The 70,343-nt window shown below is 39.5% G+C and overlaps 6 protein-coding genes across 10 annotated transcripts in view; 4 read left to right on the top strand and 2 right to left on the bottom strand.

Annotated features, from left to right (window-relative positions):
- Positions 1-20,400: 20,400 nt before the first annotated feature.
- Positions 20,401-26,592, top strand: LOC130950170 (uncharacterized). The gene is made up of 9 exons (XM_057878706.1): positions 20,401-21,374; positions 21,763-22,500; positions 22,748-22,900; positions 23,051-23,166; positions 23,289-23,499; positions 23,616-23,853; positions 24,062-24,212; positions 24,319-24,672; positions 25,204-26,592. Exons 1-9 carry the CDS (start codon positions 20,411-20,413, stop codon positions 26,242-26,244), a joined length of 3,966 nt encoding a protein of 1,321 aa, XP_057734689.1. The 5' UTR covers positions 20,401-20,410; the 3' UTR covers positions 26,245-26,592.
- On the top strand, positions 21,608-25,149 carry LOC130951153 (cysteine-rich receptor-like protein kinase 25). 2 transcript variants are annotated; one of them, XM_057879780.1, is made up of 7 exons: positions 21,635-22,500; positions 22,748-22,900; positions 23,051-23,166; positions 23,289-23,499; positions 23,616-23,853; positions 24,062-24,212; positions 24,319-25,149. In XM_057879780.1, the coding sequence occupies exons 1-7, from the start codon at positions 21,681-21,683 to the stop codon at positions 24,706-24,708; spliced, it is 2,079 nt and encodes a 692-aa protein (XP_057735763.1). In that variant the 5' UTR covers positions 21,635-21,680; the 3' UTR covers positions 24,709-25,149. The 2 variants fall into 2 exon arrangements, with proteins under 2 accessions (XP_057735764.1, XP_057735763.1); XM_057879781.1 differs by lacking the exon at positions 24,062-24,212 and having other exon boundaries at positions 21,608-22,500; positions 24,319-24,596.
- A 144-nt stretch (positions 26,593-26,736) lies between the features above and the next one.
- Positions 26,737-28,018, top strand: LOC130951154 (2-hydroxyisoflavanone dehydratase-like). The gene is made up of 2 exons (XM_057879782.1): positions 26,737-27,214; positions 27,311-28,018. Exons 1-2 carry the CDS (start codon positions 26,824-26,826, stop codon positions 27,865-27,867), a joined length of 948 nt encoding a protein of 315 aa, XP_057735765.1. The 5' UTR covers positions 26,737-26,823; the 3' UTR covers positions 27,868-28,018.
- A 4,461-nt stretch (positions 28,019-32,479) lies between these two features.
- On the top strand, positions 32,480-35,031 carry LOC130948290 (RAN GTPase-activating protein 2). 4 transcript variants are annotated; one of them, XM_057877005.1, is made up of 2 exons: positions 32,480-32,680; positions 33,236-35,031. In XM_057877005.1, the coding sequence occupies exon 2, from the start codon at positions 33,246-33,248 to the stop codon at positions 34,842-34,844; it is 1,599 nt and encodes a 532-aa protein (XP_057732988.1). In that variant the 5' UTR covers positions 32,480-32,680; positions 33,236-33,245; the 3' UTR covers positions 34,845-35,031. The 4 variants fall into 4 exon arrangements, with proteins under 4 accessions (XP_057732988.1, XP_057732989.1, XP_057732991.1 ...); XM_057877006.1 differs by having other exon boundaries at positions 32,488-32,680; positions 32,947-35,031; XM_057877008.1 differs by having other exon boundaries at positions 32,488-32,680; positions 32,952-35,031.
- A 764-nt stretch (positions 35,032-35,795) lies between these two features.
- Positions 35,796-43,477, bottom strand: LOC130948289 (probable ATP-dependent DNA helicase CHR12). Its single transcript, XM_057877004.1, has 12 exons — positions 43,104-43,477; positions 41,947-42,091; positions 41,057-41,121; positions 40,165-40,353; positions 39,922-40,071; positions 39,360-39,749; positions 38,786-39,045; positions 38,426-38,644; positions 38,078-38,285; positions 37,851-38,004; positions 36,834-37,439; positions 35,796-36,733 (listed from the first exon to the last, which is right to left on the bottom strand). Exons 1-12 carry the CDS (start codon positions 43,275-43,277, stop codon positions 36,024-36,026), a joined length of 3,270 nt encoding a protein of 1,089 aa, XP_057732987.1. The 5' UTR covers positions 43,278-43,477; the 3' UTR covers positions 35,796-36,023.
- A 24,387-nt stretch (positions 43,478-67,864) lies between these two features.
- The window catches only part of LOC130950794 (uncharacterized), a 3,440-nt gene continuing 961 nt past the window's right edge, over positions 67,865-70,343 (bottom strand). The window contains exons 5-11 of the mRNA XM_057879384.1: positions 69,774-69,835; positions 69,418-69,496; positions 69,029-69,144; positions 68,860-68,939; positions 68,613-68,682; positions 68,414-68,491; positions 67,865-68,316 (exon numbers count right to left, since the gene is read on the bottom strand). Coding sequence (XP_057735367.1) covers positions 68,254-68,316; positions 68,414-68,491; positions 68,613-68,682; positions 68,860-68,939; positions 69,029-69,144; positions 69,418-69,496; positions 69,774-69,835 — 548 coding nt within the window. The 3' untranslated portion in view covers positions 67,865-68,253. The remainder of the gene's footprint in view (positions 68,317-68,413; positions 68,492-68,612; positions 68,683-68,859; positions 68,940-69,028; positions 69,145-69,417; positions 69,497-69,773; positions 69,836-70,343) is intronic.

Consider the following 70,343-nt stretch of genomic DNA (forward strand, 5'->3'; position numbering starts at 1 on the left):
CCTTTGTAAGCCTTTTAGCTTCTCTTCTTTCGGCGGGGAGAGTTCCCGACTTCAGGTAGCTGAGTATGGGGGTCATCCATCCTTGTTGTTGGTCGGATATGTTTAGTATTTCTTCTTCCCTTAACACGGACGGAGATTGTAGAGTTTCTTGGAGGAGACTTCTGTTGTTCCCTCCGGGCTTGGTGCTAGCAAGTTTTGAGAGGGCGTCTGCCCGAGCATTTTGCTCCCGAGGTATGTGCTGGATTTGTATTTCCGGGAAGTGTCGTAATTGCGCCTGTGTTTGGTCCAGGTATTTTTTCATAGTAGGGTCTTTGGCCTGGTAGCTTCCATTTACTTGTGAGGTAACGACCTGGGAGTCACTGAAGATCGTGATTCTCTTGGCTCCGACCTCTTCGGCTAGCTTTAGTCCTGCTAGTAGGGCCTCGTATTCAGCTTGGTTGTTTGAGGCCTGGAACTCGAATTTTAGGGATAGCTCTATCCGTGTTCCTTGATCGCTTTCGAGTATAACACCGGCTCCGCTTCCTGTTTTGTTTGAGGACCCGTCGACATACAGATTCCATGAGAGTGGGGTTCCTGGGGTCTCAGTGTATTCCGCGACGAAGTCGGCTAGATATTGAGATCTTACAGCAGTCCGGGCTTCATAGTGGAGGTCGAACTCGGACAGTTCCACCGCCCATCGTAGGATTCGTCCTGCCATGTCTGTCTTCTGTAGGATGTGTCTCATGGGTTGGTTTGTCCGGACTTTGATGGTGTGAGCTTGAAAGTAGGGGCGGAGTCTTCGAGCTGCGAATACTAGTGCATAGGCGAATTTCTCTATTTTCTGATAGTTTAATTCGGCCCCTTGTAGCGCTTTGCTTACGAAGTATATGGGGTGTTGCCCCTGTTCATTTTCTCGTATTAGCGCTGAGGCGACTGCCCGATGTCCGACCGAGAGGTATAGCACGAGCTCTTCCCCTTTTAGAGGTCGGGTTAGGATTGGTGGCTGCCCGAGGAATTCCTTGAATTCTTGGAAGGCCTTTTCGCACTCCGGGGTCCATGAGAAGGGTTTCCCTTTCTTTAGGAGTGAGTAGAGAGGTAGTGATCTTATCGCTGATCCTGCCAAGAATCTTGATAGGGCGGCTAGCCTTCCATTCAGTTGTTGTACTTCTTTGACACACGTCGGGCTTTTCATATTGAGTATTGCTTGGCATTTGTCCGGGTTTGCTTCGATGCCTCTTTGAGTCAGCATGAAGCCTAAGAATTTTCCGGCTTCCGCGGCAAAGGTGCACTTTGTCGGGTTAAGTCTCATGTTGTGTTTCCTGAGGGTGTCGAAGATACTGCTGAGGTCGGCCACCAAGTTTTTGTCTTCTTGTGTCTTTACCAGCATGTCGTCGACGTACACCTCTAGCTGTAGCCCGATGTGTTCTGAGAATACTTTGTTCATTAGCCTCTGGTAGGTTGCCCCTGCGTTCTTCAGCCCGAAGGGCATTACTACGTAACAGTAGTTTGCCTTTGGGGTTATGAACGAGGTCTTTTCTTGGTCGGGTCCATACATCGGGATTTGATTGTATCCCGAGTATGCATCCATGAAGGAGAGGTATCTGTAGCCCGAAGCTGCATCGACTAAGGCGTCGATGTTTGGTAGTGGATATGGATCTTTGGGGCAGGCTTTGTTGAGATCCGTGTAGTCGACGCACATCCTCCATTTTCCATTGGGCTTCTTTACTAGGACCACATTTGCGAGCCATAGGGGGTATTTTACTTCCCTTATGAACCCTGCATCTAGTAGTGCTTGTACTTGTTCTTCTATTGCTTGCATGCGTTCGGGCCCGAGCTTCCTGCGTCTTTGTTGGACAGGTCGGGATCCCGGGTATACTGATAGCTTATGGCACATTAGGTCGGGGCTTATGCCTGGCATATCGGAGGCTTTCCAGGCGAAGAGGTCGGAATTCTCCCTTAAGAGGGTTGTGAGTTCCTCCTTTAGGCCTGCTTCGAGGTTTGCCCCTACGTTTGTTACTTTCTCGGGTGTGTTCCCGATTTGGATCTTTTCGGTTTCTCCTTCTGGTTGTGGCCGAAGATCTTCTCGGGCCTGGACTCGCCCGAGCTCTATTGTGTTGACCTCTTTCCCTTTTAGGCTCAGACTTTCGTTGTAGCATCGTCGTGCTAGTTTTTGGTCGCCTTTTAGGGTAGCGATCCCCTTTGCGGTAGGGAACTTCATACAGAGGTGTGGGGTCGAGACTATAGCTGCTAGTCTGTTTAAGGTTGGTCGTCCGATGAGGGCGTTGTATGCCGAAGTGACGTCGACTACAATGTAGTCGATATTTAATGTTTTGGTTTGTTCGCCCTTTCCAAAGGTAGTGTGTAACGAGATGTATCCCAAGGGACGGATCGGGGTATCTCCTAGTCCAAACAGGTCGGTGGGATAGGCTTTTAGCTCTTTTTCTTCAAGTCCGAGCTTGTCGAAGGCTGTTTTGAACAGGATGTCTGCCGAGCTCCCCTGGTCGATCAGGGTTCGATGTAGGTTGGCGTTTGCTAGAATAATGGTGATCACCATTGGATCGTCGTGCCCGGGTATTATCCCTTGGGCATCTTCTCGGGTGAATGAGATGGTGGGTAACTCGGGCAGGGGACTGTCTTCTCGGACGTGATATATTTCCTTGAGGTGTCTCTTTCGCGAGGATCTGGATGTTCCTCCGCCTGCGAAACCTCCGTTTATCATGTGTACGTGCCTTTCAGGGGTTCGTGGGGTCGGTTCGGCCCGATCTTCGTTATCTCCTCGTCTCCTCTTCCTGGTCTCTTCTCCTTTCTCTGCTATGTATCTGTCGAGTTTTCCTTCTCTGGCTAATTTTTCTATAACATTCTTTAGGTCGTGGCAGTCGTTAGTAGGATGGCCGTAGAGTCTGTGATATTCGCAGTACTCGGACCGATCTCTCCCTGCTCTCTTGTGCTTTAGAGGTCGGGGTGGTGGGATTCTTTCGGTGTGGCACACCTCTCTGTAGACGTCTACCAGGGCGACTCGGAGGGGGGTGTAGCTGTGGTACTTCCGTGGCCTGTCCGAACTGGATTCTTCTTTCTTTTTCTGTTCCCGATCTCGATCTCGGAATGAATGGGTTGACTCCTTCTTGGAAGAGTCTCTTAGCTGGGAAGTTTCCTCCATGTTGATATATTTTTCTGCTCGCTCTTGCACCTCGTATAAGGAGGTCGGGTATCGTTTGGATAGGGATTGGCTAAACGGTCCTTCTTTTAGGCCATTTGCTAGTCCCATGATGGCTGCTTCAGTGGGCAAGTGTTGTATGTCCAGGCAGGCTTTGTTGAATCGCTCCATGTATTCTCGGAGGGTTTCTTGGTTGCCTTGTTTGATCCCGAGTAGACTGGGGGCATGTTTTGCCTTATCTTTTTGAATAGAGAACCTTGTTAAGAATTTTTTGGTCAGGTCCTCAAAGCTGGAGATTGACCCTGGTGGTAGGTTGTCGAACCACTTCATGGCTGACTTGGTGAGGGTGGTGGGGAAGGCTTTGCACCGAATTGCGTCGGAGGCGTCGACGAGGTACATTCTGCTTCTAAAGTTGCTGAGGTGGTGACTTGGATCGGTGGTGCCGTCGTAGAGGTCCATATCTGGTGGTTTGAAGTTTCGTGGTACTTTCTCCTTCATGATCTCTTGTGTGAAGGGGTCATGATTGTTTTCGGGGGTAGTGCCTCGTTCCGTCCGGTCTTTCAGGTTGGCTTCTATTCTCCGCAGTTTTTCTTCTAATTCTCTGCGCTTGCGAGCCTCCCTTCTCAGATCTTGTTCAGTTTCCTTCTGCTTTTTTATGTCCTCTTCGAGTCGTTTCAGCCGGTCTTGTTGTGCCCGAACTGTTTCCAGAATCTCCGAACTCTTTTCTTTTTCGGGATTTTGTGGATCTTTGTCTAGGAGTGATGTCTTTGGGCGATTCTGTTTGTTTCCCCCTGGAGTGCGTGGTGATAGAGGGCTGTCCGGCCGTTCTCCGGTGTCAACTTCCTCTTCTTGTTCTGATGTAGCGTGGTTATTGTTGGGAGGGTCGTCCGCCATGGATGACTTCCAGGGTCCCCGGCAACGGCGCCAATGTTCCGAGGGTTACCTGAAACGTGCAGCTCGGTCGTCTGGCAAGGCCCGAGGTGGGGGTCTGTGACCCGAGCTTGGTGTGCTGAACGGCGGGGGGTTGTACCTGCAATGACACTCCGATGCTTAAGTTAGCATGGGTCCAAGCAGATATCAAGTAGAATTAGAGTATGAGTTATACCTGGGTGCTCCAGTGTATTTATAGTAGTTGGCTGTGATCATCCCTGGATAAGATATTCTTATCTTATCTTATCTTTTGGGAGTTTTATCTTTATCTCTGTGGAACCGCCTTTCCTAGGCCTTTTCGGCCTTTAGGTTTTGGGCTTCGCTCCTCTTGATGGGCCTTTTCCCTCTATTGGTCCGAGGTCCGACCTCAGGTGTGGGCCTTTAGGACGAGGTCGGACCTTTGGTGGGGTGGCCGAGTTTAGGAGAGCTCGGTCAGGGTATGAACAATTGCCAACAACCTTATTAATGATCTAAGGCTAGCTGCTTTGATTCATGCAGGAGAAAAAGATTAAGACAAGCTCTAGGAGGGGCCACGGCTAGGAGGAGCTATGTAAGGGAGGTCACATGTGCCTAGGAGAACGTGCTCATGGGGAACAAAATCTGCATGCATGCAACATTGGACACCGAAGTGCATGCAACCAATGGGAAGAGAATCCTCGTCAAGCCTCAACCATGCATGCAAGCCGTCCATCTCATGCATTCCTTGAAAGAGCAAACCAATCTCAGCCCTTCATGAACACTCACGGTCCCTTCTTCATTCATTCATTGTGGTTTTGTTGAAAAGCTTGGAAACATGGCCTATAAATAGCCGTTGCACCAACACGGCCTACACACTCTCCTTCAAACCACTTTCATGTGAAATCAACATATTTCTTCCTTACCTCACACATCAAAACCGAACCAAAGTTCACCCCAAAAACAACACATATTTCTTCTATTCTTACTTCCTCTTTCTTTTCACTTCAACCTTCAATGGCCTCCTCGAGCTCAAAAAGAAGGCCCGGAAAAGAACCTATGGTAGCCGAACCTATGGCAACCGAACCCCCATCATTTGATGCAAGAAGGTTTAGATCCCAATTCCATGAAGGGAGATATCATAGGTTCATGGAGGGGAAGAATGTCATCTATGAGAAAGGCCTTGATTTGAGGGAAGGAGAATACCCCATCATGAAGCAAATTACAAGAGAAAGAAGGTGGGAACTCTTGTGTTCTCCTCTGACTGACATCAGTGCAGTAATGATTAGGGAGTTCTATGCAAATGCTGCCAAAGAAAACAAAAATAGTACTCCCTACACAAGCTATGTCAGAGGGGTTGAAGTGAGTTTTAGCCCTGCTGCTATCACAAGAGCTCTCAAGTTGAGAACCATCACCTATCCAGAGCTTAGCTATGAGGCTAGATTGCAACGGGAAAACAATCCTGATGAGATCCTGCAAGGAATATGCATGGAAAATACAGATTGGGAAAGAGATTCAAAGGGGGTTCCAAGTCACATAAGAAGAATCAATCTTACTCCTGTGGCTAAAGGATGGTTTGAAATAGTGAGGAGATCTATTCTTCCTACTGGAAATGCCTCTTGGGTCACAATCAAACGAGCTCTCATGACACACTGCATCTTGCATGGGGGTGAGATCAATGTTGCACAACTCATAGCCGACAGCATTCAAGAAATGGCAGATAGCACAAGCAAGTCAAAAAGCCTTGGACATCCAAGCACCATCCAAAGGCTATGTAACAGAGCTAATGTCATTTTTGAAGATGAGGACACAACAAAAGTGAAGGTAGGAAAATGGATTACCAAGAAAAGCATGGAAGGAATTAATGAAGAAGAAGATCAAGAAGGGGTAGTAGCTCCTAGACAAAGGAGATCACAAAGAGAGGAAGGACGAAATCAGGCTTATGATGCCATAGATATGAGCCAATTGCAAAGATCAATTGAAGAGTTAACTCAGCAACTCATGCAGGCTCAACAAGGTCAGAATCAACTCATGCAGATCCAACAAGGCCAAAATCAAGAAGGCCAAGTGCAATATCTTGAGCCACAAGGCCAAAATCAGGAGGGTCGAGAGAAATATCGAGAGCCCCATCCTGAATTTATGGAACAATTCTTGAAAGAAAAGGAAGAACGAGAAGCTTGGCAGCATCAAATGGAGGAGAAGCAAGAGAAATGGCAACAACAAATGATGACTCAGCAGCAAGAATTCCAAGCACAAATCCTTGAAGGACAAAAAGAGCAATACAAAGAATTCAAGGAATCATATGATAAGCTGTATTTCAGTCAAGCTAAAGCATCGGAATATAGTCACAACCTGTATCAATGGAAGAATGTTCATCATACCATAGGTGAAGTTAGACACGTACAAAGAATGGAGTATGATGAAAACATGCAAGCAAGGTTGGAGTACTTGACCCACAATTTGCCAACACTCAATCCTGAGATCAAGCCATTTGAGCAATGCCCTGAATTCTTAGCCAAACAACAAGCAAAATCTCGTCAATACACTGAGTCAACCTTTAACACATTGGAAACTTATGGGCTCAAAGGACTCATAGATTCTGTTTGGGCTAGAAGATGTCCTGGAGAAGAGATCCAAGATTACTCCAAAACAGGGAAGAGAAAGAAGAAGAAGGGAGAATCAAGCAGCAGCCATGACCATTAGAAGGTGGCAAAGTTCTTTCATACTTCCTCTTTCATGTCTTTAATAAGGAGATGCATGTCTGAAACATGATATGCCTTCACCATTTATTTTCTTTGTTTTATGCAATTTCTGTTCTTTGCTTTTCATTTTAGTTAGTTAATAATTAGCTAGAAAAATGATGAGTCTGCATAATGCTTGTATCCATCACTTAGCTTTGAATATTGCTTTGTTTCCCATATGCTTGAATAAAAGAGTTTGGTTTGAATTGAAAAGTAAAAAAATCCAATGTTGCATGAGTATGAATGGAAGTTGGTGGTGGCATATGTGTTTGATTAAATGCATAACTCATGAAATAAATGTTGCATAATATCATTCCCATTCAATTGTAAGTTAGCTTGCTGTTACAAAGACTCCTATCAATAATGAAACAACCCTTGGTAACAAAAACAGAAAGAAAAAGGAAGGAAAAAGTCAAAATGGCAAGAAAAAAACAAAGAATAAAGGTTGGACACCAATGGTTTGAACCTTAGGACAAATGCCTGTGGTGTTCTTGTACTGAGATCTGCTTGGATGAGTAAATTCTAAGGGGTATTTTGAAACCCGGTCACTTAGATCAACTGATTTGGGATGGCCAATTGAAAATCCACAATAAAGAGCAACTTAGATACAAAGCACTTAGTGATCCAAAGAGATGCTGGGCATCAATGATCCTAGGAAGAATTAATGAGCTAAGTGTCTGTGGTGGAAAGATGTTGAGCAAAAGAAAAGAAAATAAAGCCAAAGGCTATGCTGCAGCATTTGACACCCAACCTCTAAAAGAATAAAAAGCTTGTTAAAGCATTGTAAGCCAAGAAAAGTTACCAAGGGAGTAATCAAGAGGTGAGTCTTATGACAGCAAGTTTAGCAAACCTTTGATGCAAAATGTGTATTATGCAGCAGCAACAATAAGTGAGTATCATTGTCTGCATAAATGCCCCATAAATTGAAGTTCTGCTATCTGCATAATAAGGATGTGTATTCTTTTCTTATTCATTTCATTTACTCTTAGTTTTGATGCTTGCTTGGGGACAAGCAAGGTTTAAGTTTGGTGTTGTGATGACAAGTCATCATATACCCATTATTCAAGCTAATTTCACTTGTTTTGTTAGCATTTATGCACTTTCTTGCATCCTAAGTTAGTGATTTGGAGTGAAAATGCATAACTTCTTTAAATCAAGCAACCACTATGAAATTAATGATAAATCATGAGGTTTAAGCTAATTTTAATTGCATTTTAATTGATTTATAAGCCTCTTGAATTTAGTGATACTTTGAGTGGTTGTTTTGGTTTATTGTAGGTGAAGAAAAGAAAAGAAAATGAAAAGCGTGGCCTAAGAAGCGTGACACAAGAAAAGGAAAGCGTGGCCAAAGAGGAGAGAAGCGTGCCGCAACTAATGAGGGAAGCAACCTTGCCCTCCACAAGGGCAGAATGCCCTCTAGGAGGGCAGCATTAAGTGACCAAACCAAGACAAGGCAACCTTGCCATGCCCACTCCAAGGGCAGAGCACAAAATGGTGCCTTGGAGCCAAGAGAAGCAAACTCTGCCCTGCCCTTGTGGAGAGCAGGATCGGGCTCCATGAGGAAAGAAATTCAAGGGAAAATGACACCTATGCATGCTACAAGGTTCGAACAAAGAACCATGAGGAAGCCAAGCCTTGAGACCCACTACCGTGCCAGGAAGCCAAAAAATAAAATAGCGTGTTTGCACTCTCCCAGGATCGAACCCAAGACGTGAAGGAAGGACCCTGCCCTGCCCTTGGCGCGGGCAGGGCAGCATCCCGCGCACCAACGTGCATCGCGCGCACGCGCGCGTTCCTCATCTGGCAGCACCAAGCGCACGCATGCCTCACGTTCTAGCGCACCAACCTTCCCGCCCTGCCCTTGGCGCGGGCAGGGCAGCCTCTGGCGCACCAACCTCGTGCCAAACGCGCACCACGCAGCACCAAGACGCATCATGGCCGCACCAACTCCAAGCACCAAGCATCAATTTTCTGCCCTGCCATCCACAAGGGCAGGGCAGCCTCCTGGGAGTGGTTTTTGGGCCAAAATTCAAATTAAAAATTCATTTGAATTCATTCCTTCACCAATCCAAAAGCCCATCCAAATCCCATTATCCAAGAATAGAAAGTGTATAAATAGGACTTAGTTTGATGTAATTAGGACTTTTTTTTAGCTACTTTTATGCTCACTTTTGAATTTTTACTTTTACCTTGGCTTTTGAATTTTCACTTTGACATTCCTTTGGAGCTTTGACTCTCTTGGAATTGTTCTTGAGAGAATTGGCCGAGACTTCAGAGGATCAAGGGAGAATTGATTGATCTCCTTCCTCATTTCCCTTGGGCAATTCTACTCTTTGTGTTTCTGAGTTGTGGATGTGTGAAATTGGGGAAATTCTGTCCCAATTCCCATTCTAGCTCTGTTTAAATTTGTTTTCTGCATAATTCACTTTCAATTCTGTTCTTCTACTGCTCCTTCTTTAATTTTCTGTTAATTGCTTAATTCATTCAGATCTGGGAAGGAAATTAGGTTTTAGGCTCTGCTACCTAAGCCCTTGGGATCCTGAGATCACTTTTGGTTCTTCTGTGAACCTTTACTGCACTTTAATTTCCTTGCTGTTTAAATTTCTGTTTGCATCCAATTCAATTTCTGCTATCTTCATTACTGCAATTTACTTTTTCTTTGTTTAGATCTTGCAATCCCACTCCTTAATTCCCTTTTATCTTCTAGCAATTTATCTTTCTTGCCATTTAAGTTACTGCAATTTAAGTTTCTTGCACTTTAAGTTTCAGTCATTTACTTTCTTGCTCTTTAAGTTTCTGCACTTTTACTCTTCTGTTCTTTATTTTACTGCACTTCTCCCTTTCCCCTTTACATTTACTGTCATTTAATTTCTGTTAAACACAAAACACTCAACCAAAACTTGATTCGCTTGACTAAATCACCCACTAAACTAAAATTGCTCAATCCTTCAATCCCTGTGGGATCGACCTCACTCATGTGAGTTATTATTACTTGATGCGACCCGGTACACTTGCCGGTGAGTTTTGTGTTGGATCGTTTTCCACACATCACTTATCAAGAGCTGCTAGAGCCAATTGATAGATTTCTCCGAAGGTTATTGTTGGAATATCCTTCTGATAGATGGCCATTGTTCTCCGTATCTCTGGTAGGAGCTCTTTTGGGAGTGAAGCAAGATACACTTCCTTAAGCGTTGAATTGCTCTGTCCTCCAAGAGGATAGTATTTGGCTTGCATTCTTTTGAAATGCTTTTCCAGATCTTTCTTATTAAGTGAACAGCATTTCATCTCATAGTATTCTTGGGAATTTCTCTGCTGGATAATCCCAATGTCTCCTAGGAATTCTCGATGCAGTCTTCCTAGAAACTGAGCAGCACTTCCACTAGTGAGTTGCATTCGCTCATACTTACTTAGTGTGTTTATCCATTCTCTAAGATTGCCGGTCATCCTGGTGACAAACTCAGAGAGTACTTGCTGGATATCTGCATTAGGGCCGGACATCTTGGTATCAATCCAGGCTCCAAAATCATTCAACCTTTCTCTGTACTTGTGAGGAGGAAGGTTATCGAAAGTGAAATAATGGTTGCCTGCTTTTGTCTGAGTGGACTTAGTCTGTGGAGGATCATCATCTTCTTCTTCTACGACTATTCCTTCTCCTTCTTCTTCTGAGGTTGGGTTGGCCTGATCAACCATTGCTATTGCAGAAAGATCTGCAATTTGATCTTCCTCAGATGATTCTTCAACCGAAAAGTCTGATGAGTCAGACGTTACTTCTTCAAATGAGTCACTTGAAGTGACATCTGCATCAATCATTCCGATTGTTTTCTTTTCTGGTGCCTGTTCTTCTTTTCTTTTAGAAATTGTCTCAGTTTTTTCCCCAGAAATTTCTTCTCTGAGAAATTCTCTTTCTGACCATGGTGGATTATGCATCCTTTTTTGTGAAGGTCCTGTAGGTTGGACCGGGTGTGGCTTAGGCTTAGGCTTTGTGTGTAGTCTTCGGGCAAGATGGTAATGGGTCTTGAAGATGTTGTCATAGTCAGGTTCATTTATGGTTGGCTGCTGTGGAGGAATGTAAGTGGGTGTGTATATGGGATACTGTGGTGGATATAAGGCTAAGGGATCTGTGGCCAAAGCTTGTGGCTTGGGTTGTCTGGCTTGGTCTTGTTCGATTTGTCTGATCTGGGCTTTAATACGGGTAAGCTCTTGGTCTTTCTTTTGGAAATCTGGGCCAAAGTAATGGGTTTGGATGTAAGTCTTTAGGTCTTGGTCAAGTTTTTGGGCTTGTATGGTCAGTCTATTTTTTAGCTCATCAACTTGGGTTTGAACTGAGTACACTTGTGAGGACAGGTTGTCTGTCTTCTCAACGAGTGTTTCCAAGGTGTGATCGATTCTCAACAGGACTTTGTTTTGGCTAACAGCATTCTCCGTTTGCCAATTCAGGACTTCATCTTGAGGTGAAGTTGACTGGACTCCTTGTGGAGTTACTCCTTTTGGGGCTATGTATGGCCGTCGAGTAATCCTTTGATTATCAGTGGAAATCTGTAGAGGAGGAAATTCCTACTCATAAGGTTTGAGAGTTGCTATACATGGTACAGCAATAGGATCTGAGAATTGAGGCTTAAGGACTTTCTTTTTCTTCTTCCTTAGGTAAAACTTTGGTGGTTCCTCAGGTTCATCTGGTGGATAGAACTTTGGAGGAGCAGTACAGCTCTGCTTCCTGTTCTTCTTGGACTTCTTCTTTTTGTAGTAGTCCTCATCTTCTGATTCTCCCCAAGCATCGCAGTCGCAATCTGAGTCACACATACTGTGATCAACATCCCATATGAAATGGCCATTGACGTGTGAGACATAGACTGGCTTTCCTTCTTCATAGTAGTGAATTGGGGGGTCATCTTGATCACTGGTATGTTGAACAGTGAGAGGAGAGATCATATAGATCTTTCTGGAAGATGACTGTCTAGAAAAGGATGGTCGTCCTTCTGTTCCTGGCCTTTGGAAAATCGTTCTGACTGATCCGTCAGTTTCTCGTGTGACCATTGGTGGCACGGTTGTATGGACGTCAGGAGTGCTTTGTGGAAAAGCTCTCTCATAGTTAGTAATCCATTCCAATGGTACTATGGCAGCAAGCTCATCTGGTGGAATCATCCTTGGGATGCTAACTATGGCCGGACCATGGTTTTTGTCTGTGAACATCAAAAGCGCATCATGAGTGGTGTTTGGAAGGTTCAGATCCAAAGCGTGATCTTGGATTCTGTACAACACTTGGTGATGGAGTGTTGCTTGTTCAGCACTGGCGTCTTGTGTAACACCAATCAACTGGATCTGTATCCGGATCCTTTGGGAAAGGGTCGGATCTGTAAGCCTGATAGTGAAATCTGGCGAGATTGTAAGAATCACACTTCCATTGGTGAGAGTGGATACAAGCGCTCCAATAAGCGCATGTTGATACTCTTTGAAAGTAGTATCTAAAAGTGCGATCTTTGCGGTGACAGGCAGTCCTTTTCTGCCATGTAAGGTTAGAATCAACCTTATGGCTCCAAGGTGCAGGTGAGTATATCCTTGTGACAAGTATTCACGAATGAGTTCTTGAGGGATCTCAATCGTAACATACTGTTCTGCAGAGGTGGCTTGAAGACCACACTGTTGTAAACGGGAAGTTTGAATCACTTCCTTAACAGGAGGTGATGATCTTCTTCTTATGAGTTGGCGAATATTAAACTGCTTTTGCCGGTGGTAGAAAGTGTATGGGTTTATGAGAGGTTGTTGAGTAGCAGGGATCTTTGAATCTTCTGGAACATGGGTGATTTCAACAAGGTTTTCTATTTTGTTGGATAGGGTTTTATGGACAGATGGTGGTAAATGATCAAGAGAAAGTTCTGTATTATGAAAGATAGGTTGGCTAGATTCAGATGTTGACATGAATATTTCAAATCTCTCTTACTCTCTATCATCTCCAATATACCTTCTCTTTGCTATAGTTCATTAGGCTCTGATACCACAGGGTGCATCCAGACGTACTTCTGAAAGAACATACCAAGGGACCAACACATCCTGTCATCTCTATCCCGATTTCCCACTAAACTCATCTCAATTGAGGATTCAAGGGACCTTATGACAAGATCGTCATGGATGCCGATATGTTCTTTCTTTCCAATACTGGAACTTCTCATGGATCGGATCAGTTTCATTTCTGATAGGCAGGATCCTCAAGAATGAGGCAAGCCTAGAGCATACGTGAAACTAGTAAGCAAAGATAAGCATATTGGAGACTCAAGATTTCAGAGAGAGAGAGAGATTTGCTTATCTTTGCTTACTAGTTTCACGTATGCTCTAGGCTTGCCTCATTCTTGAGGATCCTGCCTATCAGAAATGAAACTGATCCAATCCATGAGAAGTTCCAGTATTGGAAAGAAAGAACATATCGGCATCCATGACGATCTTGTCATAAGGTCCCTTGAATCCCCAATTGAGATGAGTTTAGTGGGAAATCGGGATAGAGATGACAGGATGTGTTGGTCCCTTGGTATGTTCTTTCAGAAGTACGTCTGGATGCACCCTGTGGTATCAGAGCCTAATGAACTAAAGCAAAGAGAAGGTATATTGGAGATGATAGAGAGTAAGAGAGATTTGAAATATTCATGTCAACATCTGAATCTAGCCAACCTATCTTTCATAATACAGAACTTTCTCTTGATCATTTACCACCATCTGTCCATAAAACCCTATCCAACAAAATAGAAAACCTTGTTGAAATCACCCATGTTCCAGAAGATTCAAAGATCCCTGCTACTCAACAACCTCTTATAAACCCATACACTTTCTACCACCGGCAAAAGCAGTTTAATATTCGCCAACTCATAAGAAGAAGATCATCACCTCCTGTTAAGGAAGTGATTCAAACTTCCCGTTTACAACAGTGTGGTCTTCAAGCCACCTCTGCAGAACAGTATGTTACGATTGAGATCCCTCAAGAACTCATTCGTGAATACTTGTCACAAGGATATACTCACCTGCACCTTGGAGCCATAAGGTTGATTCTAACCTTACATGGCAGAAAAGGACTGCCTGTCACCGCAAAGATCGCACTTTTAGATACTACTTTCAAAGAGTATCAACATGCGCTTATTGGAGCGCTTGTATCCACTCTCACCAATGGAAGTGTGATTCTTACAATCTCGCCAGATTTCACTATCAGGCTTACAGATCCGACCCTTTCCCAAAGGATCCGGATACAGATCCAGTTGATTGGTGTTACACAAGACGCCAGTGCTGAACAAGCAACACTCCATCACCAAGTGTTGTACAGAATCCAAGATCACGCTTTGGATCTGAACCTTCCAAACACCACTCATGATGCGCTTTTGATGTTCACAGACAAAAACCATGGTCTGGCCATAGTTAGCATCCCAAGGATGATTCCACCAGATGAGCTTGCTGCCATAGTACCATTGGAATGGATTACTAACTATGAGAGAGCTTTTCCACAAAGCACTCCTGACGTCCATACAACCGTGCCACCAATGGTCACACGAGAAACTGACGGATCAGTCAGAACGATTTTCCAAAGGCCAGGAACAGAAGGACGACCATCCTTTTCTAGACAGTCATCTTCCAGAAAGATCTATATGATCTCTCCTCTCACTGTTCAACATACCAGTGATCAAGATGACCCCCCAATTCACTACTATGAAGAAGGAAAGCCAGTCTATGTCTCACACGTCAATGGCCATTTCATATGGGATGTTGATCACAGTATGTGTGACTCAGATTGCGACTGCGATGCTTGGGGAGAATCAGAAGATGAGGACTACTACAAAAAGAAGAAGTCCAAGAAGAACAGGAAGCAGAGCTGTACTGCTCCTCCAAAGTTCTATCCACCAGATGAACCTGAGGAACCACCAAAGTTTTACCTAAGGAAGAAGAAAAAGAAAGTCCTTAAGCCTCAATTCTCAGATCCTATTGCTGTACCATGTATAGCAACTCTCAAACCTTATGAGCAGGAATTTCCTCCTCTACAGATTTCCACTGATAATCAAAGGATTACTCGACGGCCATACATAGCCCCAAAAGGAGTAACTCCACAAGGAATCCAGTCAACTTCACCTCAAGATGAAGTCCTGAATTGGCAAACGGAGAATGCTGTTAGCCAAAACAAAGTCCTGTTGAGAATCGATCACACCTTGGAAATACTCGTTGAGAAGACAGACAACCTGTCCTCACAAGTGTACTCAGTTCAAACCCAAGTTGATGAGCTAAAAAATAGACTGACCATACAAGCCCAAAAACTTGACCAAGACCTAAAGACTTACATCCAAACCCATTACTTTGGCCCAGATTTCCAAAAGAAAGACCAAGAGCTTACCCGTATTAAAGCCCAGATCAGACAAATCGAACAAGACCAAGCCAGACAACCCAAGCCACAAGCTTTGGCCACAGATCCCTTAGCCTTATATCCACCACAGTATCCCATATACACACCCACTTACATTCCTCCACAGCAGCCAACCATAAATGAACCTGACTATGACAACATCTTCAAGACCCATTACCATCTTGCCCGAAGACTACACACAAAGCCTAAGCCTAAGCCACACCCGGTCCAACCTACAGGACCTTCACAAAAAAGGATGCATAATCCACCATGGTCAGAAAGAGAATTTCTCAGAGGAGAAATTTCTGGGGAAAAAACTGAGACAATTTCTAAAAGAAAAGAAGAACAGGCACCAGAAAAGAAAACAATCGGAATAATTGATGCAGATGTCACTTCAAGTGACTCATTTGAAGAAGTAACGTCTGACTCATCAGACTTTTCGGTTGAAGAATCATCTGAGGAAGATCAAATTGCAGATCTTTTTGCAATAGCAATGGTTGATCAGGCCAACCCAACCTCAGAAGAAAAAGGAGAAGGAATAGTCGTAGAAGAAGAAGATGATGATCCTCCACAGACTAAGTCCACTCAGACAAAAGCAGGCAACCATTATTTCACTTTCGATAACCTTCCTCCTCACAAGTACAGAGAAAGGTTGAATGATTTTGGAGCCTGGATTGATACCAAGATGTCCGGCCCTAATGCAGATATCCAGCAAGTACTCTCTGAGTTTGTCACCAGGATGACCGGCAATCTTAGAGAATGGATAAACACACTAAATGAGTATGAGCGAATGCAACTCACTAGTGGAAGTGCTGCTCAGTTTCTAGGAAGACTGCATCGAGAATTCCTAGGAGACATTGGGATTATCCAGCAGAGAAATTCCCAAGAATACTATGAGATGAAATGCTGTTCACTTAATAAGAAAGATCTGGAAAAGCATTTCAAAAGAATGCAAGCCAAATACTATCCTCTTGGAGGACAGAGCAATTCAACGCTTAAGGAAGTGTATCTTGCTTCACTCCCAAAAGAGCTCCTACCAGAGATACGGAGAACAATGGCCATCTATCAGAAGGATATTCCAACAATAACCTTCGGAGAAATCTATCAATTGGCTCTAGCAGCTCTTGATAAGCTCTGCAACCAGCAAGACCTGTTCAAACAACTAGCCAGGAATTCCCTCAAACTAAAGGGAGCGTGCAACAAGTCTTATCTGCAGATCAAATGCAAGGATAAAGACTCTTGTGATTGCCACACAAAAAAGAGGCACCACTTCAGAAGAACCAGACGATCATATTTTGATCAAAGCCATTTTGGCAGAAGAAGAAAGTTCAAAGGAAAGAAGCGGTTCTTCAGAAAAAAGACTTTCAAGGACAAGCGAACCAACAAATGCTTTCTTTGTGGACAAACTGGGCACTTTGCCAAGAAATGTCCCAATAAGAAGCAGACGAGCAAGAGGGAGATAAAGATGCTTCAATCTTTACAAGATGCTGTCTTAACACGAGACGATGAAGATCTTGAATCTATCCTTGAAGAACAGTCAGAAGCAGATGAATACACAAAGTACGTGCTTCACAATCCTGAAGATGATCTCTCTGATGATGACTACAGACCAATCCACTATATGGCACCTGCTCCGCCTCAACAGTGGATGACAGAAGAAGGATGTTTAGGAAGCTTAGGTTCCAAAAGAATTGACGGAATCCAACGACCTCACTTCAAAGTCAAACTTTTGGCATCCAAGTATGATGTCCCAAAAAAGGCCGTAGCACTGCTTGATACAGGATCTTGTGCAACCGTTGTTAGGCCCAATCTGTTATCCGATGAAATTTGGGCTCCTCATGACAAGATCTATACAACAGCCAGCCAAGGAAGATTTACTATTGATCATATTTCCAGAAGAAATATTGGGCTACAAATATTTCCTGAAATGGTAATTTGGCTGAAGGTTCTGGGAAGCTACCTCCCTGAGAAGGATGTACTGTTTGGTTTTGATGCATATTACCAAACGCAGGGAATGTCAATATGGCCTGAAGGACTGAAATTCAAAAAGAAGTTCTTGCCATTTCTCGAAAACAGAGGCATCTATGAAATTAGCAAGGCTCCTTCAGACTATGAAGCTATTCAGAACAGGTTACTAAAAACTTGTTGTGACAGCCATGACAAGTTTAATCACCCTCTTCCTTTATGGAAGAATCAAGAGTTCTTCATTCAATTGCCCTTCAAGAAGAATGAAGACATCAACCCTACCAAGGCAACCCATTCAGGAATGAATCCTGAAGATTTGAAGTTAGCAAAAGAAGAATGCGCTTCGTTACTGAAGCAAGGTTTGATTGAACCAACAACTTCCAACTGGGCATGCCAAGCATTCTATGTGGAAAAAGATCTGAACAGATCAGAGGAAAGAAGAGATTGGTGATTGATTACAAACCCTTAAACCTCTTCTTGCAAGACGACAAGTTTCCACTACCAAAGATTGACGCCATAACTCCTCGGCTTAGTGAAGCTAAACTTTTCAGTAAGTTTGACCTCAAAGCAGGATTTTGGCAATTGGGGATCCACCCCAAAGACAGATACAAAACGGGCTTTTGCATACCTGATGCACAGTACCAATGGACGGTTATGCCATTTGGACTAAAGGTAGCCCCATCATTATTCCAAAAAACTATGATCAGAATCTTTGAGCCCATACTCCACTCAGCTCTCATCTACGTAGATGACATTCTACTATTCTCAAAGGACGGCCCAACTCATCAGGCCCTTCTGATCCAGTTTACTGAAATTGTGGAAAAATATGGAATAATACTATCTGAAAAAAAGAGCCTTATTGGTCAGGCCCAAATTGATTTTTTGGGAATGACTTTCAATAATGGTTTCTTCCAGCCTGGAGAGCACATCTCAAAGGAACTGTTCAACTTTCCTGATGATCACCTGACAACAAAGCAGGTCCAACAGTTCTTAGGCATCATCAATTACATCCGTGACTTTCTTCCGGATGTGACGAGACATACAAGCCAGTTGTCAAAACTACTAAAGAAGCAACCCCCACCTTGGGGTCCTGAACAGACGACAGCTGTCAAGCACCTGAAAGAAGTAGCACAGAAACCCCCACCATTGAAGATTCCTAGCAATGGACAACGCATCTTGCAAACTGATGCTAGTGATAACTACTGGGGAGCTGTTCTCCTTGAAGAGATTGATGGAACAAGACACTACTGTGCGCATGCTAGCGGACAGTTCAAGGAGTCAGAAAAACACTACCATGTTACATACAAGGAGATCCTCGCAGTCAAAAGAGGAATCGAGAAGTTCAGCTTTCACTTGAGTGCATATCATTTCATTGTGGAAATGGACAATACGTCCTTTCCGTCTATGCTGGACACCAAGAGGAAGATACTACCAAACTCACAACTTCTAAGATGGAAAGATTGGTTTTCACGCTATAAATTCACAGTAAGACACATCAAAGGAAACCACAACACCATAGCTGACTACCTTTCCAGACCAACCAAAGAACTTCCACCCAAAGTTCTTCACATCCTAGCCATGAATAGAGCTTCACCGCCAACCTTCCCTCTTCCAGATTGCCCTCAAGATCATAAGTTCTATAGAAGAGAACCTGGACTGTTTCCTTTTTCCCGTCGACCTAGGACTGCTACTGAAGTCAAGATCCTAGCCGAAGAATGCCTGTTTTACTGGTTACACAGGCTCCTCCTTGTTACCCAAATCACAGCAAAACCTCAACATTTTCACCCGAAAACACCTTATCATATCATACCCACCATTAAAGGTGAAATTCCTGAAGAAATGCTATGGTTCATGTGGGCGCTCTCTGTTCAGTATGATTGCGCCATCATAGTTCCTGGAATTGCTATGTATAGATTTCTCTGTGACAAAAGCTTCTCAGGAACAAATCTTGAGAAACTTCTCAAGATGTTTGCACCTATTCCATTTTGGAGAGGAAAACTCTTCAGTGCACTAACAGACCATGACGTTTGGAACATTTCTGATAAGCTGAGACACAGGTTTTACTGTGCCTTTGTCTTAAGAAGGCTATTTGTTTTCCGTCAAGGAATCCTTTACACCAGAAACAACATCAACATTGTTGGTTATTCAAAGATATGGCCAACAGATGAGAAACACTGTCTCAACAATCTGGCCAAATATCTCACCTTCCACAACAATCCTAATGTTGATGTACTCACAGAAGCCATTGAAGGACTCTCACTTTCATCAGAAGAGGAAGCTTCTTCTTCCAGGACTGTACAGGAAGAATTAAGAGAATTCCAAGCCAACTTTCTTGCTTCATCTGTGATTTATCCTACACCACCACTTTACCAGGATGAACACCCATGGAGTTCTCCTTTTGAAGATCAAGCCACCTATGGCTTCGGAAACATTGAAGATGAAGAACCAGGATCAAGGGTCTATCCAGAACTCCCAAGCCCAACATATGTGGATGCTGGAATTGAAGACGATGATACTGAGGATCAATGCACAGAAGGACCACATGACCTTGTGGATGACATTGATGAACATGAGCCCATTACGAAATACAGTCCGTGAAGAATGGGACCCAGCAACAATTATAATGTCCATAAGTAATTATGATATTTTGTCTTTTATAATCATGTAAAATATGGTGTGACATAAAGTAAGTTTGTCCTTTTGTAATCATAAAAAGGAGTGATGTGAGATAAAGTTGTCATGATGTAACCAGAGGTAAGATTCCTTCTTATCTCTTAGTAGTGCGGTCCACGTGTCTGTATTTAAGTAGCTTGCTTAAAGTTGTTTGTCTCTTTGTAATGATGGATAAGATTCCTTCTTATCCTCCACTACCCAAGAGCCTCTATATATAGAGGGCTCTCCCTTTGTAAAACTCAGAAGTTAATCTTTCAATAAAACCATTGTAAGATATTCACCATGAATACTCTCTAAATCTCTCTCTCTCTGGAATCTTGAGTCTCCAATATGCTTATCTTTGCTTACTAGTTTCACGTATGCTCTAGGCTTGCCTCATTCTTGAGGATCCTGCCTATCAGAAATGAAACTGATCCGATCCATGAGAAGTTCCAGTATTGGAAAGAAAGAACATATCGGCATCCATGACGATCTTGTCATAAGGTCCCTTGAATCCCCAATTGAGATGAGTTTAGTGGGAAATCGGGATAGAGATGAAAGAAAAATGAAATACTAACTAAAAGGTAACTGTGGGTCCCTCTTCTTCCTATAAAATGTGCCCGTGCCACCCACCCTGGTCGCCACTCGCCACTTAACTGAACTCAAATGGCTTCTTCCACTGCCAAAAAGATAGTCTCTGAGATCCCCACCTGGATCCGTGTCTACGACGACGGCACCGTCGAACGCCCTCGAAGCTTTCCACCGGTGCCGCCTTCCCTTGATGATCCTGTAACCGGTGTCTCATCAAAGGACATAATCATCTCACAAAACACCAAACTCTCTGCACGCCTCTACCTTCCAAAGCTTGACAATGACAAAGTGAAACTCCCCATCTACATCTACTTCCATGGTGGTGGATTCTTCTTTGAATCCGCATTCTCCAAGCTCTACAATGACCATCTCAACAAGTTGCTCTCTGTAGCCGATTTTATAGCGGTTTCCGTGCAGTACAGGCTAGCACCGGAACACCCTCTACCTGCATGTTACCACGACTGTTGGGACGCTTTACAATGGGTGGCATCTCATGCTTCCAGAAACACCACCAACACCGAGCCATGGTTGACTGATCATGGTGATTTTGACAAGGTTTACATAGGAGGTGACAGTGCCGGTGGCAATATTGCCCATAACATAGCCATGCGTGCAGGGCTTGAGTCTTTGCCTTGTGCTGTTAAAATATCAGGTGCTATTTTATCCCACCCTTATTTCTGGGGCTCGCAACCTGTTGGATCAGAAAGTGTTACGAATTTGGAGCAGAATATGAACCGTTTGATTTGGAAGTTAGTGTACCCTTGTGCACCTGGAGGGATTGATAACCCAATGATCAACCCAATGGGTCCAGGTGCACCCAGCTTAGATGGACTTGGGTGTTCCAAGGTTCTTGTGCTTGTTGCTGGCAAGGATGATTTAAGGGACAGAGGGCTTTGCTATTACGAAGCTGTGAACAAGAGTGGGTGGCAAGGGAAGATACAGCTCTTTGAAGACAAGGATGAGAATCATGTTTTTTATTTGTTCAATTCGGAATCTGACACCGCCACTCAATTGATCAAACGCATGGCTTCTTTTCTCCTTAATTAAAAGTATGTATTCAACTATGTTAACCAGTGATAATCCTTTAAATAAATTCGTATTCACAACAAATTACTCCTTGGTTGAAGTAACCAAAAAAAAAAAAAAAAACGTATTATGTATGTATTTCCTTTCTTAAATGCTAGCTTGAAATATCTCTGTTTTGATGTATCTTTAACGACTTTGACCCACCCTGCGTCAACGTAGAACTTGAACACGTTCCATACACCCTGTCTCTCACTCTTTCTCTGCTTCTAATAAAAAATTTCCCACTGTGGGCAATTGAAAGAACACTCAAAAACAAATAATGCTGCACCTCAAAATCTCTTGTGCTCCTTATCCTTTGTTTTGTTTGATCACTCTGAGCGTTGTTGCATTAATAACTACAGAAGCAGTTACTGATGAGACCTACGCGGTTCACTACTGTCCAAACACAACAACTTATTCTCCCAACAGCATTTACCAAACTACCCTCAACCAGCTCCTTTCATGGCTCACGTCGAACTCCTCAACCGCCAAAAACGGTTACTACAACACTACCATCGGCGCCAACACCCCTAACAACACCATCTACGGCTCCTTCCTCTGCCGTGGAGACCTCACCCCCACCGCATGCCACGACTGCGTTTCCGCCGCAGCCAAAAAGGTTCTTCAACCTGATTTCTGCCCCGTGGGGAAGGAATCAGTTATATGGTTTGCAGAGTGCATGGTTCGTTACTCGGACCAACCGTTTTTCTCTGTAGCTGCTGAGGTTCCTGTGTATTCCCTATCCAACACGGGAGACGTGTCAGATGAAAGCCACTTCATGACGGTGTTAGGAGACACGATGAATTCGGCGGCGGAACAGGCGGCGAAGGGTGGCGCTGACAAGAAGTTTGGTACCAAAGAAGCAAACATTTCAAGCTTCCAGACTCTATACACGCTAGCACAGTGCACACCGGATTTGTCAGAATTTGGATGCCAGAAATGCCTCAAAATAGGAACTGGACAATTACCTTCTTGCTGTGATGGAAAGTTAGGAGGAAGAGTGCTGATTCCAAGTTGTAATGTTAGGTTTGAATTGTACCCCTTTTACCATGAGATGGATGTGCCTCTGCCACCACCACAGTCCAACCCAAACCCTAAAGGTACTATGGAATTTAAATTCTCTCTAATGATCTTAGTTAGAACATGTTATGGGTTAATGGTAAGAAATGTCTGCATCAATTTAGTATTCCAAAGATTAGATGCCTCAAATTGATCTTTGAAATGCTAAATTGATGATAGTTTTGAGTACCAAATTGATGATCTTTTAGCGACTATTTTGACTATAATGTATACGAAACATGATCAGTTGGTAACTTATATTAGTGGATGGTGATTCAATTTTTACAGATAAATCCAATATAGATGCAGTATTAATAATCGCAATTGTAGTTCCAATTGTGATTGTTTTGTTGCTTTTCTTGGCTACCTTATGGATCATATCTACACGGACAAGAAGGAAGAAGAACAATTCGGTGCCAGAGGGAACTCTGGAAAGTAGTGGTAATGTGGAAGTTTCATTTCATTTCTCACTTGGATTCTCACTTCCCTTATAACATTAGCACTTTGTTTGAAACTTCTAGTCATATATGCTTGAATCTATTCTAGGCTGTTATGCTGTTAGATAATTCCATCCTCTATGTTCTTCTGCAGTTCAAATTTCCAGCGTAGAGTTCTTGCAATTTGATGTTGATACAATCATAGAGGCCACAGACAACTTTTCTGGTGGCAATAAATTAGGGGAAGGAGGATTTGGTGAGGTTTACAAGGTATATACTATGGCATTGTTGACAAATTTTAGAATCATGGGTGGTACTTTCCAAGAATTAGATCATTCTGGTTTTGAAATAGACAATAGAAGTTTTAACAGGATGGATGTTTGAATTTTCAGGGTACACTACCTAATGGGCAAGATATTGCTGTGAAGAGACTATCAAGAAACTCTAGACAAGGAATAATTGAGTTTAAGAATGAGGTACTTTTGGTAGCCAAACTCCAACATAGAAATCTTGTTAGGCTACTCGGATTTTGCTTGGATGGAGAAGAGAAAATGCTCATCTACGAATTTGTTGCAAACAAAAGCTTGGACCGTTTTCTATTTGGTATGTCCATCAGAATATGTACGATGACTATTTTCAGTGAATGCAATTGCTTAAGTTTGTAATTGAAGTAAGGATTGAGTTCTTATTCGCCATTTGAATTTATTTTTATAACACAGATGCCAGCAAACAACACCAGTTGAGTTGGCCAAGACGATACAAAATCATAGAAGGAATTGCTCGAGGAATACTCTATCTTCATGAAGATTCCCGACTCAGAATCATACATCGTGATCTTAAAGCCGGTAATATACTACTAGACGAGGATTCAAACCCAAAAATCTCAGATTTTGGAATGGCAAGACTTTTCGGTGCTGATCAAACTCAAGCAAACACCAATAGAGTTGTTGGAACAATGTAAGTTATTCTTTATTTTACTTATCTACTATTACTCATGATTTGATCCAACAGAAAAAAAGAGAGGGGGGGGAGGGGGGTCAACATGAAAGTCACATCCTAATTGAAAAATAAGAATGCTTATAAGTTTTTGTTTTCTATTCATCTTTCTTTTATCACTTTTCACAAGTAAAAACCACTGCTAAGATACTATTTATCTTGTTTTTAGTGGATACATGCCTCCAGAATATGCAATGCGTGGACACTTTTCTGATAAAACGGATGTCTACAGCTTCGGTGTCTTAGTTCTAGAGATAATATCAGGAAAGAAGATAACATCCTTCTATGATTCAGGCTATGCAGGGGACCTCTTGAACTATGTGAGCTTAGTCCAACCCTCCTTTGGTAGTATCACTTTAGAGCCAAATTAAAATTGTTTCTTTGATTTCATATCACCTAAATGTACTATTTTATTATTGTTCATAGGCTTGGAAACATTGGAGAGATGGGACCCCATTGGAGCTACTAGACACGAGTCTGAGAGAATCATATTCAAGAGCCGAAGTAATTAAATGCATCCATGTTGGGTTATGCTGTGTACAAGAGGATCCAGCACAAAGACCAACAATGCAGGCTATAGTTCTAATGCTAAACAGCCATACAGTTACTCTTGCAAGTCCTGCACAACCACCAGCTGGTTATATTGGGAGCAGATCTCACTCCAATTTCCCAACAAAAGAGATGGTGAACACATCATCAGACAAGTCTACAAACACAAGCACAAGTCAGAGTTCAATAAATCGGCCAACTTTGCCATCAAAGGAGATGGAAAACTCAAATGTATCTACCTCCATTACAGAGGTCTACCCTCGCTAGCTAGTGATATATTTGTTCAACAAAAATTCCAAACTGAACTTCATTCACTAATGATTTAGTTATTTGCCCATTGCATAGTGGGCTCATAGTCCCTGCTAAAAAGAAACAAAAATATTATTGGGCACCCAAATTTGTATTATGTTAGACACCTTAAATCGAATAATTGGTACAAGTTTCTTGTTACAAAAGATGATCACTCTCAGTTCTCTGGTCGTTGTCAACAAATGGATAATGATAATTCACAAATCACTACAAACACAATTAACAATTATCAGAGACGACCAAGTCAATCCTTGAATTTTCTGCTACAACATAACCACACATAGTTCATCCCAAGTCAAGTCAATCCTTGAATTTTAGTACCTAGATTTTTCGCATAAATAATCAAACTAAATTACTTTACATTTTTTTATTGAATTACCACCTAATTCCAAAGAAACTTCCTCATGAAAATTAGCTTATATATACTTTTCTTTGAAGGGACAAAATTTCTAGGCACGTTTTTGCCCCAGGAACTGCATACTTCACAATTCATTAACAGAAATGGCTTCTGCAACACCCACCACCACACCTTCCTCTAACAAGAAAGAGATTGTTACAGAGGTTCCTCCATACATCAGAGTCTTCAGTGATGGGACCGTGGAACGGTTAATACAAATACCATTTGTGCCACCACTTCTTGATGATCCAAAAACCGGTATCTCATCCAAAGACATAATCATCTCACACAGCCCTCCAATCTCCGCTCGCATTTACCTTCCAAAGCTCACCAATGAGAAAGAGAAACTTCCCATCCTTGTCTACTTTCATGGTGGTTCATTCTTCTTGGGATCTCCTTTCTCTCAGTGGTTCCATGACTATATCAACAGTTACCTTGCTCCACAAGGAAAGTTCATAGTGGTTTCCATGGAGTACAGGCTGGCACCAGAAAATCCTCTCCCTGCATGTTACCATGATAGTTGGGACGCTCTCAAATGGGTAGCATCTCATTCTGATAACAAAACCAGAGTTAACACAGAGCCTTGGTTGATTGAAAATGGTGATTTTGACAAGGTCTTCATCGGCGGCGACAGCGCCGGTGCCAACATCGCACATAACATTGCGATGCGCGCTGGCGCTGAAGCCTTGCCGGGCAATGTTAGAGTACATGGTGCTCTTTTGTGCCACCCTTTCTTTTATGGATCAGAAAATGTTCTAGACCCTGAGGTGGATTCTAGCATTTTGGCTTGGAAGTTTGTGTATCCTTCTGCGCCAGGTGGAATAGATAACCCAATGATCAACCCAATGAGTGCAGGGGCACCTAGCTTGGCTTCTCTTGGGTGCTCCAAGATGATTGTGTGTGTTGCTGGAAAGGATCAATTTAAACTGAGGGATCGAGGGGTTTGGTATTATGAGGCTGTCAAGAATAGTGGGTGGCATGGCAAGATTGAACTATTTGAAGAGGCAGAGGAGGATCATTGTTATCATGTGTTGCATCCTGAGACTGAAAATGCTTTAAAATTGAACAAACTCTTGGCTTCTTTTCTCCAGGAGTAGAAGAATGTGTTTAACTTTTTTGCTTTATTTCATTTGTTTCTGTTGGTTTTTCTGTGATGTGAGGTGATCTTTCCTACTTATCTGAATAATAGAACGCTTACTTGATTCATCACTTGAGCATGTTGTGATGTGCCGCAACATAATGTATTCAAACTTCTAATAAAGAAAGGGCAGTTCAGTGCACAAATATTTCACCTTAATGTAAAATTGGGAAAATGACCACACCCAAACAATATATTGTAAAAAAACTGTGCTTTTAAATGGGGTAGATGTAGATTTGCCACCATCCACTACCTTGAAGCAGATAATAATATTACCAAATCACTGGGTAGGTAGGGCGGCACGAGGAAGCCAACAAGTTTTGTGTTTTCCATTACCATTTAATTGAAGTGACGTTTGACTTTTGTTGTTATTGTTATTTTGACTCAATTAGCCACTTGAGTTGATTATTATTAGTGAATAAGTAATTAACTAATTAAGAAGTATTAAAAATCAGAATAAATGCTCTGTTTTCTTGCACCTACCCCTGTTTCTTCTTCACACCACTCTCTCTCTGTTTTCCATTCCCTCAAAACTTGAATGGCTTCTTCAACCACCACCAAGGAGATAGACAGAGAGCTTCCACCTCTTCTGAGAGTTTACAAGGATGGAACCGTTGAACGCTTTCTTGGCTCTTCGTATGTGCCACCTTCACCACAAGACCCAGACACTGGAGTTTCATCCAAAGACATCGTCATATCAGAGAACCCTTTAATCTCTGCAAGGCTTTACCTTCCAAAACTTGAAAACCATCACCAGAAGCTTCCAATCTTGGTCTACTTCCACGGCGGTGCGTTTTGCCTCGAATCCGCATTCTCCTTCCTCCACCAACGCTACCTCAACATCATAGCTTCACAAGCAAAGGTTCTCGTAGCTTCCATAGAGTACAGGCTCGCACCAGAACACCCTCTTCCTGCTGCATATGAAGATGGTTAGTCAAATTAACAACTTTAACTTCATTCATTGATAATCAGATAATCACTGTTATCTTATATTAGTATTCGCATACGTATTTGTATTCGTATAGGATGGTATGCACTGAATTGGATCAGTTCCAACAAGAGCGAGCCATGGTTGATGAATCATGGAGATTTCAACAGATTCTACATAGGAGGTGACACTTCGGGTGCAAACATAGCACACTACGCATTGCTCCGCGTTGACCAGTTACCGAACCAAGTCAAAATCTCAGGGGCAGTGCTTGCTTTTCCATTGTTCTGGAGTTCAAAGCCGATTCTGAACGAACCAGTTGAAGGACATGAAGAGAGCTCAGCAATGCAGGTGTGGAAATTCGTGTACCCTGGTGCACCGGGTGGTATTGACAACCCACTGATAAATCCATTGGCACCTGGTGCAGCGAGCTTGAAGGAGCTTGGGTGCCCTAAAATTCTGATCTTTGTTGCTGGCAAAGATGAGCTTAGGGACAGAGGGATTTGGTACTGTGATGCTGTGAAGAAGAGTGGGTGGAATGGTGACGTGGAACTTATTGAAGTTGAAGGAGAGGAACACTGTTTTCAGATCTATCATCCTCAAACTCATAACTCCAACAACATGATTAGTCGCATAGCCTCTTTTCTTGTTTGACCAAACACGTTTCTGATTATTATGAATAAGTATATTGACAGTGGCAATAAATTTGGGGAACAATTATTACAAGTTAATCAATCATAATTATAGTAAAATGTAGTATGTTTTTTTACCAAAACAGTTTATTAAAAGAGCATCATTATATGTAGTTCCTTCTCGGTTCTTTTTCTTTCATGCTATTCTTTTTCTTTCAAATATACGCATATATCATCTTCTTTTTCTTTCAAATTCAGATATATCTCCTCCTCTTTTTTTTATCCTTCTCCTTTGCTCAGACAAATTCTTTTTCTGCTTCTCCTTATTTTCTTTTTTTCTCTTCTTTTTCTCCTCTTTTGTTATTGATATCACCAATAATACTAACATTTTCCTAATGAATTATTTTTTCAATCGAATTAAATGGAATGTAACTGTTAAATTGAATTGAATTGAATGGACGCTTTGAATATGAATTGAATTGAATTGATAATTTTTACATTGTAGATAGAGGTGTTTCGAATTTAATTTTATCTAATAGATTATGTTTTGTTCATTGAGTACTATACGATGTTTCACCATAAGTACGTATTTGGTTTATTATGCAAAAAACTATTTGAATTTGATTATATATAATGGATTATGTTTCATTCATTCATAGAATTGTTTCAGGATGAGTACGTATTCGATTCATTAGGCAGACAAACTATTTGACTTTGATTTTATACAATGGATCCATAAGTACGTGTTCAGACGTTGAAATTTAAATTTACAGTAACCATAACGAAAATGAGTACTGATTAACAACGGACCAGACATGACTCATCGCCTAAACACATAAAAATAAATCATAAATAATATACTAAAATCATGTTTATATAGTTTACTAACATGTTTAAAATTCAACAAAACTAAAAAAATTGATTAAGGTAAATATAAATTAAGATTCCCATGTATATTAGTGAAAAATCAATGATCATGTAGCTGAAGCTTAACATATATATTAAATAGAATTATGTATATTACTATAGCGTTTATGTCTTGATCGAGTGAAATTTAAGAAGATATGAGAATAAAAATAGTTATAAACAAAATTAGAACAAAAAAAATTCTAAAATTCATTTTTCTAACTCACAGATAAACAAAAAACAAAAAACTTAATCAAATATATTTAACATACAATAAAAAAGATGTAGCATAATATTCTCTGTTTATAAACAATATACGAAAAATAACAAAGAATATATATAATAAATAAAATAAACCATCCAATTTCTTTAGTTTGTATGAATTTAATTCAACTTTATCTTAGATAAAAATATATAATTTACATTCTAATTCATCCTTATCTGATGCTATCTGATACTATCTTTTTTATTAAGCTACATATAAATTAAGATTTCTATGTATATTAGTGAAAAATCAATGATCATGTAGCTGAAGCTTAACATATATATTGAATAGAATTATATAGATTACTGTACCGTCTAATTTCTCCTTCAGGTCTTGATCGAGTGAAATTTCAGAAGAGACGAGGATGAAAATAGCCATAATCAGACTTAGAACAAAAAAAATTCTGGAATTTATTTTCTTAACTCACAGATAAACCAAGAACAAAAAACTTGTAGATAGATATATTTAGCATACAATAAAAATGTTGTGGCATAATCTTTTCTGTTCATAGGCAATATACGAGAAACAACAAAGAATCTATATAACAAACAAGAAAACTAAAAAAATTGATTAAGGTAGATATAAATTAAGATTTCCATGTATATTAGTGAAAAATCAATGATCATGTAGCCGATGCTTAACATATATATTGAATAGAATTATGTATATTACTACAGCGTTCATGTCTTGATAGAGTGAAATTTAAGAAGATATGAGAATAAAAATAGCCATAAACAAAACTAGAACAAGAAAAATTCTAAAATTCATTTTCTTAACTCACAGATAAACCAAAAACAAAAAACTTAATCAAATATATTTAACATACAATAAAAAAGATGTAGCATAATCTTCTCTGTTTATAAACAATATACGAAAAATAACAAAGAATATATATAATAAACAAAACAAACCATCTAATTTTTTTGTTTGTATGGATTTAATTCAACTTTATCTTAGATAAAAATATATAGTTTACATTCTAATTCATCCTTATCTGATACTATCTTTTTTATTAAGCTACATATAAATTAAGATTCCAATGTATATTAGTGAAAAATCAATGATCATGTAGCTGAAGCTTAACATATATATTGAATAGAATTATATAGATTACTGTACCGTCTAATTTCTCCTTCAAGTCTTGATCGAGTGAAATTTCAGAAGAGACGAGGATGAAAATAGCCATAAAGAACAAAGAAAAATTCTGAAATCTATTTTCTTAACTCACAGATAAACCAAGAACAAAAAATTTGTAGATAGATATATTTAGCATACAATAAAAAAGGTGTGGCATAATCTTCATAGGCAATATACGAGGAACAACAAAAAATATATATAATAAAAAAAAACTACAAAAATTGATTAAGGTAGATATAAATTAAGATTTCCATGTATATTGAAAAATCAATGATCATATAGCCGATGCTTAACATATATATTGAATAGAATTATGTATATTACTATAGCGTTCATGTCTTGATGGAGTGAAATTTAAGAAGATATGAGAATAAAAATAGCCATAAACAAAATTAGAACAAGAAAATTTCTAAAATTTATTTTCTTAACTCAGATAAACCAAAAACAAAAAACTTAATCAAATATATTTAACATACAATAAAAAAGGTGTAGCATAATCTTCTCTGTTTATAAACAATATACAAAAAATAATAAAGAATATATATAATAAACAAAACAAACCATCCAATTTCTTTAGTTTGTATGAATTTAATTCAACTTTATCTTAGATAAAAATATATAATTTACATTCTAATTCATCCTTATCTGATACTATCTGATACTATCTTTTTAATTAAGCTACATATAAATTAAGATTCCTATGTATATTAGTGAAAAATCAATGATCATGTAGCTGAAACTTAACATATATATTGAATAGAATTATATAGATTATTGTACCATCTATTTTCTCCTTTAGGTCTTGATCGAGTGAAATTTTAGAAGAGACGAGGATGAAAATAGCCATAAACAGACCTGGAACAAAGAAAAATTTTGGAATCCATTTTCTTAACTCACAGATAAACCAAAAACAAAAAATTTGTAGATAGATATATTTAGCATACAATAAAAAAGGTGTGGCATAATCTTCTCTGTTCATAGGCAATATACAAGAACAACAAAGAATATATATAATAAACAAGACAGACCATTCAATTTCTTTAGTTTTTATGAATTTAATTCAACTCTATCTTAGATATGAATATATAATTTACATTCTAATTCATCATTATCTGATATTATCTGATACTATTTGATATTATCTGATACTATTTTAGATAGGTCCTTTGATTCCATTTTTCATTTTTGAGCGGTATACAATCTGATAGTATATTTTTGACAGTTTACTTTTTAATTCTGTTTTTTATTCCTGAGTTATATATAAAATGTTCTTATTAAAAATCATGAAAACTTTGAAGTGAATTCATCATCTCCTGAGGCTGAGAAAGGATTAATGGAGAATGTAACTTTGTTGATATCTTCCTCTAAAACGCTTTTAATAAGTATTCAATTAGTATCATAATCAATTTTCCTTTCCAAAGATTGCATTTCTGCCGAGGCAGTACATGGATTACAGGAAGTGAAAGTGAACAACTCAGTGGCAATTCGGGCAATGCCTCTAGGATCTGTGCTGAAATTATTCGAGCTGTCTTGTAGTCTGAAAATCTTTTTTTTTTTATTTCTACTTTGGAATTTAGCATGAAAGAATTGTGTTTTGGTCACCCCATTTCAGCCATTGAATTCTAGTTTTTTCCTTCCAATACCTCTCCTTCTGTAATGTTCTATTCATTTAGTACTATACAATTGTTTCACTATAATAATATGTTCGGTTCATAATTCATAACTCTCCCTCCTCACATTCTACTGCTTCTTTATCAGGGAGAGAAGGAGGAAAAGAAAAAAAAATACAGCAGCAACCACACCAAAAGAATAGCAATAAAAAAAACACGTGAAAAAGAAGGAACGCGAAAAAATAGAAGGAGAATAAGGAGAGGAAGAACGCGAAGAAGAAGACGCTCTATGTATACACGAGTGTGAGAAGAAAAAGAAACGCGTAGAAAAGAGAAGAAGAGAAAAAGTGCGTGGAAAGAAGAAAGCGGGAAAATGCCTGAATTAAAATTGCTTAGATAAACTTAAATGCCAAAATTACTTGGACATGGAAAATATCTCGTAATATAATATATCATATATAACAGTATTGATTATAAATTATAAATTAATACGTGTTAATTCTTAATTGAGGGCGAAACAAAAAACAAAACAGATGCAAGACGGTTTAATTCGATTTGACAGGGAACGGTTTAAGAAGGATAGTAAATAACTAAAATAAGATAAGATATTTATATTAAAAAAAATGAAAACTCAATAATGAATCACTTTTTAAGTTTTAAAACCATTAACTTTGTCACCAAAAAAAAAAAAACCATTAACTTTAAAGAGAGAGGAATAGAGGCTATCATCATTAATCACCATTAACCACATGCCGCATTTGCACTTTTTCAAAAGCGATAATCATTTTCAGGTTTTCCCTCCACACTCTCGCTGTTCCATTTAAATTCCAGGTCTCGCGAGTTTCTCAGTCACACACACACTGCGTTGGCGCTGCAAATAACCAAGTCTCGGATCACGGTTCAACAGAGCCAAAGAGGTACCATTTTCAAATTTCTAGGGTTGTTTATCTTCTTCGTCGTATTCTCCATTGCCCTACCTTTACGTAGTCTCAGATCTGTTTCTTTGTTTTTTTGGCTTAAAGCTGGGATTTTTATTAGGATTATTTGCCGGCGATTTTCTCGGTTGTTTGTCCGAGGAAACGACCTCGTACTTTAACTGTGTTACATGTCACCTTGTTTTTATTAGGCTCGTTAAACCCTTTTTTGTTTCCCTCATAATACTTTGTAGTTTTACTTTGTTTAGTTTAGGTCATCATTACAAGTGCAGATTATGAATGAAATGGAAGGAAACAGGGCCTTACTTTTGGCAACGAATTTCATCCTGGTTTTTATTGTGTTTTCTTCTGATATGTGATATTTGGCATGCTATGGCTTGGAAAATGTGGCCGTTGATAATAGTTGATACCTTGATTCGAGGATATACATCTATGGATGCAATTGTTTTACAATAAATCTTCATGAGCTAATTTTTACTCTTAATTCTGTTGAGAATATTCCCGTTAATTAGAATAACTTACATGGACATTTGTAAGTTTCATTGCTATGGAGCTGAATTCGCCGCAGAGACCGTTTTCAATCAAATTGTGGCCACCTAGTCAGAACACTAGACAGACACTTGTGGAGAGGATGGCCAACAATCTGACAACGAAATCTGTTTTCACACAAAGGTATGGAAATTTGGACAAGGAAGAAGCTCAAGAGAGTGCAAAAAGAATTGAGGATGTGGCTTTTGCAACAGCAAATCAACACTATGAGCAGGAGCCCGATGGTGATGGAGGTTCTGCAGTCCAGCTTTATGCCAAAGAATGTAGTAAGCTCCTCTTAGAAGTTCTCAAAAGAGGGCCGGGTCTAAATGGTAAAGAAGAAGTGGTAGCATCTGATGATACCTCTGCACCTGCTGAATCTGTATTTGATATATCCAAAGGCAAAAGGGCCTTTATTGAACCTGCTGAGGCTGAGGAACTACTAAGGCCGTTAAAGGAGCCAGAAAATTCTTTCACCAAAATATGCTTCAGCAACCGGAGTTTTGGACTAGAAGCAGCACAAGTTGCCCAGCCCATTCTCAGTTCCATCAAGCACCAGTTGAAAGATGTAGATCTATCGGATTTTATTGCTGGAAGACCAGAAGCTGAAGCTCTTGATGTCATGAATATATTCTCAACTGCACTAGAAGGTGCTGCCCTAAGGTCTTTAAACCTCTCTGACAACGCTTTAGGGGAGAAAGGTGTTAGAGCATTTGGAGCACTATTGAAGTCGCAAAACCACTTGGAGGAGCTTTATCTAATGAATGATGGAATCTCAGAGGAAGCTGCTCAAGCAATTTGTGAATTGATTCCTTCTACTGAGAAGCTCAAAGTTCTTCATTTCCATAATAATATGACCGGAGATGAAGGGGCATTAGCTATAGCTGAGATTGTGAAGCGTTCTCCTTCCTTGGAGGATTTTCGTTGTTCCTCCACAAGGATAGGTGCTGAAGGTGGAGTTGCCCTGTCCGATGCTTTAGGAATTTGTATCCATCTGAGGAAGCTTGATTTGCGAGATAACATGTTTGGAGTAGAGGGTGGTATTTCTTTGAGTAAAGCACTTACAAGGCATGCAGAATTGAGAGAGATATACCTAAGCTACCTCAACTTAGAAGATGATGGTGCAATTGCTATAATCAATGCTCTTAAGGAATCAGCACCTTACCTTGAAGTTCTGGAGATGAGTGGAAATGACATTACAGCCGAAGCTGTTCCTGCAATAGGAGCATGCCTAGAAGCAAAGATCTTCCTTGCCAGGTTGAACCTCTCCGAGAATGAACTCAAGGACGAAGGTGCCATCCAGGTAAGCAAGGCTTTAGAAGGCCACGTTCACTTAAAGGAAGTTGATCTGAGTAGCAACAAAATATCGAGGGTGGGGGCTCAACAGTTGGCTCTGACTCTGGTGCAAAAGGCAAATTTCCAACTTCTACTCATCAATGGAAACATCATTTCCACTGAAGGGGTTGAAGAGTTGAAGGACATATTCAAAACTTCTCTGGACATGCTTGGTCCATTAGATGAAAATGACCCTGATGGAATAGACAATGATGAAGAATCTGATGAAGAGGGTGGTGATAATGAACTGGAATCGAAAATGAAGAGTCTTGCAGTTAATTGAAATGTAGTAGTACACTCTTATGTTTTGATGCTCAAGTAAACTCTTTATGGCAGTGTAGACCATTTTATTCGTAGCAGTTTATGTATCTATGAAGGTGCACCAGTAGAAACATTGAGGATATATATAGACATGTATCTGGATTATGTATGTTAATCATATTTTGAATGCTTCCTTTAATTTCTTTTGATGTGTGGCAACCGTGTAGCCTACTGATTTTTTCCCTTGAGGAATTATTCTAAACTAAGATGGAGACCTGCGCTGTGCTGGACCAAAATGTGTACTTTATGAAAATATTTTGGTAATAATATTCTTAAAAAATAGTCTAAACTCCATTGTAGTGTAAACTATTTGTAAATTTTATTACTCTATATTTATTTCTATAAAATTTAAAACTACTTAATATACTAATTGCGTTAGTAACATAATACATTTTATTTTAAATAGATGAATTTTGTATGTTTCAAGAAATTTTTTCTTTTGTAGATAAAGTTTCCTGAAATCCATAAATTTAAGAATATACGGAGTTATAAACTAAAATATTTTGAAATCTAATGATTTTAACCAAAAGTATGCATGTGCTAATATTCCTTTAGCATGTCTGCATGAAGAATATTAAAGTCAGATTGTCAACATGGATTTATGTTCATGCAATCATGTGAAATCAACATATTAATATATTGCATTCTGAATGATCCCATCAAATAATCTGAGAGTCTGGTGCACAAGCATTCTGCAGTAACCCAAGATCCCAAGAAGAATCGCATCCAAAAGGTTAGATGTATGCGGTCTAAATGAAAATTTTACATCAGTGAATAATATTTACTCTCTCATATAAAAAAAAGTAAAAAACTGTCAGGATACCTAAATTTTTACAAGAAATTCTTATATTACCCTGTCTAATAACATTTGACAAAGTTTTATTCCATTTTTATCCGGACAGAAGCATGTAAATGAACCAGAAAAATAATACTGAATAAATTGATTGATTTTGCACTAATGCTGATAGACATGTTACAAATACCACAATAAATTTCAGAGCATTATCATTTGTTGAGAAAGTACAAAATCTACTAATGGCTGCTGATAGACTCGGGAACTAAAACCAAAATCGCATTGAATAGCTCTGCAATATATATATATATATATAACAGCCACGACTAACTATAAACTTAATTGGAATCAGTTCCAGCTAGCTCTTCCATTTGAACTCTGTCCTTTGGTATCAGATGATGAACTCTGACCATAACTTGATCTCTTCTTTCTGTGAGTGTTCCATGATAACACATGCTGGTTCAAGCCACTTCCTTTGACATCCTCGTATGCATGCCTATGGGAATTTGCGCCTTCAAGCTTGGGTTTCTTTGAGGAAGGGGTCACATGGAAACTATCTTCACTTGTTCTGTCATTTGCCATGTGGACACTCTCAGCGCGGAGTTCCAAGTACCTTTCTTCGGCCCCTGAATTGTCACTGGCTTGTGCTGCGTTGTCAGATGAGAGGTGGTCTCTTCTCTTCCCCCTTACTGAAAGCCTTGATAGATCTTCTCCGTTCTCCACGGCCTTCATCCATTGAAGATCACTTAATGTATCTGCATAAACAACTTCTTTTCTTTTACGCTTTCCAGTAGCACTGCCATTGTTGAAATCTTTGAGCTTTTCATCCTTGTTATGAAGGGGAGAGTACACCCAATCTGGCAATTCATGCTCGTCCATTAAACGAGATCTGTAATTTTCCTTTAGTCTTCTCTCTTCATCCATTTTTTCAAATAGCCAAAATTCCTCATCTGATCGGGCTGCGAGGCGGTTAATTTCTCTCTCACTAGGTACATCTGTCCCAAGTGAACTTGTACCTCTACGCATAATCTCCTCTAGCATTTCTCTTCTGTCCTGAGCTGAAATAATAATGCCACATACTCAATTAGTCTGGTTTTTTTGGCAATATGAAGTTATGAACTATATTCAAGCAAATAACAATTCTCAAGAACTACAAACCTGTTGAAGTTGTGTTGAAAAGTCCTGCCTGGATGACTTTTGCATCAATGCCCATCTTTTGTTTTGCACGCTCTAAAATCACCTCTTCAATTGATCCTACACTAACCAACACGAAAACTCTAACTTCTTTCTTTTGACCAATGCGATGTGCTCGATCCTCTGCTTGTTGATCCATTTGGGGGTTCCAATCACTGTCAAATATTATAACAGTATCTGCCGTTTGCAAGTTCAAACCAAGACCTCCAGCACGGGTGCTCAAGAGAAACATGAAGTATGGGGAGTCAGGAGCATTGAATTTTCGTAATAAAGTGCCTCTTTCCTCCGTTTTTGTCGAGCCATCAAGTCTTAGATACTTAAAATCATGAAGTCTCAAATAAATCTCGAGAATATCCATGAGTCTAGTCATTTGTGAAAAAAGGAGGACTCTGTGGCCTGCTCTGCGAAGTTTTGGGAGCAAACGGTCAAGAAGTTCAAACTTACCTGATGCTCTGACAATCTCCTCCTTACGGTTATACATATCATAATCTCCCACAAAGAGGTATGGATGGTTGCAACACTTTCTGAGTTGCATTGTTAAGTTCTGCAAGCTCTTTGATTTTCCAGAACCTACATATTTTTCCATATCTACTTTAAAACTTTGCAACACAAGCGCTAAGAAATCGTTAAGCTCACAAGGATCTAAAAATCAACTAATGTTACAGGTTTAGTTTTCCTAACAAAAGTAAGACAGACACCAACAGCAGGTGAAAGAAAGCCAAATTTATGTTGAATTACAAAATATTCATATTTCACCGATTTATAGCAAACTTGCAACAGGTAAAACATACCAATGTAATATACAATTGAAGCGAATCTATGCTTATAGCTTACTTAGCAAAGATCAACTAATTCATAGGCTGTAGGCATGTTGAAAAGAAAAAGAAGAAAATTCATGAAGATAAGAATAACTTGCATTTTACCAAGTTAACAGGAGCAGTGAATTAAGAGATAGCTGCAAAACAAGAAATAGATACAGACCATTGTCTAAGCCAACTCTGCCTACGTCAGTGACTTGTTGATAATATACTTTCTGCCAGGCTGACATATCACATTTGAGTATGACCTGAGATTTCGAGGGAAGAAATTTTTCCACCTCATCCTTTTTTCTTCTTAATATGAAGGGCCTTATTACCTAAGAGTCAATGAAACACTTCAGAAAGAAGCCGCAAAAAGCAAGAGATATAGAAAATGGAAGAGAAATTTACTTGATGTAGACGTCGAATAATCAAAAGTTGTTCTTCATCTGTTAAAGAGACATCAACTCGATCAGCAAAAGGGGCATTAAACCAGTCCTCGAAATTCTGAACAGAGTTGAAAATGTTTGGAAGGAGAAAATTAAGCAGGGACCACAACTCCTGCAAGCTGTTTTGAATTGGGGTGCCAGTTAACAGGAGTCTGCGTTGAATGTGATAGCTGCACACAAGTAAAATTTAAATTAGATAAGAGGACTTCAATATTCAAAAGCTATCCCACTCCATATTCATCAACTATTTTTTTTAGTTGGTACAGTCGTCAGGCTGTTTAGCATCAATAACGGTCGTTTAGAATCATACCCAGCTTCCAGTGTCCTTGCTAGAGCAGATTCATGATTCTTCAACCGATGTCCTTCATCCACAATCAGGTAGATCCAGTGAATTTTCTTGAGAATTGCTTTATCTCTCATTATAAGATCATAGTGTGTTAGCAGAACATTAAATTTCCTCTCCCCTAACAAATCATCCTTCATTGCTTTCCTCTCATCCAACCGTCCATCATAAAGAATAGTTGTTATGCTATATCATAAAGAAAAAGCACAAGAAATTTGTAAGTGAGTAACTGAGTATAACGTGTAGATTTCACAGACAGCGATTTCGCTCCCCTCTCCCCACCAGGAGGGCAGGGAATGAAATAATCTGTAGTCTTCCAGCACATACCTTGGAACCCATGTTGAGAATTCATTCATCCAATTTGGCAGAACAGCCTTTGGAGCAACAATCAAATGGGGACCAGTAACACCCTTGTGCTCCATAAGATGTGCTATTAACGAAATTGTTTGTATTGTCTTCCCAAGACCCATTTCATCAGCCAAAATTCCGTTTAAGTTGTTATTAAACAAAGAAAGCATCCACTGGAGCCCTTCTATCTGATATGGTCTTAATTCTCCACCTTGAAGAATAGATGGTTGCTCAGTAACCTACAAACAAATAAGCTTGTTATATCAATGTACAACATCTTTATACACAAACAACTAATAAGGAGTGACTTTTTCTGCCAATAAGAGAATATAATCATTAGTAAAAAGAGAAATATGAAGTTGGAGGAAACATAAAATATATCGAATCCCATGCACTATAATTCATACCAAAAATGAAGCCAAATGCCTACTCTTTATCCCAAATCTGCTATTATGAGAAATGTCTAATAAGGTATAACTCAAACAGCCAACAATTTGTCTAGAACATCAGTTTCTTTATGTTCCAAGTGAAATAAAGGGACCCAAAGACCTACCTTTTCTTGAATCGAATGTATGGCAGAATTGTATTGCCGCTGACCTTCGAGTAAATCACTAGTGTCACCATTATGATCAGAATCTATCATATCCATCTCTTCATCAAGAGGTGATTCCTTTTCATTCTTAGAAGCGTCTGACTCAGGTAAATCAACTTCAGAATCTTCCAAGGGTTCTATACCATCTGAATGTTTGGAGTCCTTTTGACGTTGAACAGCAGCTCCTAAATTTACTAGTAGTTTATTGGTTTCTTCAAGAAGCGTGGTTAATCTTTCATTCTTACTCTCCTTCACCATTCTCATGTAAGCTTCTTGATCATCAGCTTTTAACGCTTGGAACCTTAATTTCTCAGCCCGTGTGGCACGTTGCCTTTGCCTTCCATGCCATGCCTACAGAATTACTTTTTGAGAATTCATAAGCCAAGCTTAAACAATAATGAATTATTTCCCAACTAACATAGAAGAGAAAAGAAAAATGTCATCTAAACTCCCAAGGACAGTCCACAAAAGATACACCATGTAACCCAAACACCAGTATAAGATAACGGAAGAAACATTGCACCTGAATACCATCATTCCTCTGTTTTCTCCGCTTCACAGCAGCTTGAATTTGCAATTGAAACTCACGGACGGTATTGAGTATTTCTGCAAAAAATTTTCTTTTTCTAGTTTCTATATGAGTTTTTTCCTCCTCTTCTAATCTCGATAGTCTCTGCATGTGATAATCTTATATGAGATAAGCAGTACAAAAAAATTTCAATACTAGTCTAGAGACTGTAAAATACAGACGAAACATGTGGATCACCTCAGCATCCCTTTTTTTCCTTATTTGATCATCAGCATCCATGGCAAAGGGATCTCCAACACCATATGGCGGACGCTGCAACCTCATCATGCCCCAATCAAACAATTGCCTATCGGGGTATGCACATTTAACATTCAGCCAGTACTCAGAACTCACATCAGACCGAACCTTCGAATGCAACTCTCGTAGCTGCCACAAAAGAAGTCCTTGCCAACAAGGACACAATTTGTTATCGGTTGCAGTTGATTTAAGAACCATATAAATTCAAGTAATTTCCTCATTAGAAATTATTCCTCAACTATTGGACATGGCATTTTTTCCCTTGTTTTTTTAAACTAAAGAGATTCATTTCCATTTACTATTTCAATGAAAATAAATGAATACAAATAGTAACAGAACTAATTTAATCTATATTAATTATGTACATAACTTATTAATACATTCTAATATAAACTATACAGAATACCGTAGTCATACACTAAAATGTGGATGGTAATAATACTTAAAAAAATATACTATACTAAGATATGTAATACAATATATAATAAAAAAATTTGAGTGAAATAACTATCATCAACTAGTATTAATCTTTATGCTTCATGCTAAGTTTTAATTTTTTTTTCATTTTCTAATATGGATTATATTCTATCAACTTGTTCTTGCCTCTTTGAAACAAGGAAAACCTCTCTGGTTCTGCAAATGGTTAAAAAATATTCAGCTATATATGATCAAATATATAAAAGGTTATTCTATGTAACAATCCTTACGCATGTCTTAATATGTTCTTTCATCACCCAAAAAGAAATCCTTACATAACCTACTATGGGTGAGGTGATAACTAGTTTTGGTTAATAAACTTAGCATCAAAGAAAGGTTCAAGAATCAATTTTACCTTTAGACCATAAAGTTCAAGCAGGCACTTTGTTTGCAAATCCTCTCCCCTTGTTGAAGGCAATCCTGATTCAAAACAATAGTAAAAGTTTTCAGTAAGGTAGTCAAGATTTTTATAGGCCACTCGGTAGAAATGATTGTGGAAATAAAGACAGCATGTTAAAACTATCTTAAAGTCACTTGGTCAGTCAATACTTTAAGGGGGATGGTGTTCACTAATATTGTTTTTGTTGTCTCCGTGTGACCTCAAGGTCACGGATTGAAGTAGTCAAATCAGCCACAGATGTAATTATCAAGTTAGGCTACCTACATTACACCAAAGGGTGCGGCCTTTTCCCGAACCTAGCTTAATGCAGAATGTTTGTGTACTAGACCGTCCTATTTCCCTTTTTTATCTTTATTGCCTATTCACATTAGCATCACTGTCAATCCATTGTCAATTTGTCATTACTCAATGTCAACTTAAGTTTCATCATTGACTTGTTTTTTGCTATGAGAATAAGTTAGATATTTTCCTAAAAGATATATTTATATCAACGATACAACAACATTGCCTTATTGCATCAAAGTGATGTGGTGGAAGCTCAGCCTTAACCTGTTTTTCACCACCTGACGATACTAATATAAACAAGCAAACGTCCTTTACAATAGAATCCTTTTGGAATATATGCAAGTCATAATTCTAGCTAATTCAATCAATGGGCTTGCATAAACTATACCTCTAAAGATCATTAGTGTTAAAAAAAATTAAGCAAACATCGATTGATAGTGATCAGTGAACATGATGGGAGCCTTTACAAATAAACTCAAATTCTATACCATGTTTACAGGGTCAAAAAACCATAAATATAAATAAAGAGGAGGTATTTCATTTTTACTAAAATTGTTAACCTTCAAGTTCCTTTAATCGATGCTGTATCCGATTTTGATAACGGCTTTCCCTTGCTCTCTCCAATTCGGAGCCCGAAGAGCGTTGCCTAAACAATGCACCTTCAAGGTCCGTAATTAAATTTTCACTAGAATTCCCTATATCATCCTGCATGATGATTAATGAATAATAGCAACATCATTATGTAATAATTTTATCAGAAACTTGAAAGTATAGGCAACACTTGTTCTTGCATTCAAATTACTTATAAGAGTAATCTATAATCAAACAACCAAAATAAGTGTGTTGTAAGATGAACAATAACACTAGAAGAAGTAGAAATATGGGCATGCAGAACATGTAAGTAACATCACTGTTTCTTTGGAGAAAAGCTATTGAAGTAAATTAATGTATGCCATAATTTATTCTGTATGCTCTTCTAGATTGATTTGCCAAAAGAGTTGTTTAACATTAAAATAAAATATGACTGAGCTAGTGCAAATTAAAAAGTGTGTTTTTTTAATACGTTTATGTTTTGTAGGAAACCAACTCATAATCACAAGTATTTTAGTTGACTCTACTATGGTCAAAGAGCAACCTTCCATCAATCATGCTTCATGAAAGAACTCATAAACCTTGCGTCACCCATAATGTAACTGTGATTCACAAGTTCATGAGAGCTAAAGAAACCTTAAACCTATCGTGCAGACTGAAGAAAAATATAAATTCATGGTAAAGTGGTAAACAAGTCAAATAAAAAAAATGATGAGAGGTGTAGCTGGCAGCTGCATTGTATACGAACAACAATCAATAGGCTGAGAAAGACTCCAAACAAAGCATTGAGAAAAGGCACATATCACCATGAAACAACAAAACAAACCACCAACTCCAACAACTCCATACCACATCAAATTAAATCCAGCTACAAGTAAAACTAAAACTAAACACCCCATTACAACAATCAAGAGACGAAGCAAAATAAGAATAAAAAAGGGCAAAACTTTCCAGAAATTTCGACATAAGCAGCCTCAACCCAAAAAAAAAGTCATGAAATTTGGCCAACCCACATAAAAATCAAGATGAAAGAACGAAACTTGAAGAACGCCCATCAAACCCGATTACCCCAAAACATTGAGGAGCACGAAATCGAGAAGAAAGAATGAGAAGGGGAAAGACGTACTTGGAGCTGGTTCTGCGAAGAAGGGTGAGAGTGATAGATGGTAGAAACAGAACTGAGGAGGTGGGGAGGGAGAGGGAGATCACGGGAGAGGAAGTTGAGAGCACAGATGAGGGTGGTGGCGTGGTCGATGGGCGGTGGCTGAGGCTGCTCCTCCTTGAATGGAGCCATAACCATGGCGGGAACAACGGTCCTTGTGTCTTAAACCAACCAATATTTAAAAAATTTGTGAGGGAAGTAATCAGTGTGGGAAAGAAGCTTCTCTTTCTCTGTATGTGTGTGTGAGTGAGTGAGCCAGAGAGTAAAAAGAACGAGACACGCACACACACGCTCTCCCGCGCTATGCTTAGACCCAACCCTCTCTTCGGCGCATTCCTTCTCGGTTTCTAGGGATTTAGTTTTGCGCCTAAAAGGGCTTCTTTTATTTCCTCTTCGCCAAACACGTCTCTATATTCGGCTGCAATGACCAATGTGCCCCTCGCTTTTATGTTTATTAGACCATCTATCTAATATCTATTAATAACATTTAATTTAATTTAATTTAATTTACACTCCATTTTACATTCAAATCTTTTTGACAATTAGATTTAATTAAATTGACCCAAATTCAATAAAAACCAATTTTATTGGTGAGCTCGCTCCAGCTCCTCACAAATGCAAACGTTTCTATGTTACGCTTTTTAATATGATTACATTTAAAAAAATAGTTTCTAAAACCACTCTCACTTTAACACAAAAATTTCAAAATCATTCTCAAAATCTCTTATAAATCTCTGCAAAACTCAAAAAAATTCTTTACGCTAGGTTTCAAATTTTCAACAACAAACACCGAAACAAAAATAAGAAACATTATTAAAGATTATGAGAATCTAAACTATTTCTGTTTATTTTTTGTTTTTTCATTTGTAAAATACTAGATTTTTGTATTTATGTGCAATTTAAATTTTCGCGATAAAATAGAAGTTTTGAACAATATTTCTTTTTATAGTGATGATTTTGTGATAACTGTACTAATTCGGTATTATCTAATGCATGTTAATGAATTTTCTGAATTTAAAATTGACATGCATATATTTTTTGGTTGATTGAGTCATTTTTATGAACTTATTTTAGTGTGAGTATTTAGTAGATTTAGTTTATGTTTTCGTGATAAAATAGGAGTTACTAATGGTGATTCTTTTTATAGTGCTAATCTTGTAATAATTGTGCTTGTTCTGTGTTATCTAATGCATGTTGATAAGTTTTTTTGATTTAAAATTGACATGCATATGTGTTACGGTGGGTAACCGGAGATTAATAAGATGGATGACGTTTGACGGCCCAAGTGTATGAAGGAGGAAAACTCCGGATGGATCTGCATCTCGGGAGGCTCCGTCCGACTTGTGCGCGTGAGTGAATGGGGGGTGGTACCTGCAAAGACACTCCGATGCCTAAGTTAGCAAGAGTGTAAGCAGGTCTAGAGAGTATTGGACTTAGAGATACCTGAGGGGTGTCAGTGTATTTGTAGTGGTGAGCCAATAACCACCGTTGGAGTAGTGCCGTATCTTTAGGATATTAACCGTCCCATTATCTTAGGGAGGTTAAGATATGGCTTCATGAAGTGGTTAGAGAGATTTTAGGGGCGGTTACTCGTTTGAATGAGTGTTTGTCTGCCAGCTAATCTCATATCCGACTTCTTTATACTAAGTCGTGGTTGACACCGGCTTCTTAGGTGGAGGTCGGTGCTTTGCTAGGCTTAATCTATTGGATCAGGCCTTTTGGTTGGACCTGGGCCCTTAGCATTGGGCCAGGGTATGAACAGTGCCCCTACTTGAGCCCAAGATCCTTTTAAGGCTTGGGTTCAAGTATTCAACTCGGGTTCGTAGCCGACTTTCACGGGTTTTGAAACCGACGTGATTTTCGCGACCTTTTGTTTCTGACAGTTACGTCAATTCAAGCGTCGTGTCCGTTGAGGAAGCGTTTAGGGATTGAGGGCTTTGGTAACGGTGCAATCTCATTAATGACTGCCTCATTTTTACCATTATGCCCCTTAGCCTATTTATAAATACTTTCCCTCTCTTTCGTTTTTCCGTTTCTGCAATCTTTCAAACTTTTTCTTGCTTTGCTCGTGCTGTATTCTTGTGTTCGAAGCTTTCCGTTTTCTCCAGCCTTCATTTCTTCGGATAAAGGTTAGTTTTGTTTCTTCCATGTCATGCCTTATGTTTGCATGTTTTGTATTGTGAGTGGGTAGGTTGGCCTGTAGATTCTAGCTTCGTATCTTTCCTCTTTAGGGGCCGTGTTTTTTTATTTTTCTTTTTCTTTTTTCCTTTTGTAGGTTTCTGCCACTTTTCTTTATATAAAAAATGGCTTCCGTAGATGTTCTTTCTCTGTGGGTTGATGACACTGTCCTTGGGGAGGAACCCCTGGTCGATGCTGAGTTTATCACTCATCTTCGTACTCATCACCGGCTCTGTACTTCGGAGGAGGACGAGCCAAAATATGAATTGATAATCCCGGGTCCTGAAGACCGGGTCTGTTTTGGGAGAGTTAATGAGGCGGCCCCTCATTTTTTCTTCATGTATGAATGTATGATCACCCGTTTGGGTGTTTTTCTTCCTTTCTCGGATTTCGAGATATCTGTTTTGCACCACTGTAGAGTTGCCCCTACTCAACTTCACCCCAATTCTTGGGGTTTTTTGAAGATCTATCAGTTTATTAGCCACGCTCTGGACTTTCCGACCTCTTTGAGGATTTTCTTCTTTCTATTTTATATGACTAAGCCCTTTAGTGGGCTAAACAACAAACAGCAGTGGGTATCCTTCCGAGCCATACAAGGTCGGAGGATTTTCACCCTTTTTGACGAATCTTTTCATGACTTCAAAAACTATTTTTTTCAAAGTACAAGCTGTAGAGGGTCACCACCCCTTTTTCCTTGATGAGCACTCTTCCCCTTGCTTTCCCCTTTATTGGTTGGCGGCCTCCCCTTGTGAAAAGTATAGTCCAGATGACCTGGACGAGGTGGAGGCGGCCATTGTGGGGTTTTTCCGAGAAGCGTGGGGGAGGGCGCCATACTTGGATACCAGAAAAATCCTCCAGGGAACGCCGACTTTTGTTCAATCTCAATTAGGTAGTGCATGCATTCCTGATTTCCGAGTTGTTTCTACCGACTTGAATGTTGCCGACTTATAACTGTTGGTTGTTTTTCTTGCAGATATGGCAAGGAAGAATGCTCAAGAGGCTTACCAAAGGGTCCAGGAGGCTAAGGCGAAGTCCCGAGCTAGGTCTGGGGGTGCCAAAGCAGTCATCTCTCCTCCTCCTCCTCCTCCTCCTAGGAATGTGGGCACTCCCTCTCAACCCATTGTCATTTCTTCCTCAAGTTTGTCTCGACCACCCCCTTCTGCCCAAATTCTCTCCGAGCCAGAGAAGAAGAAGCGCAAGACTTCGGAGTCTGGCTCTTCTTTGGATGGTGGGGTTAAGGCGGATGCTCTTGCATTCGTCCGAAAGAACATCTATCCTTATATAAACATGGATGATGTTTCTGTTCGGAACCACCTCACCACCATGGCCGAGGAGAGTTTTAGGGCAGCGGGTGTTTGTGGCAAACTTTTGGACATTTTTGAGAAGACTCCCCTCAGCTCTTTGGGGGCATCCTCGAGGGTTGAGGAGTTGGAGGGGAGGCTTCTTATTTTTGAAAAACATGAGAAGGAGTTGAAGGAGGAGAGAGATAAATTGAGGAAGGAGAGGGATCACCTTAAGGAGGAGGAGGGTAAGCTGCGGGCTCAATGTACTTTGGAGGCGAATTTGAGGAAAACGGCGCAAGACAGCTACCACAGTTTATTTCAAGATATTGTGGCTGTGAGGAAGGACTTGCTGAATTCTCGGAACGCATACGCCGAGTTGGAGGACTCTATTGCCGATGGTGCCGAGGAGTCTTGAAGAATTTTCTTGGAACAAGTCAGAGTTATCGCTCCCGACTTGGACCTTTCTCCTTTACATCCTGATAAAGTCGTCATCGATGGTGCTATCGTGGATCCTCCTGCTCCCGAGGTTGTTTCCGAGTCAGATTTGAAGACTCGGGGGCAGAGGATTATTGAGTCTCCTCCTCATTCTAAAGAAGCTCCGAGTTCTTCCTCCGTTCCTCCAACTGGTCCTGGCGGCGCCCCTCCTGAGTCTGGCGGTGGTGATTCCTTTACTCCTCTGAAAAGATAACTTTATTTTTTATGGCTATATGGGGGCTCGGCCTGTGAGTCCCCCTTTTTTTAAACTTGCTTATGTGTTGTTGACTGTTGTGTGAACAATTTTCCTTTGGCCTTTTAAGGCCGTAAACAAAAGCATTTCTGGCGGATGCCCTTTTTTGGATAAGGGTTTTGAGTTACCTTGTGCGTGTATGCTTTCTAATTTCGATATTTCGAAAATCCTTTTGATCTCTTTCTGAAAAACCTTTTTGTTTATTTGTCTTTCGGACTTTCTCGTTTAAGGACTTTTTTTGGGATGCCCTTTAAACTTCTTCTTAGGTTTTCATATCTCTTTTGTTACTCCTCATACTCGACTTTCGTTTTGGCGAGTTCTTATGACTTAGGTTATTTTTGCGATGCGTTTTTCTTCTACTCGGTTCTACGCTCCGATTTAGGGATCGGTGTGTTTCCGAGCTTTCCTACTCGGAACGTTTCTCCGACTTATGAGTCGGATTTATTTTCCGAGTTTTTACGATCGACTCATATAACCTCTTTACACCGACTTGTACCTCGTCGTTTTATCCTGACGACCATCTAGGTCGGTTCATGGAATTTTCACGTTTTGTCGAGTTTAAGTCGGCGCGTTTCGTAGAAGGACTTAGAAAAATAAAGAAGGATATTTATGAGAGATATTATGAATGAAAAAGATCTTTATTAATTGGGGAGGTACCTTCTTTCGCTACTAAGGATCCTGATAGCCTATTTTCCCTTAGTCTCTACTATGATGCCTCGTTAAAAACCCTTCTCCAGAAAAAACCCTTTTTTGGGAAAAAATCATGAAGTTGGGAAAAGAGTACATCAGGGAGTAGAGTTCGCTTTTAACTGTAGTACCTTTTCATATTACAAGCATGCCACGACCTTGGTAGCTCAGTTCCGCTTAGGTCGGTTACTTTATAATAACCTTTTCCTAAAACTTCTTTGATTTTGTATGGCCCCTTCCAATTGGCGGCGAGCTTTCCTTCTCCCGATTTGTTGACTCCAATGTCGTTTCTGATTAGGACCAAGTCATCTAGGGCAAATGTTCTTCGAATGACTTTCTTGTTGTACCTGGTAGTCATTCTTTGCTTCAACGCCGCTTCTCTTATCTGGGTACTTTCACGGACTTCGGGGAGCAAGTCGAGCTCCTCTTTGTGTCCTCGTACATTTCCGACCTCGTCGTGGAGAATTACCCTTGGGCTTTGCTCATTGATTTCTATTGGAATCATGGCTTCTACGCCATAGACTAGTCGGAAGGGTGTTTCTCCTGTGGCGGATTGAGGAGTTGTCCTATAAGCCCATAACACTTGAGGGAGCTCTTCAGCCCAAGCTCCCTTTGCTTCCTGTAGTCTCTTCTTTAATCCTGCCAGTATGACCTTGTTAGCTGCCTCGGCTTGCCCATTGGCTTGTGGGTGTTCTACCGAGGTGAACTGGTGCTTGATTTTCAGACTGGCTACTAGATTTCTGAAGGTGGCATCGGTAAATTGGGTTCCATTGTCTGTAGTGATGGAATAAGGTATTCCATACCTTGTGATGATGTTTTTGTAGAGGAACCTGCGACTTCTTTGAGCGGTGATGGTGGCTAGCGGTTCTGCTTCTATCCACTTTGTGAAGTAATCTATTCCCACGATCAAGTATTTGACTTGTCCTGGTGCTTGGGGAAAAGGACCTAACAAATCCATTCCCCATTTTGCAAAGGGCCAGGGAGAAGTGATACTGATGAGCTCTTCTGGTGGAGCTACGTGGAAATTTGCATGCATCTGACATGGTTGGCATTTTTTCACAAATTCTGTGGCATCTTTCTGCAAGGTTGGTCAGTAGAATCCAGCTCGGATTACTTTTCTGGCTAATGACCTTGCTCCGAGATGATTTCCGCAGATCCCGCTATGTACTTCCTCCAACACCTCGGCGGTTTTTGAGGTCGGTACGCACTTTAGTAATGGCGTTGATATCCCTCTTCTGTAAAGGACATTTCTTACCAAAGTATAATGCTGTGCTTCCCTTCGGATCTTTTTAGCTTCTTTTTTCTCTTTAGGGAGGATGTCGAATTTCAGGTATTCGACTAAGGGATTCATCCATCCGAGGTTTAAACCGACTACCTCAAGTACCTCCTGCTTATCTTCTGTTTTTGCAACTGAGGGCTCTTGGAGAGTTTCTTGAATCAGGCTTCTGTTGTTTCCTCCTGGTTTGGTACTTGCTAACTTGGAGAGGGCGTCCGCTCTACTATTTAGATCCCGAGTTATGTGTTTGACCTCGGTTTCCGCAAAGCGCCCAAGGTGCTCCAAGGTTTTTTCCAAGTACCTCTTCATATTGGGGTCCTTTGCCTGATACTCTCCGCTTATTTGGGAGGTCACCACCTGTGAGTCGCTGTATATCATCACCTTTGTAGCACCAACTTCTTCTGCTAATTTTAATCCGGCGATCAAGGCTTCATATTCTGCCTGATTGTTTGAAGCCGGAAATTCAAATTTTAGAGAAACCTCAATCTGGGTTCCTCTTTCATCTACCAATATTATGCCTGCGCCGCTTCCTGTTTTGTTGGAGGATCCGTCTAATAGAGTTCCCATGTAGTCGGGTTTTCCTCTGGTCTCCTGCGTATTCTGCTACGAAGTCGGCGAGGCATTGAGCTTTAATTGCCGTCCGAGTTTCATATCTCAAATCAAACTCGGAGAGCTCTATCGCCATTGAACCATTCTCCCTGCAACATCCGTCTTTTGGAGGATTGCTTCATGGTTGGTTTGTGCGGACTCTTATTGTGTGAGCTTGAAGTAAGATCGTAGCCTTCGTGAGGCTATCACTAAGGAGTAGCAAACTTTTCTAGTTTGTGGTACCTTAGTTCAGGGCCTTGCAGGACCTTGCTGATGAAATAGACGGGTGTTGTCCGACCTCGTCTTCTCTGATCAGGGCTGAGACAGCCTTGTTTGCTACGGATAAGTATAAAATGAGGTCTTCCCCGGACTGGTCGGGTTAAGATAGGAGGTTGGCTTAAGAACTTTTTGAACTCTTGGAACGCCTCCTCGCATTCCGGAGTCCATTCGAATCGGCATCCCTTTCTTAATAAAGAGAATAATGGAAGGGATTTTAGCGCCGATCCTGCCAAGAATCTGGAGAGGGCTGCAAGCCGGCCATTGAGCTGTTGAACCTCTCTCAAACAAGTCAGGTTTTTCATTTCTAGGATGGCTCTGCATTTATCGGGATTGGCCTCAATCCCCCTCTGTGTTAGCATGAACCCTAGAAATTTTCCTGCCTCGACCGCGAAGGCGCACTTTGCAGGATTTAGCCTCATCCCATGCAACCTTATAGTGTCAAAGACTTGTGAGAGGTCGGTTAAGAGGTCGACTTCTTCCTTGGTCTTTACTAGCATGTCATCGACGTATACTTCCATCAAGCTCCCTAGGTGGGGGGAAAACACTTTATTCATCAACCGTTGGTATGTGGCTCCTGCATTCTTTAATCCGAATGGCATGACCACATAGCAATAGTTTGCCCTTGGTGTGATGAAAGATGTTTTCTCTTAGTCGGGCTCGTACATCGGGATTTGGTTATATCCCGAGTAGGCGTCCATGAATGATAAGTACTGGTACCCCGAGCTGGAATCTACCAGGGCATCAATACTTAGTAAGGGATAAGGGTCCTTAGGACATGCCTTATTCAAGTCGGTATAGTCGACGCACATTCTCCATTTACCATTCTATTTTTTGACTAGCACCACATTGGCTAGCCATGTTGGATACTTGACCTCTTTAATAAAGCCGGCTTCCAAGAGGGCCTGTACTTGCTCTTCTACTATTAGGGCTCGTTCCGGGCCGAGCTTGCGTCTTCTTTGCTGTACAGGTCGGGACCCTGGATAAACCGAGAGCCTGTGGGACATGAGCTCGGGATCAATCCCGGGCATGTCGGAAGCCTTCCATGCGAAGAGGTCGGAATTAGCTCTTAGGAGTTCAGTCAACCTTTGTTTTTAGGGTTTCCCCTAGGTTGGCTCCTATGTAAGTGTTTCTTCCTTCCTCTTTACCGACTTGCACCTCCTCGGTTTTTCCTCCCGGTTGGGGTCGCAGCTCTTCTCTGGCCCTTTGTGCCGCCGAGCTCTATGGTGTGGACTTCTTTGCCCTTTCCTCTCAGATTTAGGCTTTCATTGTAGCATTTTCTTGCCAATTTTTGGTCTTCCCTCACCGTTGCTATTCCCGCTGGGGTTGGGAATTTCATGCAAAGGTGAGGAGTGGATACCACTGCCCCGAGGCGATTAAGGGTAGTTCTGCCGATTAAGGCATTATAGGCTGACCCTTCATCAATGACTATGAAGTCTATGCTCAGGGTCCTTAATTTTTCCCCTCTTCCGAAAGTGGTGTGAAGGGGTAAAAATCCTAGTGGTTTTATCGGCGTGTCCCCTAATCCATATAGGGTGTCGGGGTAGGCTCTCAACTCTTTTTCATCTAACCCTAGCTTGTCGAAGGCGGGCTTGAAAAGGATGTCCGCCGAACTTCCTTGGTCTACTAGGGTTCTGTGGAGATGGGCATTGGCTAAGATCATGGTTATCACCACGGGATCATCATGCCCGGGAATTATCCCTTGCCCATCTTCTTTTGTGAACGAAATGGTGGGGAGGTCGGGTGACTCTTCCTCAACTTGATAGACTCTCTTGAGATGTCTTTTGCGAGAGGATTTAGTGAGCCCTCCTCCCGCGAATCCTCCTGAGATCATATGAATATGTCTCTCTGGGTCTGCGGTGGTGGATCTCTTCTATCCATCATCTCGCTTTCTCTTTCCGTGAGTCCGACCTTTCCATGATATCTATCAAGCCGACCTTCCCTAGCCAGCTTTTCTATCACATTTTTGAGGTCGTAACATCGTTGGTGGAGTGACCATATATTTTATGGTACTCGCAGTAGTCGCCGCGGCTTCCCCCTTTTTTGTTTTAATAGGTCTAGGGGGTGGCAGCCTTTCAGTGTGGCAAATCTCTCTGTATACATCCACTATAGAAGTTTTTAGAGGAGTATAGGAGTGATATTTCCTGGGCCTCTCGAGACCGAGCTCTTCCTTTTCTTGGCTTCCCTTTCCCTCTTAGATGAGGGAGGGGTCCAGGTCGCCAACTCAGGTCTCTTAACTTTGCATTCTCTTCCATATTGATGTACTTTTCCGCCCTTTCTTGTACATCGCTTAGAGAAACGGGGTGCCTTTTAGATATGGACTGTGAGAAGGGACCTTCTCTAAGTCCATTGACTAACCCCATTATGACTGCCTCTGTGGGCAGGTCTTGGATCTCCAAACATGCCTTATTGAACCTTTCTATATAGGCTCGTAAAGACTCTCCGACCTCCTGTTTTATTCCCAGGAGGCTCGGTGCATGTTTTACTTTATCTTTCTGAATTGAGAACCTCATCAAAAACTTTCTTGAGAGGTCTTCGAAGCTAGTGATTGATCTCGGGGGAGGCTATCGAACCATTCATCGCTGCTTTCGATAAAGTGGTCGGGAAAGCTTTGCATCTCGTAGCGTCGGAGGCATCAGCTAGATACATCCGACTTTGAAGTTGCTTAGGTGATGCTTCGGGTCTGTGGTTCCATCGTAGAGGTCCATATCAGGGCTTTTAAAGTTTCTTGGAACTTTTGCCCTCATTATGTCCTCGCTGAAAGGATCTTCTCCCCCCGAGAGTTGATCTTCTTGTTCGTCGCGGGAGTTGTGACTCTTGAGGGAGGATTCTAGCTGTAAGAGTTTTCTTTCTAACTCTTTTCGCCGTTCCATCTCCTCTTTGAGGTACTTTTCAGTTTCCTTCTGCTTCTCCCGCTCTTGCTCCAATTGTTCTAGGCGGCTGTGTACTAATCCCATTAATTCAACTATGTGGGATGGTCCGCCTTTCTCTGACTCACGCCCATCTGAGGAATTTACCTTCGGGTTCTTCACTCCGGAGGTACCCTCTCTGTGTTGATTATTATCTTCCTGGTGTAGGGCCAGGTCTTCATCGTTATTACCCATGCCTAGATTCTCTTGTTCAGAATCTGTTTCCGCATGGCCTTCTTCGTGGGATCTGTCTGCCATCAATGGATGATCTCTCGGGTCCCCGGCAACGGCGCCAATATTACGGTGGGTAACCGGAGATTAATAAGATGGATGACGTTTGACGGCCCAAGTGTATGAAGGAGGAAAACTCCGGATGGATCTGCATCTCGGGAGGCTCCGTCCGACTTGTGCGCGTGAGTGAATGGGGGGTGGTACCTGCAAAGACACTCCGATGCCTAAGTTAGCAAGAGTGTAAGCAGGTCTAGAGAGTATTGGACTTAGAGATACCTGAGGGGTATCAGTGTATTTGTAGTGGTGAGCCAATAACCACCGTTGGAGTAGTGCCGTATCTTTAGGATATTAACCGTCCCATTATCTTAGGGAGGTTAAGATATGGCTTCATGAAGTGGTTAGAGAGATTTTAGGGGCGGTTACTCGTTTGAATGAGTGTTGTCTGCCAGCTAATCTCATATCCGACTTCTTATACTAAGCGTGGTGACACGGCTTCTTAGGTGGAGGTCGGTGCTTTGCTAGGCTTAATCTATTGGATCAGGCCTTTTGGTTGGACCTGGGCCCTTAGCATTGGGCCAGGGTATGAACAATATATTTTTTGGTTGATTGAGTATTTTGCGATATCATTCTGAATTAAATGTGATGTTTTTGGTCTCATTGACTTGAATTTATTATAATTAGATCATATATGATAAATTGATAAGTGTAGTAGTTATGATTTTTGGTATCATTTAAAGCATATTGATGAATTTTTCTGATCCAAATTAATTTAAATGTATTTTATGATTGATTGAATCATGTTTGTGTGCTTGTGTTGTTTTTAGTCAGTGTAATGTCATCATTAAATACTTTCTGTGTCATTCTGAATTAAATATAGTATACTTAATCTCATTGATTTGTATTTGTTATAAGGGGCCTGCTACACATACAAGTAAAAAGGCCGTAAAAGTTTTACAAGTTATCAGCCCAAACTTCATTAACACGCGCATTAACTCATTTTGAATGGAGCGTAACTACACGCGCCCCACTCAAACGGTTCCTCTTCGTCTTCTTCTTCTTCTTCTTCTTCTTCTCTTCTTCTTCTTCTTCGTCTTCGTCTCGTCTTCTTTTTCCTCTTCCTCTTCCTCTTCTTCCTCTTCTTCTTCTTCTTGTTTTTTTTTTTCGATTTTATGGTTTCTGAATTCTCTTTCTTCTTGCTGCAGTTTTCTTCCTCTTACTCTTCTTCTTCTCCTTTTTTTGTTTGCATGTTCTTCCTCGTTTTCCTCTTCTTCTTTCTTCTTCATTTACGTTTTCTCTCTGTTTTCTCGTTTTTTTCGATTTTCATGGTAAAATCGTTTTGAAGAAGAAGAAGCAGCAGAAGAGAGGAGGAGAAAGAGAAAGATTCTGAATTATGCATAAGATTCAATGAATTTTGGGTGTATTTCTTAATCCTTTGGGTGTTTTCTGTAACCCTTTGGGTGTATTCCTATAATCGTTTGGGTGAATTCTTGTAACCGTTTGGGTGTATTTCTGTAATCATTTTGGTGTATTTGAGTGATATCTGACTGATATCTATGGGTGTATCTAACTCATATCTATGGGTGTATCTTACTAATATCTATGGGTGTATTTTTCATTTCAGAAAAAATGGCAAGCATTACAGAAATACACCCAAACGATTACATAAAATACACCCAAAAGATTACAGAAATACACCCAAACGGTTACAGGAATTCATCCAAACGATTATAGAAATACACCCAAAAGATTACAGAAAATACACCCAAATGATTTAAGAAATACACCCAAAATCATGCATAATTCAGAACTCTTTCTCTTTCTCCTCCTCATCTTCTGCTACTTCTTCTTTTTCAAAAACGATTTCAGAGTTTGATGTCAAAAAACAATAAAAATCGAGAATAACGAAAAAAGAAAATAGAGAGAAAAGCACGTAAATGAAGAAGAAGAAAGAGAAGGCAAGAAACAAAAGAAAAGAAGAAGAAGAAGAGGAAGAGGAAGAAGAACGTGCAGCAAGAAGAAGAAGAAGGTGCAATGAAAACGTGCCGTAACAGTATGTGGAGGAACTAACGTCAACGACGAAGAACAAACCAGTGAGAAAGGAGGAGAAAAGAACGATCGAAAAAGAAGGAGAAGAAGAAGGGATGTAGCGCGTGTAAGGGATGTAATACTTGCAGCGAATTTTGGGGGGTTAGAGTTTAATTGACTTGTAATACTTACAAGCTCTAATCGCTTGTACGCAGAGTTTTTCTCTTGTTATAATTAAGTTATATATAATAGATATAGTAATTCAGATGTCATTTAAATTATATATACATTGAGTAGTTTTGATGTCATTATAATTTAAACGTTGTATTGTTATTTATTAACTAATTTTTTTATTCTTTACAACTAAAATGACAATTAAAAAAATTGTTGAGTTAAGAAATTAACTAAATTAATTAATGATGACAAACATTATTTTTGAGCAAAATAAATAATTAGTGTTGATTAATTATATCTACTTATTAACTAATTGTTTATTGTTGCAGGCCAAATGTTAATAGCCCAAATGGAATAAAAGGCATTCAGCAAAGAATATTGGGCTGAAAGCAAAATAAAGAGCCCAAGCAAAAGCAAAGGAAGAAACCAAAGAAATCAAATCGGGCCATGCATACTAATACCCGATCCAAGCCCAAAATGGTTTCAGAATTGAAATTCCCTCTCTTTTGCTTAGCTAAAAGCAACGCTCTTCTTCCTTCTAATCAAGTCACATCAAGATTTCAGAAAAGCAAGAAGAGAAAGAGAAGAAAATCTTCTTCCATAAGCCATTAACCAAAGAAGAGAGAGAGAGTTGAAGCTTGGAGCACAGAAGCTAAATCAAGCTTAAGAAAGGTAAACCATAACATCTTGCATGCATCAGATCTTCATCCTCTCTTCCTACTCTGCTCTATCCGAAAATGGCTTTGAAGGGAAGTGTTCTCTGCCCTATTCTGCTGTGTATCTACGGTCTTAATCAAAACTTGGGGACCAAGTTGGTGTTCAAGGGTTCAGATTTGGTTGACCATTGGAAAACAAGTTCGGTCACTTCTTCATGGCTTTCGGTCAAGTTGGAAAAGTCAGAAGCAAAGTTTCCATTGTGAGGATTAATGGGAAAAAGTGAGACAGTGGGTTGGTGAAGCTCAAGGCTCAAGAAGTTGACCTAGGAAGAGCAACCAAGCAACATGCAAGGAGATAAAAGAAGACTTGCTATTCATTCAGAAACCAAGGAGAGAAAACCAGTGAACCTGAGGTGTTTGTTCTGAGAGAGCTCTTTGAAGAAGTTCAACTAACTGGACAATGTAACCTATTCAAAGGTGCATTCCGCCAGTATGAAGAACTGAATCAGAGGCTTACTAATCTGGTTTTTCGCATAGCACAGAGGCTGTTGATGAAGTCAATCTCCTTCATGTTGTTCTGATTGTAATGTACTTTTCTAAAGCTTATCTTTCTGTAATTTCTTGAGAGAAAAGGCATTGTGAGAAAGCTTGAGAAAAAGCCATGAGTGGAAAAAGACTGAGAGACACACTTGAGAGAAAAGCCTAGAGTTAATTTCAGATTTCTTTAGGTTGGTTAAGTGTCTTGTATCTTGAACCTGTTTGGTGTCCCTTTCTTAGTTGGGTTAGCACTAAGAGAAAATAGTTAGGTGGTAGCATAGCCAATGTCAAGTTAGGTTAGAACTTGAGTGTGAAATTGGTGTATGTAAAACTGTTAACTATAGTGAAATTCTTCCACATTTGTGGAGGAGACTGGATGTAGGTTGCATAGCACAAAGCAACCGAACCAGGATATATGCTGGTGTTAGCCTTTTCTTCTCTGTCATGTTCTGTTTTCTGATTTTCATGAGACAAAAATAAATTGTCTCATAAATTTCCGCTGCTGAGTTCAAACAGAATCAGATTTGTAACTTTGATCTAAAGGGTTCAAAACAGCAACTGTAAAAGGAAGGCATAGATTCAACCCCCCTTCTCTAAGCCTAACACAACCTTCAATTGGTATCAAGAGCAAAGGTCTCAAGAATCAAGCTTAACCGCTTGGAGCAAAGATCCAATGGCGAACAACTTGGGCACAACCACGTTGCCTACACCCTCATGAAGGTCAGTCAAACAACCGACCACCTTTCTTCAACGGGAAGAACTATTCCTACTGGAAGAAAGGATAAGGATCTTCATCCATCCATTGACTACAACCTATGGAAGATCGTTGTGAGCGGTTCAAAGATCCCAACAATGGAATGAAGACAACAAGAAGAAGATAGAGCTGAATGCTAAAGCAATCAACCTTCTTCACTGTGCTATCAGCTTTGAAGAATACCGGAAGGTGTCTAGATGCAAGACAGCCAAAGAAATCTGGGAAAAACTCCAGGTTACACACGAAGGCACTAAACAAGTCAAAGAAACGAGGATTGATATGCTGCGAAAAGAGTACGAGATGTTTAGCATGAAGGATGGAGAAAGCATTGATGAAGCGTTTGAGAGATTCTCAATCATAATCACAACCTTGATGCTATGGGTACAAACTATGCAGAACAAACCTTAGTGAGAAAACTCCTTAGAAGCCTCACAAAAGAGTGGGAAAATACTGCCACTGTCCTAACCGAGAGTAACAACATAAGTCCCATAACCTATGATGAGCTGAGAGGAAAACTACTTGCCTATGAAGCCACACACACAAACACAGACTCAAAGAAAAAGGGAATAGCCCCTCAAATAGAATCGAAAGAGAGTGAGTCTAGTGATGGTATTTCGATGATGAACTTTTGTTTTTTGCTAGGAGATTTAGAAGGATGATGAAGAACAAGGGCAAATACAAGAGTTCAAGTTCAAAGGAGCACAAGATGGACTTGAGCAAAGTGACGTGCCATCATTGCAAGGAGGCTGGACACTTCAAATCAAACTGTCCAAAGCTCAAAAAGGAAGACAAAGGGAAGAAGGAAAGGAAAAGAGTACTCATGGCAGCTTGGGAAGATCTTGAGAATGACTCAAATGAAGAAGAAGAATCTGAAGGAGATGACAAAGACTGTTTCATGGCTGGAAACAACAATCTTGATGAGGTAAATTATTATGATTTGACCATTGAGGACTTGCATGTTATTATTGATGATCTCACTTTAAATACCTCAAAACTGCTTGATAAATACAATGGTTACAGATCTGAAAGAGATGTGTTAAGAGCTGAAAATAAATTTTTAAAAGAAAAAGTAAAGGAAACTGAATGTGCTTTGGACATCATTGAAGAAAACAGATTTTTAAAATCTGAACTTGAAAAATTAAAAGGAAAGCACATTGTGGATCCTTCTCATGAGTTAATTGCTGAAAATGAAAGATTAAATGATATGATTAAAAGACTGAATGGTGACTTGGCAAAATTTGCACAAGGTTCTAGTAACTTGGACAAATTACTTGCAAGTCAAAGACCATTGTTTGAAAAATCTGGTTTAGGCTACATAGCCAAGGAAGATGCTGTTTCCAACACTTCCTCTATAAAATTTGTGGCCTCTTCATCAAATACTAAATCCATACCAAATAAATCAGGTATCGGATATGTTTCCACATGTGAAGAAAAATCTGATGAAGAATACACAAATGAAACTGAAATTTCACCAAGAACTGGTCCGAGTTCAAACCGACCAGGTTTGGGTTATGTTTCGAAAAATGAGGTTATTTTCAAGAAACCACCATTTTACAACAAAACCTCATATTCGAAAGGCAATAATGTTCAAAAAAATTCTGGTGAAAATACTTTTGCAAAGAGGAATAACTTTAATAAAAATCAGTTTGTTAAAAGAAATGCATCTCCTCCAAAAACCAGAAAATTTCAAAGCTTTAATCATTTCAAGCAACATAACTCACCTCAATTTCAGCGGCACACATCAGAAAATCATTGTGTTAATTGCAAGAAATTTGGTCACTCATATGCACAATGCTTCATTGAAAAGAGAGTTGTAGGAAACAAAGTTTACAATGTAGTTTGTGATTTCAATGCTCTTGGGCAACCAAGATGGATTAACTTCAAAGGATCCAAATTAGTTTGGATACCTAAATCATTTCAAGCAACAAACTCACCTCAATTTCAGCGGCACACATCAGAAATCTTGTGTTAATTGCAAGAAATTTGGTCACTCATATGCAATGCTCATTGAAAAGAGAGTTGTAGGAAACAAAGTTTACAATGTAGTTTGTGATTTCAATGCTCTTGGGCAACCAAGATGGATTAACTTCAAAGGATCCAATTAGTTTTGGATACCTAAAGCTACTTGAAACTCTTCATGCAGATTTGCCTAGCATCCAAGAACAAAAAGGACATGTGGTACATGGATAGTGGATGTTCAAGGCACATGACTGGAAGGTCAACCTACTTTATCAAACTGAATAAGTATGATGGAGGTTTTGTGACCTTTGGAGATGATGGTAAAGGTAAAATCATTGCTGTTGGAAAAGTAGGTAATGAGCAATCTACTTTCATTGATGATGTGCTTTTGGTATGTGGTTTAAAACACAATCTTTTGAGTATAGCAACTGTGTGATTTAGGATATCTAGTTGTTTTCAAAAAACTTGAATGCTGTGTTGTTAATGAAAAACAAATGAAGTCATGTTTGTTGCCAAGCGTTTCAATAATATGTATGGACTTACTCTTGATGAACTAAAGGATCAAAATGTAGCTTGTCTTCACTCTAAAGAATCTAAAAAGTGGTTGTGGCACAAGAGATTAGGCCATGCAAGTATGTTTCAAATAAACAAACTTGTAAAGCAAGAGTTAGTAAGAGGTCTTCCTTTGATTAAGTTTGACAAAGACACTTGTGATGCTTGCCAAATGGGGAAAACAAACAAAAAGTTCTTTTAAACCAAAGGAAGACATCTCTACTAAAAGACCACTTGAGTTGCTACACATTGATTTATTTGGTCCAACAAGAACTCAAAGCCTTGGTAAACATTATGGTTTAGTAATTGTGGATGACTATACTAGGTTTGGTTGGGTTTTATTTCTTGCACACAAAATGAAGCCTTTTCGGCCTTTGAACCTTTTTGCAAGAAAATTCAAAATGAAAAGGATTTGAAAATCTCTTCTATAAGAAGCGATCATGGAACTGAATTTGAAAACAATTTGTTTTGAATCCTTTTGTGAGGAATATGGAATATCTCACAACTTCTCTTGTCCAAGAACACCACAACAATGGTGTTGTTGAAAGAAGAAATAGAAGCATACAAGAAATGACAAGAGCTATGCTTTGTGAGAGTAGTGTTCCAAAATTCCTTGGGGCTGAAGCGGTTAACACGGCTTGCCACATTTTGAATAGAACAATCATAAGGAAATTTTTGAAGAAAACCCCTTATGAACTTTGGAAAGGCTACCCACCAAACTTAGATTATTTGCACATCTTTGGATGCAAATGTTTTGTTTTGAATAACAAAGAAAATTTGGGAAAATTTGATCCAAAGGCTTATGAGTGCTTGTTTGTAGGATATTCCACAACTAGTAAAGCATATAGGGTTTATCATCAAGATGCTAGAATTATTGAAGAGTCCATACATGTTACATTTTGTGATACTAACTTGGTGCAAAGCATTTTGGAAGATGGTGAAGCAGGAAATCAAGCTCAAAAGGATGATGAAGCTGCTCAGAATCATGGAAAAGAAAATTCTGGACAAGCTGAACCAGAAACAGCAAATGCTGAAAATTTAAGAGACAATTCCATTTTGTCTCATGAATCTGAAGGAAATTCTGCAGACAGCATCATACAGAATCCATTGGTGACCGAATCTGCCTCCAAGTCCACCAAACCTCGTGAATGGAGATTCTTGAAGAATTATCCTGAAGAATTTGTAATTGGGGACGTCTCTCATGGAGTGCAAACTAGGTCTTCCTCTAGAAAGGCAAATGAAGGTTCAAACATTGCCCTCCTCTCACAAATCGAGCCTCAAACGTCAAGGAAGCCCTTAGTGACCCCTCTTGGATCAAGGCTATGGAGGATGAGCTTCTTGAGTTTGAAAAGAACCAAGTGTGGACGTTGTTCCAAGGCCAAGTGGAAAGAAAGTGACCGGCACCAAGTGGATATTCCGGAACAAGTTGGGAGAAGATGGTAGCATTGCAAGAAACAAGGCAAGGCTAGTGGCACAAGGATATGACCAGAAGAAGGAATAGACTTTGATGAATCCTTTGCCCCTGTTGCAAGAATGGAAGCCATTAGACTTCTCCTAGCCTATGCTGCATTTTGTGGTTTTAAATTATATCAAATGGATGTGAAATGTGCATTTTAAATGGTGTGATAGATAGAGAAGTATATGTGGAGCAGCCTCCTGGTTTGAAAATAAAGAGCATTCTGATCATTTTTTAAATTGTCTAAAGCTCTCTATGGTTTAAGACAAGCTCCTAGAGCTTGGTATGAGAGACTTAGCTCTTTTCTTTTGAAAAATAGTTTTCAAAGAGGCACCACTGATACAACTCTATTTATCAAGAATTCTAATGATTCTTTTATTTTAGTCCAAATATATGTGATGACATTTTTTGGATCAGCAAATGAATCCCTTTGTACTGAATTTGGAAAGCTCATGACAAGTGAATTGACATAAGTATGATGGGTGAACTTAATTTTTTCCTTGGGCTACAGATTAAACAACTGAAAATGGTATTTTCATTCATCAAGAAAAGTATGCCAAGGAATTAGTTAAGAAATTTGGTCTTGAAAATGCCAAAAACCATGGGAACTCCATGCACCCGAACTCTAAATTGGATAAGGGAGAAAATGAGAAAGATGTTGATGAGACTAGGTATAGAGGGATGATTGGTTCTCTCATGTACTTAACCTCCTCTAGACCTGATATTGTGCAAAGTGTTGGATTGTGTTCTAGGTTCCAATCCAAACCTAAGGAGTCACATCTTTCTGCAGTTAAAAGGATCATTAGATATGTTCATGGCACATCCAACTTTGGTCTTTGGTATCCTAAGACTAATGATTTTTCTGCAGTTGGTTATTGTGATGCAGACTTTGCTGGTGACAGAGTTGATAGAAGGAGCACTTCTGGTTTATGTTGCTTCCTTGGAAAGTCCTTAAATGTTTGGTCAAGCAAGAAGCAACCAACAGTGGCATTATCCACTGCGGAGGCTGAGTATATAGCTGCTTCCTCTTGTTGTTCTCAGCTTTTATGGTTAAAAACACAGCTTGCTGATTACAAATTAAATGCTGAAAATATTCCCTTAATGTGTGATAATATGAGTGCCATCAATATTTCTAAAAATCCAGTTTTGCACTCTAGGACCAAGCATATTGAAGTGAAATTTCACTCAATAAGAGAACATGTCCAAAAGGGGGATATTTGCATTCAATTTGTTAAATCAGAAGAACAATTAGCAGATATTTTCACAAAACCATTGGCTGAGGATAGATTTTGCATGCTTAGGACTTGTCTAGGAATTTTGAGTTATGATTCCTTGTTTAAAAAACACTGATGTATTTGCTGGAGCTTTTTGTCTCATAAACAGGCATGAGACAATTCTGGGCAAGTGATGAACTTTTCCATCTAGTCCGTGTGATCTAGGCTTGTTTCAAGTAAATCTCAATCTGGGCCAACCTCATTATTCAGATCAAGAGTGGTCCAAGTGTGTTTCATTGATTTCATACCACCTCAAGGCCCAAATGTGAATGTTACAATCTTGTTTGTTTTTCTTTTGTGTTTCATAAAAGGCTTTCACTAAATGTTTTGTGGCCCAAAAGGTTTTCAAGTAAATTTAATTTGGCCGAAAGGGGTTTCAGGTTAATTTTGTTGTTTTAATTTTTTTTATCTTTAAAATCAAATAAAATCTTTCTTTTATGAGGTCATGTCTTGTCAAGTCTTTTCAAATGGTGATGCAGTTGCATGGTTTTGGAAATTTGCTTTTGGGTACGGTTACCAACACTCCCTCTCTTCCCTCCATAACTTCTCCTCAACCCTTCGGTTTCTTCCCTCTCACACCACTATCTCTCTTTCATCAAAGACATCATTTTTAACCAAAATGAGGAAGAAAGTTATAGCAAAAAGGGCTCCTCGTGAGAAGATATACAAACTACCCACAAAGCCTTCCACTCGCTCTCAAGACCGTACCTTTACCCCTTCTCCTTCTCCTCCAACCTCTCCTCCTCGGTGTGACCCCATACGCCTTCCAAACCTGCCTCTTCAAAACCTGGCTCTTCAAAGCCGCCCTCATCCAAAGGGAAGCGTCCGGCGACGGAGGAACCTGTTCCTGAGCCACAACAACCCAGGGCAAGGTCAGTTCCTGTGCGTTCACAGAGAGGTAACACTCGAGTCCCACTCAAAAATGTTAAAGAACCAGAAATTGGACCATTTGATCACAAAGCCCATTTTATGACCTCTCATTCAAACTATAACCCCTATAGATTCAAATCTGCCATGAATAATGATTTTTATGAAGGAGTCATCCAGTATCGTACCCTATGCTCTTCATTTCTCGCTGATCTGCCATCTTTGAAAAGAAAAGGTTTTTCTTTTGTTGACAACTTAATTTTTCTGGACTGGAATCACCTTTTTGACATCAAAAAACCTGTTTATCCATTGTTGGTCAAAGAGTTTTATGCAAACATGACTTACCATGAAGGCACTGCTCATTCGTATGTCAAGGGCCGAGATATCATTTTAAACAATGAGACCATCAGTGAAGCTTTGAAATATACTGATGTTGGACCTTGTGCATACACGTCGGTTAAGTGGGAAGAAGTGTTTCATACAATGATGCCCTGGCTAGTATTTGTGAACATGTTTCCTTAATAGATGGCATTACACCCACACACAAAGCCCTAGGATATGAACGTGCTCAGTTGCACCGAATGGTCAACCACATTATACTTCCTCAAAGTGGTTCATATCAAAGGGTTTCATACACTGACACTCTTGTTTTATATGCCATTCTCACCAAAACTGAAATTTCATTTGCATATTGATGATTAGATACATTTTGACTCTGTTAGAAGTGAAAAGGACAAAGCTCTTCCTTATGGCATGTTTCTAACTTGTATTTTTGAGTATTTTGGTGTTGACTTGACCAATGAGAAATATGAGAACAGACATTCATACCTAAAAGGGGGTGGTTCAGTGAAACAGAACAAAGGACCCACTCGATCTGAACGAGTTGTCCTAGATGATGAAGATGAGGAGTTTGTACCTGAGGATTCTACTGCTCCTTCCACTGAGGGTACTTCCATTTCCACTGGGAAGAAATCCACTCTGCTGAATGTGGTCAGGGATGTTGCTCAAGAGTTTGTCTCCCAATCGAACCACTTGATTGAATTGAGCAAAGAGAAAAGGAAGCTGGCTAGCAAGCATGAAAACTTCCTGAAGAAATCAAGAGATAGGGTGGCTGTACTGATGACCTTCATTGATAATCTTCAAAATGATGAAGAGGTTGCCACTGACGTTGAAGAGGATGCTGTTTCGGAGGGGAATGGTTCTGATGCCTAGGATTTGTCTCATAAAAACTGCTGCTGCTCTCTTTTTGTCTCATGATTTCTGCTTCTTTTGCTACTTTTGAACTATTTCATTTTGGATGACTGTAATAACTCTTAATTAGTACTTTAGTCTATGCTCTAACTCTTTTCTGCAGGATACAAGACTTTGTTCTTTTTTTTGTGGCTTTTATCCGCCCTTGATGACAAAAGGGGGAGTAAAATAGGATAGTAGATCATAGTACCTCTTACTTGTTCCTGCTGCATTAATACTTGTTTTCACATGCTAAATTTGTTTGCTGATAATAGATTGATGTTGGGCTGATTGTGTGATGTTGCTCATTTGATATCCCTTGTACAAGATATATTGTACATAACTCTTTATCGTGCTTTCTTTAAGAATAATGTGAAACAGGAATAAAAAGGAAAGCATGGATTCAGGGGGAGCTACTGTTGAAAAGGATAGAGGGAGCAACATAAAATCAAAGGGAGGTTTCTAAACCTAACTCAAACTTATTTCCTTTTGATTATTGCTTAAATCATGTTTGTCATCAAGGGGGAGGGCTGAAAGCAAAATAAAGAGCCCAAGCAAAAGCAAAGGAAGAAACCAAAGAAATCAAATCGGGCCATGCATACTAATACCCGATCCAAGCCCAAAATGGTTTCAGAATTGAAATTCCCTCTCTTTTGCTTAGCTAAAAGCAACGCTCTTCTTCCTTCTAATCAAGTCACATCAAGATTTCAGAAAAAGCAAGAAAGAGAAAGAGAAGAAAATCTTCTTCCATAAGCCATTAACCAAAGAAGCAAGAGAGAGAGAGTTGAAGCTTGGAGCACAGAAGCTAAATCAAGCTTAAGAAAGGTAAACCATAACATCTTGCATGCATCAGATCTTCATCCTCTCTTCCCTACTCTCTGCTCTATCCGAAAATGGCTTTGAAGGGAAAGTTGTTCTCTGCCCTATTCTGCTGTGTATCTACGGTCTTAATCAAAACTTGGGGACCAAGTTGGTGTTCAAGGGTTCAGATTTGGTTGACCATTGGAAAACAAGTTCGGTCACTTCTTCATGGCTTTCGGTCAAGTTGGAAAAGTCAGAAGCAAAGTTTCCATTGTGAGGATTAATGGGAAAAAGTGAGACAGTGGGTTGGTGAAGCTCAAGGCTCAAGAAGTTGACCTAGGAAGAGCAACCAAGCAACATGCAAGGAGATAAAAGAAGACTTGCTGTTCATTCAGAAACCAAGGAGAGAAAACCAGTGAACCTGAGGTGTTTGTTCTGAGAGAGCTTTTTGAAGAAGTTCAACTAACTGGACAATGTAACCTATTCAAATGTGCATTCCGCCAGTATGAAGAACTGAATCAGAGGCTTACTAATCTGGTTTTTCGCATAGCACAGAGGCTGTTGATGAAGTCAATCTCCTTCATGTTGTTCTGATTGTAATGTACTTTTCTAAAGCTTATCTTTCTGTAATTTCTTGAGAGAAAAGGCATTGTGAGAAAGCTTGAGAAAAAGCCATGAGTGGAAAAAGACTGAGAGACACACTTGAGAGAAAAGCCTAGAGTTAATTTCAGATTTCTTTAGGTTGGTTAAGTGTCTTGTATCTTGAACCTGTTTGGTGTCCCTTTCTTAGTTGGGTTAGCACTAAGAGAAAATAGTTAGGTGGTAGCATAGCCAATGTCAAGTTAGGTTAGAACTTGAGTGTGAAATTGGTGTATGTAAAACTGTTAACTATAGTGAAATTCTTCCACATTTGTGGAGGAGACTGGATGTAGGTTGCATAGCACAAAGCAACCGAACCAGGATATATGCTGGTGTTAGCCTTTTCTTCTCTGTCATGTTCTGTTTTCTGATTTTCATGAGACAAAAATAAATTGTCTCATAAATTTCCGCTGCTGAGTTCAAACAGAATCAGATTTGTAACTTTGATCTAAAGGGTTCAAAACAGCAACTGTAAAAGGAAGGCATAGATTCAACCCCCCTTCTCTAAGCCTAACACAACCTTCAAAAATTGTTAAAAAGATCACAAAAAAAGAAATAATAAAATATAGTGTAAGTGTAAATACATTAAAACAACTCTATTTTTATTGTATAAATATATTATATAACATGATTTTCAATTTTTTGCAGAATATTCACTATTTACGGTGCTCTACAAGAATCGGATATGAGATCTTTAATAAAATAAAAAACGAACTTATTTACACAAAGAAAAACGTAACAAAAAATCTGATTTCACTGCTTGCTTTTACAAAAAATAAAACAACCATGAAACAACTAAAATTTTGAACAAAAACGAATTCAAATCTAACAATATTAATAGTAAAGAAGAAAAATTTATAGAAAAAAAAAAATCAGAGAAATCAAGAAGACAATGAAAACAAAATGAAAGAAGTCATTTACATTAAAATTAATTATATATGTTACATTTAGTTGAAAGGTAATTGACGCATAAATATAAAATACGTTATTCCAACTTGATTGAACTTAAGTATTTTGCTTGATTCTAAAATATTTTGTTTTATTTGACTTTAGGTAAGAATATATAAAATTTCACCGAAAGTATGGTTATCACTTTACAATATATTTTTTATTATTAATTTTGAGTATTCAATGTTTATTATTCGTTATTTAAAATTCACTTTGTTTGCGATATATTTTGGTGAAGATTAAATTGTGCAATCGAAGAAAGTCGCCTTATCAACATTTTATTTTGCATTATTGTAAGTTTAAATGTATTTATTTTTATAAAAATGTTATGTATACTCTAAAAAATTAGTTATTAAATTAATTATTATTTATTAACTTATAAAAATATATTTTGTTTAATTTATTTTTAATATATAATTTATATTTGTGTCTGATTTTTATTTCTTAGAGTACAGTTGTTATTTTAATATTTTCATTAACCTGAATTAGGGTAAACATTTTTCCATTATATTTTTATTAAAAAATATGAAAGATTCAATTCATGCTAAAGTCAAATCACTTGTTACACTCAAACTCAATTATGTTCTAGAAGTGGTGCTAGAAACCCCAACACAAAAGAAAACACACACACACACACACACACACACACACACACACACATATATATATATATATCTGAAACAAAATAAAAAAGAAAAAAGAATTATCAGTCAATCGTGTATGTATATTAACACCAATTATTCAATTAATTGTCAAAACAAGACTTTAGGTTAAAGATTTAAAATATCATTAAAAAGCTCTAAAACAAGAAAATCTTAAAATGATAATAGTAATACAGTACACAGCTATACATACATTTCTTCCAATGTTATTGATTGAATAGCATTCTCAATTACTTTATGGAAGGACAGGTTGTGTAAATAACGTTAACAGAAAGTATAGCTATCATAGTGAGTGTCTTGACTATTGCCTCTACCTTGCAACATTGCAGCCAGAGTCTGAAGGATGAGCTGAAAACATAAAAATAATGATGTGGAAGCAACTGTCGCTGTTGATCACGCTACATGAATTCTAGACGCCACAATATTTAACTCTGCAATGCTCTACTAATTGGTTCTTGGAAGTATTGAAGAGAGATAAGAATTGCTTCCTATTCAAGAAAACGATGTTCATAAGCAATGATTCAAGCGGATAGAAAAGAATTTGATTAATCCAAACAGACAGACTAGAGGAAAATTAGAAATCACCTCAGTTCGAATTGTCCTACTTCCCTGATGTGGACACGTATTTAAGTATACATTAAATGCATCCCCTGCATTTTTCCCCTGTAACAGGAAAAAGGCTTGTATTCAAAGATTTATGGCAAAATTGATCAAATATTTGATTGGAAGTAGTCTCAAGAGTAAGCACAATGGCAACAACGTAAAAATAGTAATTGAACAGTACCTTCAAGTTATCATCTTCTTCAATACTCTCTTCCAGCCCAGCCAATCCACCAAAGGCAATCAACAAATGTCTAACAATATGGTGAAAAAAGAAAAAGAATGAAGTTAATAAATCATATTCAAAAGCTTAATTTGGATCATAAACAACAATAGAGATAAGAAGAGCAATGGCTTTTCATACCCAACTCTTAGAAGTTAGAATTAATAAGCCATGTTAACTTAAAGCTTATGCTATAACAGAAGTATACCTGAAAGAAGGTATTTCAAGCTCATGCGACTTGATAATTTGACCATGCTCAGAGGTACCTATTATATAATCATAGCCACCCTGTCACGATGACAATTCATTAGAAGAAAGGGGGGTTGTATGCTCATAAAGAAAAGAGGGGGGGGGGGGGGGGGGGGGGGGGGTCATACCTTGTGCATGCAATCCTTAAATACTGAGCTAATATTACGTGCATAGCGCACTTGATATCCCCAATATTCACCTTCTTCCCTAGGCTTGGATGACGACACAACCTGGCGTGGTAAATCTAGATGAAGTACATGTATTTCAAATTAGCATAAATTCATATAGCAAAGATGTTTGAAGTATTTAGCACTGGTCTTCAGCAGTGATCATCTGTAGTTCCTCGATAATCACCTGACACTTAAATTTTCTCTTGTCATGATTGTAATTTCTTTTTCAATTTTCCCTTCCCAAAAAAGTTTAACACTAATACCATATGGCACAATTTACAACAAAAAGCTTGTGAAAAATCTTGAGCATAGCTAAATAAGTGAAAAGAAAAGATCAAATACATTACCAGAATCCAAATTGCGCTCGGCACCCATGGCTACCGTGACTCTTCTTCCTGGTTCCAGTAGTTGGTCAACTACAACATGCTGCATATGTTTGTGTACTTTATCAGATCATACGCAAATTAACAAGCATTACAACTTTCCGAATGAAATAGAAGAAAAGGAAAAGAAAAATGTAATAGACACAGGGAATGCTGTTACGTTATTTTAATCATTTATCAATGTAATTGGCATAGATGCCAACGTCCAAACAACTCAATGGGGGAACATGAATGAATATGTGGGTAAGGAACATCGGGATAGCATGCAGGAAAAGAGTAACATGCTTAGGCATAGTAAACTATGATATGTAAAACCATACCTTAGCTAAACCAACATCAACTAGTGTTCCCGTTGAGTTTGAATTACCATTTATTGTGACACCTACAAAGTTATTGCAACATATCAAAACCTGGCCAGAATGACCACAGAGAAAACAACAAATGAAACACCAATACTATGCTAGTACAAGGTTTCTAATTCAAGTTTTTTATTAAACAATGAAGTTAGTAAAAGAGAAATAAAAGCAAGTTCAAACAAAAGAGGTATCATGTCCTCTTAAGTCTTATTTAAGGTACATGATTACAATAAAGATCACGAATCCCCTGTGCATAACCACCTGGGTTAAAAATAATGATAAACAAGTATTATAGGCCTCTTCTAGCAGCTAAGCAGCTTCAGCTAACCAAAACTCAACACACAGAATACATGGATCAGCTGGAGCAACTAGACTCTCCATCAGAAACCAAATATGTAGTTAAACCATTCAAAGCAAGGTACATTTCTATTGTTTCTCTTTAAGTTTACTCAGGTGTTCCACTACCCATTTTGACTAAACTTTCTTATAAGCAAAAGTACCTAAGATGAAAGCTAATCATCCCATACAAGAAAA

Source organism: Arachis stenosperma, chromosome 9 (genome assembly GCF_014773155.1).
Source record: "Arachis stenosperma cultivar V10309 chromosome 9, arast.V10309.gnm1.PFL2, whole genome shotgun sequence".
Classification (NCBI taxonomy): Eukaryota; Viridiplantae; Streptophyta; class Magnoliopsida; order Fabales; family Fabaceae; genus Arachis; species Arachis stenosperma.

Coding starts and splice junctions, on each gene's coding strand:
- LOC130950170 (XM_057878706.1), top strand. CDS start 20,411: ATGGCTTCTTCCACTGCCAAAAAGATAGTCTCTGAGATCCCCACCTGG. Junction 21,375..21,762: donor ACGCATGGCTTCTTTTCTCC/TTAATTAAAAGT, acceptor TAATAACTACAG/AAGCAGTTACTGATGAGACC. Junction 24,213..24,318: donor CAGGGGACCTCTTGAACTAT/GTGAGCTTAGTC, acceptor TATTGTTCATAG/GCTTGGAAACATTGGAGAGA.
- LOC130951153 (XM_057879780.1), top strand. CDS start 21,681: ATGCTGCACCTCAAAATCTCTTGTGCTCCTTATCCTTTGTTTTGTTTG. Junction 23,500..23,615: donor CTTGGACCGTTTTCTATTTG/GTATGTCCATCA, acceptor TTTATAACACAG/ATGCCAGCAAACAACACCAG. Junction 23,854..24,061: donor AATAGAGTTGTTGGAACAAT/GTAAGTTATTCT, acceptor TCTTGTTTTTAG/TGGATACATGCCTCCAGAAT.
- LOC130951154 (XM_057879782.1), top strand. CDS start 26,824: ATGGCTTCTTCAACCACCACCAAGGAGATAGACAGAGAGCTTCCACCT. Junction 27,215..27,310: donor TCCTGCTGCATATGAAGATG/GTTAGTCAAATT, acceptor GTATTCGTATAG/GATGGTATGCACTGAATTGG.
- LOC130948290 (XM_057877005.1), top strand. CDS start 33,246: ATGGAGCTGAATTCGCCGCAGAGACCGTTTTCAATCAAATTGTGGCCA.
- LOC130948289 (XM_057877004.1), bottom strand. CDS start 43,277: ATGGTTATGGCTCCATTCAAGGAGGAGCAGCCTCAGCCACCGCCCATC. Junction 39,046..39,359: donor TACATTCGATTCAAGAAAAG/GTAGGTCTTTGG, acceptor ATTTGTTTGTAG/GTTACTGAGCAACCATCTAT. Junction 38,286..38,425: donor GCAAGGACACTGGAAGCTGG/GTATGATTCTAA, acceptor ACTTGTGTGCAG/CTATCACATTCAACGCAGAC.